Raw genomic sequence first — 53,040 nt, 5'->3', positions numbered from 1 at the left:
CGATTGAGAGAAAACTCGTCTTTGACTTAGCTCCGAGTATATGGGGAAGATCGAGCAGCATTGATAGGGAGATTTCCGAACGCTCTCCAGTCACACATCGATGCCATCTTTAGCGCTACAGTGCTGTAGCCTGTCATCTTTACAGTGCTGTATGTGCCATTGTGTCATTTCCTAATGAGGCCTTTGGATTTAAGGGTAAGGAAACCAAAATGCCATTTTGTAATTTGGGTGCACTATCCCTTTAAGGCACCTCTCCTCTCCTGGGTCACGAAGCACTCAGCACTCTGAAAATCTGCAGTTTAAGATTATAAAAATCGACAGTGTTGTAATACAGAATTAGCTGACTGAGGCTTATATCTCTGGTTCTGAGCCAATACTAACTGCCAAACCCAGAATTCTGCCAAATGAATATCTACCTCATTTAAAAACTTAGTGAAGACCATGATTGTCAGGCTCCTTTTATCACTTCCACACAAACACAGCTTTGCAGAGAAGGTAAAAGCATAGGAGCGCCCAGTCCCTGCTGGATGAACGAGCGTAACGGGTGACGTCCGTCCCAGAACAAAACCCTTTCGATACTACCAGAGCTCTGGGTGTCACAAAGCCTTTGCTCTCTCCTCTCCCCTCCTCTTTTTGCTTATTTCGGATGCAATTAAAATATTCTATGAGTAAGTGAAAAAGCAACATCCATTATGGCCCAATACAGTGACTGCTGAGCGGATTTCAGAGTATAAAAACGGACGGTCACAATACTTGATGGAGAGGTTAGAATATAGTTCGTTACTGAAGCTAGCCTCAGACGCTGCAATACATCGGAGGAATAGTAGTGTTTAATTAACCCACCTTGGAATATGTTAGCAGTACAGTATTACAAATGAATAGTAGTCAAAAATAAAAGGGTGCGGTTAAATCGAAACTGGGATTTTCTGTAATATACATTTCTTGCATTTAGATTCCTTTAGCAAATAAAATGTTGTTTACAGAGTGACACCAAAAAGAACAGTTTGTAATAGTGTTCTGTCTTATGCCGACTGGCAGTTCTGATTGACTAGGGCCCTATATCTATAGGTTACACTATGTATTATCAGCATGGTTAAGACTAAGACAGGACTTGGTCATCCCTCCAGTAAGACATTCATTCTGCTCCAAAACTACCGTGCTTTTTTTTTTACACGAACATCGTTGACGTCTACATCTTCAGAGGAGTGCATTACCACAATGTTCTGGACTGAGAATAAACATACTTGGTCCAAAATTGATATTCTGTTAAATCATAAAATCATACAATTAAAGAAATAATCATACTATGTGCAACATTAAATACGTAGAAATAAAATTGAATATAAATTAAAGTGATAAATGAAGGCTATATGAAAGAAAAACTCAATGTCCTTCATTACACCAACAAAATCAATTATTCAATTTCCCTGTTACCATAAGACCAGAATCTTTGACATCATTGCTGTCATACAAAGAAATCAACTCATTTTGCCGTCCTAGTCCGGAGTTTTCTCTTGATGATGAGATGGTCACTCTCTCTCTCGTCTGGAACTCCACTGATGATCTGAGACAGAGGTCAACAGTTCAAGAGAACGAATAGGATCTTTGGCACTTACAAATTCCTAACATATCATATGAATTACATCCTTTTTTGCAGGATGTAACATAATGATCCAAATTATTAATTTCACTCAATGGTTATGACAATGTGTTCATTCAGTAGAGAATTGCAACAGAAAAACAACAGTCCAAAACCCTGTCTCTACCATATATAGTTCAAAAGTTACAGACGATTTACTCCCGAGAATTTAGCATGATCAGAAAGTCATTATGGCCTTGATGAACAAGTGGTGGCTGCTTCATAGAACTCTGTCACTGTTCCGCGGTGCAGAACGGCGCTAACTTCGAATGTCAACTGAGAAGCTAGCTAGTGGCTGCAGGTTTGTGTGCGATAGCATGGTCTTTCTCCTAAATGAAATCTGCAGAATACAAAATTAAATTGAGCCTATATACAGGGTACACATTAATTAACTAAGTTGACTGTTTTCGGGGAGGGTAGATATTGAAAATCAATCTGTTCCAGTTTCCATTGTGAATTTCTGAGTCTTCTCCTTTAAAAAATAAAAAATAAAATAAAATAAAAATCGCCATAAAAAACAGCTCCTCTCAAAATTGATTGGTTAGAGGAATATAATGCCACGGATCTGGAGACAAAAATGACAAGGGTGTCAAGTTGATTTTGATTGGTCTAAAAGCGCGGAAACGCCTCCCAACGCCCGACTATGGAAGAGATACAACCGAGAGCGGCGCAGTCTGAACCAGCAACGGTCACAGCAAACTAACGTTCTTATTTCATCAACACTGTCAAGTACAAGTATATTAAGGTTGTGATATTGTTGAGAACAATCGAATGATTAATTGAATGTGATTCATAATGACATAGGGCAAAGAAAACTAGGTTTAGACATGCATTTAGTAGCACCCTCTTGAATTTACCTGTATTTCACTAAAACACTAGAGCAGTGAGCGTATGACATTGTACACAATTGTGCATCATTTTCGGCGTCCCGTTTTGGCTTGTGACCGCTACTTTTAAAAAAACTGCCCGAAACTATACAAATCCTTTATAAAACGTATCTTTAAGATTGACCTATATTTACAACTGAAGTTAAAATCAACACGTATGTCTTGCGTGACACCCACCACATTAAAATCTTAAAATGAAATGGCAATCACTATCCACAGAGCAGGGCTGACCAGCATCGGATCTGAACTTCTAGGTTTTGTCTGCATGAAAAAAATACCTTGCTAAAATTGGGTACACAGCTGACACCACCGATAAACATATCCAAAACAAATACTTTGATCAAGCACTCTGGTGATGAATAACTTTGGAAATGAAAGATCTGCTGTCCCAATGTCTGTGTTATCCGGGGTCTGGAGCAGCCCTAACAATCCCACATATTCCCTGTTTGTAGCGATTGGCTGGGCCAATATATCACATCATCTGGATGGATGGATACACATATGGATTTTTACAATACCATCTACAACGATATGCTGATACAGTGCTAAATAAATGAAAAAGTTATACAAAAAATTGGACTACTTCTCTGTCAGAATGGATAAAGCCCATTAAAAACCACTTATGATGGCTACAAATGAATTCTAATTCTATATTACTCAGAAACATAAAATACCGCTATACCCTCAAAAAATGAGAAAAACATTGTGATATGATGTTGTGGCCATATCGCCCAGCCCTAATCAGACAGACGGGCTGTGAGTTCTCACCGGGTGGGAGGGGAAGTCCATCGGGGTCGAGATCTCTGGTCTGTACAGCTTCCTCTTGGACTTCTTGGGTCTGAAGCTCATGGACGCCCCCCCCTCAGTCTCTGGGGATTTCCCGCTCACCAATCCCATTATCTTTTTCGCTGCAGCGAGAAAGAAGTGCGTAAGGGCTTTTAAAAAAGCTCAGAGGCCACTAAAACGTTAAAGCCAGAGCAAGCCATTACTGTGCGCCAGAAACAATATGCCTGGCTGCCGGTCTGTTTCCGTTCTATTGCCAAATCCTTATGGAATTGCCATGCTTGACAATGACAAAGGAGTAGGCAAAAGGACAGGCAGATCTGGGACCGGGCTACAGGCAGATCTGGGACCGGGCTACAGGCAGATCTGGGACCGGGCTACAGGCAGATCTGGGACCGGGCTACAGGCAGATCTGGGACCGGGCTACAGGCAGATCTGGGACCGGGCTACAGGCAGATCTGGGACCGGGCTACAGGCAGATCTGGGACCGGGCTACAGGCAGATCTGGGACCGGGCTACAGGCAGATCTGGGACCGGGCTACAGGCAGATCTGGGACCGGGCTACAGGCAGATCTGGGACCGGGCTACAGGCAGATCTGGGACCGGGCTACAGGCAGATCTGGGACCGGGCTACAGGCAGATCTGGGACCGGGCTACAGAAAAATGGAGAGAGACTGGACTGAGAGAGACTGTGGCAGGTTATATTGAACTTGACCATTAAGGTGTGATTTGTGCCACTGCAGATGGTACTCTGACTACGGCGTTGTTTCTGGCTCTTTGGTCTGATGACGATGATGATGATGATGTCTGTGCTGGGTGCTCTACAGCTGTTCTGTGTGGGATAGACGGTCATGCTGCCAGTGCAGGGTTGCTCCAAGCCGTTGTGCTATTGTTGGTGTCAACTCTTACCCTTGTTCCAAGCTGTTCTGTGCTACTGTTGGTGTCAACTCTTACCCTTGCTACCGAAGAATGTTGGGGAGCTCTGGAGGAAGTCTCCGAACTTCTGCATCGTTCCCTCTTTCCTGCTCCGCAGGCTGGACTGGGAGTCCTGGGGCCTCATGGAGCCCAGGTCTTTACCGTCCATCGACGGAGATGGCTATAGATGGAGGAAAAACCATTATATAATAATAACAATACTATATGTACAGTGAGGGAAAAAAAGTATTTGATCCCCTGCTGATTTTGTACATTTGCCCACTGACAAAGAAATGATCAGTCTATAATTTAAATGGTAGGTTTATTTGAACAGTGAGACACAGAATAACAACAACAAAATCCAGAAAAACACATGTCAAAAATGTTATAAAATGATTTGCATTTTAATGAGGGAAATAAGTATTTGACCCCCTCTCAATCAGAAAGATTTCTGGCTCCCAGGTGTCTTTTATACAGGTAACGAGCTGAGATTAGGAGCACACTCTTAAAGGGAGTGCTCCTAATCTCAGCTTGTTACCTGTATAAAAGACACCTGTCCACAGAAGCAATCAATCAATCAGATTCCAAACTCTCCACCACGGCCAAGACCAAAGAGCTCTCCAAGGATGTCAGGGACAAGATTGTAGACCTACACAAGGCTGGAATGGGCTACAAGACCATCGCCAAGCAGCTTGGTGAGAAGGTGACAACAGTTGGTGCGATTATTCGCAAATGGAAGAAACACAAAAGAACTGTCAATCTCCCTCGGCCTGGGGCTCCATGCAAGATCTCACCTCGTGGAGTTGCAATGATCATGAGAACGGTGAGGAATGAGCCCAGAACTACACAGGAGGATCTTGTCAATGATCTCAAGGCAGCTGGGACCATAGTCACCAAGAAAACAATTGGTAACACACTACGCCGTGAAGGACTGAAATCCTGCAGCGCCCGCAAGGTCCCCCTGCTCAAGAAACCACATATACATGCCCGTCTGAAGTTTGCCAATGAACATCTGAATGATTCAGAGGAGAACTGGGTGAAAGTGCTGTGGTCAGATGAGACCAAAATGGAGCTCTTTGGCATCAACTCAACTCGCCGTGTTTGGAGGAGGAATGCTGCCTATGACCCCAAGAACACCATCCCCACCGTCAAACATGGAGGTGGAAACATTATGCTTTGGGGGTGTTTTTCTGCTAAGGGGACAGGACAACTTCACCGCATCAAAGGGACGATGGACGGGGCCATGTACCGTCAAATCTTGGTTGAGAACCTCCTTCCCTCAGCCAGGGCATTGAAAATGGGTCGTGGATGGGTATTCCAGCATGACAATGACCCAAAACACACGGCCAAGGCAACAAAGGAGTGGCTCAAGAAGAAGCACATTAAGGTCCTGGAGTGGCCTAGCCAGTCTCCAGACCTTAATCCCATAGTAAATATGTGGAGGGAGCTGAAGGTTCGAGTTGCCAAACGTCAGGCTCGAAACCTTAATGACTTGGAGAAGATCTGCAAAGAGGAGTGGGACAAAATCCCTCCTGAGATGTGTGCAAACCTGGTGGCCAACTACAAGAAACGTCTGACCTCTGTGATTGCCAACAAGGGTTTTGCCACCAAGTACTAAGTCATGTTTTGCAGAGGGGTCAAATACTAAATTTATAACATTTTTGACATGCGTTTTTCTGGATTATTTTGTTGTTATTCTGTCTCTCACTGTTCAAATAAACCTACCATTAAAATTATAGACTGATAATTTCTTTGTCAGTGGGCAAACGTACAAATTCAGCAGGGGATCAAATACTTTTTTCCCCTCACTGTATGTGTGTATATATATATATATATATACACATATACATACACACATACACACATACACACATACAACATACATACATACATACATACATACATACATACATACATACATACATACATACATATACACATACATACATACATACACACACACACACACACACACACACAAAAGCATGAGGACACCCCTTCAAATTAGTGGATTCGGCTATTTCAGCCACACCCGTTGCTGACAGGTGTATAAAATCGAGCACACAGCCATGCAATCTCCACAGACAAACATTGGCAGTAGAATGGCCTTACTGAAGAGCTCAGTGACTTTCAACGTGGCACCGTCATAGGATGCCAGCTTTCCAACAAATCAGTTCGTCAAATTTCTGCCCTGCTAGAGCTGCCCCGGTCAACTGTAAGTGCTGTTATTGTGAAGTGGAAACGTCTAGGAGCAACAACGGCTCAGCCGCGAAGTGGTAGGCCACAAGCTCACAGAACGCAATGCTGAAGTACGTAAAAATCATCTGTCCTTGGTTGCAACACTGACTAAAGAGTTCCAAACTGCCTCTGGAAGCAACGTCAGCACAACAACTGTTAGTCGGGAGCTGCACAGCTGCACACAAGCCTAAGATCACAATGTGCAATCTGGCATTCTGGGTTTGGCGGAAGCCAGGAGAACGCTACCAGCCCCAATGCATAGTGCCAACTGTAAAGTTTGGTGGAGGAGGAATAACGGTCTGGGGCTGTTTTTCATGGTTTGTGGTAGGCCCCTTAGTTCCATTGAAGGGAAATCTTAACGCTACAGCATGCAATGACATTCTAGACGATTCTGTGCTTCCAACTTTGTGGCAACAGTTTGAGGAAGGCCCTTTCCTGTTTCAGCATGACAATGCCCCCGTGCACAAAGCGAGGTCCATACAGAAATGGTTTGTCGAAATCGGTGTGGAAGAACTTGACTGGCCTGCACAGAGCCCTGACCTCAACCCCATCGAACACCTTTGGGATGAATTGGAACGCCGACTGCGAGACAGGCCTAATCGCCCAACATCAGTGCCCAACCTCACTAATGCTCTTGTGGCTGAATGGAAGCAAGTCCCAGCAGCAATGTTCCAACATCTAGTGGAAAGCCTTCCCAGAAGAGTGGAGGCTGTTATAGCAGCAAAGGGGGGATCAACTCCATATTAATGCCCATGATTTTGGACTGAGATGTTGGACGAGCAGGAGTCCACATACATCTACACTACATGACCAAAAGTAATGTCATTTATCAGAGGCTTTTATCCAAAGCAAAATACATTTGATGTATGGGTGGCCCCGAGAGCCAAACCCACAAACTTTGCTTTGCAAGCGCCACCTATGTATCTTTAGCGATGCCACATAGGCAGTGTTTAAAAAAAACGAGAAGTTGCTTTTTAGGGGCAGTCGCTCTTTAAAAGAAAAAGGTGCGTCTCACCTCCTCTTGGTGCACAGCCAGTTTAGGAGTCAGTCTGGATCTGGTGTTCCTTCGGTTCTCACGGGTCACCTCATCCTGAGAGAGCGAGAGAGACAGAGAGAGAGCGAGAGAGACAGAGACAGAGAGCGAGAGAGACAGAGACAGAGAGCGAGAGAGACAGAGAGCGAGAGAGACAGAGAGCGAGAGAGAGAGACAGAGAGCGAGAGAGACACAGAGAGACACAGCAGCAAAGACACAAAAAAAAAGAGAGCGAGAGAGACAGCAGAGAACAAAGACACAGAGAGACACAGACACAGACACAGAGACACAGACACAGAGAGACAGAGAAGAGAGAGGAGACAGAGAGAGAGAGAGACAGAGAGCGAGAGAGACAGAGAGCGAGAGAGACAGAGAGCGAGAGAGCAGAGAAACAGAGACACAGAGGAACAAACAGAGAGAGCGACAGAGACACAGAGACAGAGAGAGCGACAGAGACACAGAGAGACACAGACACAGAGAGACACAGAGACACAGAGAAGAGAGACAGAGAGACAGAGAGAGACAGAGAGAGAAAGATGAGACGGCAAACCAGGGAGAGAAATGAAGATGCCATGGTGTGGTTTATATGCTACATACAGTACCGGTCAAAGGTTTGGACACACCTACTCATTCAATGGTTTATCTTAATTTTTACTATTTTCTACATTGTACAATAATAGTGAAGACATCAAAACTATGAAATAACACATATGGAATCATGTAGTAACCAAAACAAAAACAAAAAAGTGTTAAACAAATCAAAATACATTTTATATTTGAGATTCTTCAAATAGCCACCCTTTGCCTTGATGAGAGCTTTGCACACTCTTGGCATTCTCTCAACTAGCTTCACCTGGAATGCTTTTCCAACAGTCTTGAAGGAGTTCCCACATATGCGGAGCACTTGTTGGCTGATTTTCCTTCACTCTGCGGTCTGAGTCATCACAAACCATCTCAATTTGGTTGAGGTCGGGGGATTGTGGAGGCCAGGTCATCTGATGCAGCACTCACTCACTCTCCTTCTTGGTAAAATAGCCCTTACACAGCCTGGAGGTGTGTTGGGTCATTGTCTTGTTGAAAAATAAATGATAGTCCCACTAAGCCCAAACCAGATGGAATGGCGTATCACTGCAGAATGCTGTGGTAGCCATGCTGGTTAAGTGTGCCTTGAATTCTAAATTAATCACAAACAGTGTCACCTGCAAAGCACCCCCACACCTCCTCCTCCATGCTTTACGGTGGGAAACACACATGCGGAGATCATCCGTTCACCCACACCGCGTCTCACAACGACACGGCGGTTGGAACCAAAAATCTCCAATTTGGACTCCAGACCAAAGGACACATTTCCACCGGTCTAATGTCCATTGCTCGTGTTTGTTGGCCCAAGCAAGTCTCTTCTTCTTATTGGTGTGCTTTAGTAGTGGTTTCTTTGCAGCAATTCGACCATGAAGGCCTGATTCACACAGTCCCCTCTGAACAGTTGATGTTGAGATGTGTCTGTGACTTGAACTCTGAAGCATTTATTTGGGCTGCAATTTCTGAGGCTGGTAACTCTAATGAACTTATCCTCTGCAGCAGAGGTAACTCTGGGTCTTCCATTCCTGTGGCGGTCCTCATGAGAGCCAGTTTCATCATAGCGCTTGATGGTTTTTGCGTCTGCACTTGTAGGAGTTCTTGAAATGTTCCGTATTGACTGACCTTCATGTCTTAAAGTAATGATGGACTGTCGTTTCTCTTTGCTTATTTGAGCTGTTCTTGCCATAATATGGACTTGGTCTTTTACCAAATAGGGCTATCTTCTGTATACCACCCCTACCTTGTCACAACAAAAGTGATTGGCTCAAACGCATTAAGGAAATCAATTCCACAAATTAACTTTTAACAAGACACACCAGTTAATTGAAATGCATTCCAGGTGACTACCTCATGAAGCTGGTTGAGAGAATGCCAAGAGTGTGCAAAGCTGTCATCAAGGCGAAGGGTGGCTATTTGAAGAATCTCAAATAGAAAATATATTTATATTTGTTTAACACTTTTTTGGTAACTACATGATTCCATATGTGTTATTTCATAGTTTATGTCTTCACTATTATTCTACAATGTAAATTTTTTTTTTTTTTTTAATAAAGAAAAACCCTTGAATGACTAGGTGTTCTAAAAAACTTTTGACCGGTAGTGTACGCTCATAAGTATGAGCCAAACAAAGTCAAATTCAAACTACCGTGTAGGCTACAAAAGCATAGGGGGTTTTCCCTGCAATGATCGGGATTAGATAGGAGATATGGATTTAATTTCATCAATGTATAGATTTCAAGAGATCAATTGAATAAATACAATTATGATATGCCAAACGTTTCAAGAGTCCCATGCAATTGCAGGTTAAATAAGTCAGTAGGTTTCCAATTATTGATGTGGATTAACAATGCACGGTTCACAGCTCCAGTGTAGGCCATCCCCGACACAAATCTAGTCTGAAATGTTCATAAACTCATGGCAAAAGTAAACCTCATCTAAAGCTAAAATGTCTATTCCAAAATAAAAGCATCTTCAATAAGTTATTGGTGACATCTGTCCAACACCGCATCGGTAATTGCTTTTACATAAGATATTAAAATCATTGAGCATGTTTCAAACTTAAAAACGCCACAATCGCTGGAGTTTGTGTTCCTGCACTTGATAATTTATAGTCTTCAAGAATCAATATTATTTATAGAAATTACCACTGAAAAGCAGGAAATACCCAACGCTGAAACACTTCGGTCATTTCAAATCACGACCATTCCTTCCATATTGGTCTCTCAAAAGAACTTGCATAGCTTTGCCATTACACCAACCTAAAAACATTACTGACCAAAGCAATACAATGTTGGAGGGAAGACGGTTGATGGAGTAACATGCATGATCACAAACATGCATGAAGATGGGTTAAAAATGTACCCCAAGATGGGTGAAATGGCACGATGGACTGATGTGTACAGACGTGGGTCTGAATGGTTTGATACAGTTTAAAAAAGGGAGAGGAATACCTGAGATGGGAACTCATGTGTTGATCTCTGTTTAGCCTTAGTGTGCCAGAATTTCTTCTTCAAAAAGAAAAAGAGATTTGTTAGAAGAAACAAATAAAAAACCTCTTCTGAAATAACTAATAAAGACAAAAAGTCGGCTGTGAGGATTAACGACAATTTATAACGTGTTAAAAGGCAGAGATCAACTGATGCAAGACTTCCATCAGGTAGCAGCAATAATAAACTGAGTCTACTACGCCGAGGGTTATACGCGTCAACCATGCCAGCTTCTTGTGCTTCAGACGCATTCATCTTTAAATACTACAACCCTTGCCCTGTTTTGTGTTTGTTGTGAACATTATCAAAACATTTTTTTTTTTTTTTTTTTTTATCGTCAAAAATATTTAGTGGCTGTGTTTTAACGCCTGGATCGCTGAAGGCAGAGAGAAAGCTGTTACGTAAATAAAATGTTTCTTACTAAACAGAGAACATTGTTAAAGATACAGGTAACTGCCAAAATAAAAGGAAACACTTGAGTAAATTATGGATACAAAGTATATTGAAAGCAGGTGCTGCCACACAGGTGAGGTTCCTGAGTTAATTAAGCAATTAACATCCCATCATGCTTAGGGTCATGTATAAAAAATGCCCAGTTGCCCATTATTTTGGCTACCATGGCTAGAAGAGATCGCAGTGATTTTGAAAGAGGGGTTACCAGATTTCAACCCAATTGAACACTTATGGGAGATTCTGGAGCGGCGCCTGAGACAGCGTTTTCCACCACCATCAACAAAACACTACAATTATGGAATTTCTCATGGAAGAATGGTGTCGCATCCCTCCAATAGAGTTCCAGACAATCTGTCAAGGCGCATTGAAGCTGTTCTGGCCCAACGCCCTATTAAAAATACACTTTATGTTGGCGTTTCCTTTATTTGGTTATTATCATCTCTCTTTACTGTTGCCCGTCCGCCCTCCCGTCCGCCCTCCCTGATTTTATTCCCAGCAATGGGGAGTCAGAGCTACAGGGAAAATAGTCCCAGACCTTTAGTTAGTTCCCCTGTTAAGTCCAGGCCATGTCTGAAGGCCTACTCAGTGTCATACCAGACTGGAAAAATGGGACTCAGCATTAAGGCGATAGATTGGGGGTAAGACCCTGCGATAGCCTAGCGTCCTGTCCAGGGTTGGACTTGTACATCAAGCTGCCTCTCGCTACAGAAACAGGAGATAGGCTGCTGCTCCTATGAGCCGTTCTGGCTCCTCTTTTTCCCCCTCTTCTCCACCTCTCCCTCCCTCCCCTCCCCCCTCCTCGCTCTCTCCCTCTGGGACAGTCAGCAGGGAAGTCATTAGTGAATTACTTTAGTCTCAAACTGCAGAGGTTTAACCCCATAAATACTCCTCCTATATGGAGCCTTCACTCCCTCCTACATCACTGCAGCAGCAGCAGAGCCACACTACATCAACTCATTATATTTCACACAATAACCGTGCTTGGTGTTAGATCACGCCACATGTAATGGGAAACTCTATTCTTTACTCTCCTAACTGGAAGCACGATCTTTTCATTTGGATGTATAACGTAAGACGGGGCAACAAACTATTAAACGTTGAACCACTTGCTGTGAAGTAGAACCTAATTAACACTTCATAAACGGCTTATCAGAGGCAGTAAAATAAATACATGCTTATTAGTTTTTTAGGCCATTGCAATTAGTTGGGTGACTCCGGTTGCTGTACTGACACTCAAATGACTTCTGTATACTTGTCAGCCAGTAGTTCTGAAAGTGGCGCTCACAAGCCAAAAGTGGTCCCTAAAGAGTCTCTCTCTCTCAAATGGCGCAGTACAGCTTCCAGAAAAACAGTCTGTGTCAAACTAGGTATTTCGTGGCTAATTTGAGGTAAAACAGTTACTTCTGCATGTATGAACTACACATTGACACATCCAGCCCAAACACTTAGTAATAAATAAAATAAATTAGTCATTTAGCAGACGCTCTTATCCAGAGCGACTTACAGGAGCAATTAGGGTTAAGTGCCTTGCTCAAGGGCACATCAACAGATTTTTCACCTAGTCGGCTCGGGGATTAGAACCAGCGACCTTTCGGTTACTGGCACAACGCTCTTAACCACTAAGCTAACTGCCGCCATAACTTCTGGAGCATGTCTTTAAGATGACTGACCGGAGAGAGAGAGAGAGAGAGAGACCACTGCCTGAATGGTAAGATGGACAGGGTCTGCGTCTCAGTTGACTGAGTGTCCCGCCAAACTACAGGCTTGCAGTGGGCAGGTGGACCACACAGTTGTATCCTGGACTGAACCTACAGTACATCCAATCCCTCACTGCAAGTTACAGGGATAGTTCACCCAAATGACATTGGTTTCCTTTACCCTGTAAGCAGTACATGGACAGGGTGTGACACCCTCCCATGCTTTGGTTTAGTTTCCCTGGCACGGTTTCCAAACGCTAACGGTTATTTATTTTTTTTGCATTTGTAGCACAAAATCCCATTCAAGTCATGGGAGCGATATCATTTTTTGCACATCAATGTTCAAATCCAAAACAGCTCTTACTGGGTAAGGAAACTAAAAAAAAATGTAATTTGGGTGAACTGTCCCTTTAACACCGTCTACCTTGTCAATCTCAGCGCTCTTCCTCTTGCGTGTGATTTTTACGTTGATCACGTCCTCTCCCTGGCGTTTCAGGGCCATCCTGTTGGGCTGCAGCGGGCTGAAGGAGATCTCGAGCTCAGGCTTGGGGAAGCGGCTGGTCCTGCCTCCCTCCGTCGAGATCTCTGAGGAGTCTAGCACCGATGGGTAGTCCCCAGACCCCTACAGACAGTGAGGGTGAGTTAACCGACAGGAGTGCCTAGTCAGTCGGAACCATGCAGCATGGTCTTCTGACAGATGGTGTCATTCTAAAAGCGACACACGTTGCCAGGAACCATCTGTCCTACAAATCATGTAACTCATCTTAAAATAATCTATTTTTCTTAAATCGGCGTGAAAATAGATCTTGAATCACTGCGCTCTCCCATGACTACCGTAGCTATGGCACTAGTGATGGGCATGCCGAGTCTTTTTGGTGAGCCGGATCATTTGGCCTCGTTCACCTAAAAGAGACGTTCATTTGACTCCCAAACAGCTCTTTGTTCAGTAGTGCTTAAAATTGACCATGAGAAATAGCAAAAAAAAACACTTCAAAACTGAGCGTGGACCAGAATGAGGCTAACATCTTCTGAGAATGTTTTTTAGAACTGAAAATCATTACTCGGAGTGTCTCCTGGCGCGCGGAAGGATACCATATCGGATTGATTCAATAGCTCACATAACCGTGGTTACATTCGTAACCTTCACTCAGAGCAGAGACACGGCGCTGTCTGATGTAATGTCCATGCAGATGATTACCCCGGACGCCTGACCCTAGGCAACAGCAGTGACTCCCAACAAAATCACAAGGCAGACATGTTGCGATTCGAAAAACAAAGGTTTGCAGGCAAAACCTTTGCAGTTTTAGTGAAGGTTGTTTGACGCAAACTAGTCACTAGCAAAAATGCACTCCTTAAAAATAACCTCAGTGGTCTTCATCTTGATAGCTACTATTTTGTGTCTGGGGGGTGGGGGGGCAACAGGCAGGTAAGGCAGTGACATAGTTCCTCTACGCCAAACTGACGTCCTGTTACATACCGTCGTGTTAAGGTGGAAACATTGGAACATCGTGGGAGGACACCCGGATGTCTAGAGAGAGATTACCTGACTGGTCCTCTTCTCAGTCTTGACTCCATGTCCTAGTTGACGGTTGTCATGGAGAGTTCGCTCATTGACTTTGGGAGGGCAGTCCTCTGCTTTAGTCTGAGAGAGAGAGAGAGAGACGTCATGGACAACATCCATTGTATCAACAAGACCAACTTACAATAATATGGATGGGAGATTGAATAAAGTTACGTTTTTAATATTTTTTGATCCCTGTTGAGAGCTCGCAAGTAAGCGTTTCACTATACCGTTTACACCCTGTGCACGTGACCAATAAACTTTTATTTGTTATAAAAGGAGACTCTCTCTCTCTCACCAGAGTGGCGGTCTCTCTGCTCTTAGTGGGAGGCGGGGCTGAGACATGGCTGCTGGCTTTGGATGCAGCTTTCAGTTGTTCCTTCAGGTTAAGGATCTCAGCGCCTCTCTCAGACAGGAGACCCTGCAGCTGCTCTACCTCCACCTGGCCACACTGGGGGGAGGAACACCAACACAACCATCCATTAGGAAATAATGGACCAATAACGCCATCCGCTTCTTTATTTCACCTTTAAATTTAACTAGGCAAGTCAGTTAAGAACAAATTCTTATTTACAATGACGGCCAAACCCTCCCCTAACCCGGCCAAACCCTCCCCTAACCCGGCCAAACCCTCCCCTAACCCGGCCAAACCCTCCCCTAACCCGGCCAAACCCTCCCCTAACCCGGCCAAACCCTCCCCTAACCCGGCCAAACCCTCCCCTAACCCGGACGACGCTGGGTCCCAATGGGACTCCCGATTACGGCCGGTTGTGACAAAGCCTGGGAACGAACCAGGGTCTGTAGTGACACCTCTAGCACTGCCGTAGACTGCTGCGCCAACAGGGAGGCTCATCCATCCTCATGCTGTTACAAAACGGAATGGAAAGTGAACCGTGCCCCATATTGAGTTGGAATCAGTTCCATTTCAAAATGATTGCTAATAATAATAATAAACCTAACAATACATTTTGTACAGTGCATTTCCCACACGCAATGCTTTCAAACAGTGCAAACTCCAAATCACTTCTTCTGTATGCCGAGTTCAAATGTAAATGACCAACAACCCTGCATCCAACTTTAATAGCTCTAATTGGTACAATCCCAAATGAGAATATTCTCTGACAGTCCCAACCAACCTAACAAGACATCATCGTGTGTGCTGTAACTGACCTCTGCTGGCTGAGAGGTGGCATTGCAGCGGAGACTGGCTATCTGTTCATCCTTGTCGGCGATGCTGGAGAGGAGTTTGGTTAGCTGGACCTCCAAAGCTGCCACCAGGGAGTCCCTCTCCTCCCTCCACTTCAGCAGGTCCCGCTCCTTCTCACCGAGCCGGGCCGACAGGGCTTCCTACAGGGTCACAGACAGACAGAGGGCTTTCTTAATAGGCTCTAACCCTTCTCACCGAGCTGGGCCGACAGGGCTTCCTACAGGGTCACAGACAGACAGAGGGCTTTCTTAATAGGCTCTAACCCTTCTCACCGAGCTGGGCCGACAGAGCTTCCTACAGGGTCACAGACAGACAGAGGGCTTTCTTAATAGGCTCTAACCCTTCTCACCGAGCTGGGCCGACAGGGCTTCCTACAGGGTCACAGACAGACAGAGGGCTTTCTTAATAGGCTCTAACCCTTCTCACCGAGCTGGGCCGACAGGGCTTCCTACAGGGTCACAGACAGGCAAATAGAGCGGTTTCTTTGTAGGCTCCGTCTGTAGGGTTTTGCAGCTGTACTCCACAGGGCAGTGGTTTTCAAACCACTCCTCGGGGACACCTAGACGTTTCACAATTCTGTTGTAGCCCACTTGATTCACCCATTTAAGAGCATGATGATTAGTTGACAAGTTGAATCAGGTGCGAATGTGATAGCTGTAGAAAGGTTCAAATACATGGAACGGCTGGGGGTCCCAGAGGAGAGGTATGAATACCCCTTGTTCTAGGGGGTCATTTCTACAGGAAGTTCTATTACCACTTGGGTTTGCTGTTTGGCGTGTCGCTCACGGCCGTCTGCGAACTTCCTCATCTCCTGGTTCCTCTTATCCTCGGCCTCCTTGGCCAGCCGGATCAGAACCATCTTCTCTTCAAGCCACTTCCTCCTGTCAGCCAGGTGCTTCTCAGTACACAGCTAGAAACACACACACACACACATTAGAGCTGGGTCCATACCACAATAAAGTGACTATCACAATGATAAATAGAATGATAGGTTTATAACATTAACGTGTCGCTCAATTACTTTTTAATATGACCCTTAAAACTCCTACTTCTAGTTTGAATATTGTAGCTTAGCAACTGTCCCGTTAGCAACCACCCATATTAGTAGACTTATTTCATGTCAAACGTCACATTTCTGTAGGCGATAGACTATCGTAATTATCGATATCGGTAAAATGTCCTCGATAAGTGGTCTGTTCAGTAGTCATGATCATTTTTGGTTTATCGTTACTTCGGTAAAAGCAGTTACAAAACACGGATTAATCCAATGTAAAAAGAAGAGGAGAAAATATGCATTATCAACTAGACATTTTAGACATCCACCTTCAAGGTCACTTGAGCCTGAACTGCTTCCTGTTTGGCTAATTTGGCTTCGTCCAATTGGCCGTCTCCCAGGGCTGCAGTGTCTTTTCTACTGTCCTGGTAGCGCAACAGTCCTTTCACTTTCTCCACCTCTGAAATGGCAAAAAACAACAAAACACTTGAGTACTGTCACCAAATAAAAAGAGTTGTAATCTGAATGGAAAACGACATCTTCCCAGTCATTTTTAGGGGTTCACAGCGAACCTGTCATCTATCATTATTCTTAGATAAAAATGTCTTCCTAATTTGGCACAAAGAAACTAGAGGCCATGAGTAACCTGGTCAAAAATAATGGCACATTTTGGCCTATAGGTGGTGCTGTTATAAGCAGTCTAACTTAAACCCTAATATCCGCCGCCCCGTTTGACCTAGAGACGTGAAATTGTGTTTGTTGGCGTTGGCCCCCAGGACCCATCAGGATAGATTTTCCTCAAATCTTGGACATTTTGGAAAACCTTCCAAATAACACCAAGGGATTGGTTAAGAGATGGCTGAGTTATTGATAAATCAGGATAAGAGATGGCTGAGTTATTGATAAATCAGGAAATCTGATTTTACGTGTCCATTTAAATCCTTTGTACCACTCCACAATGGCCTATGAAACTTTAGGGTCATCATAGACATTAACACTATGAACCATGTTAAGTTTGCCATTGATATCTTAAATAAGGAAAATCTTAACAATTCACTTATTTGACTATGTAATGTCGCTAAAATGAACTACACTGAATTTGGTATTGATCTAAAAAAAACAAGGAAACTATTAACAACTCATTCTTTGCATATGTATTGCTAGTTCTCAAAGTCATCTACAATCTTCTCCTCATGAACAATACTTCCGATTCAACCCAGATTTTGTATTTACACTCATTACATTAGTTTTTAATATGGTAATACTTTCACTGAATGCACATAAAGGAAAATAATTCCTACATGATAGAGCGCTTGCTTTGTTATCCACCTGATCTTGTGTTCTTTCGGTCATCCTGTGAACCCCGTTCATTGCTGCTTGTGTTCACAGCAACATTTTAAAATATTTTGTTATTATTCATTTTTAATATATATATTTTTTGTTAAGTGTATTGCCACTTGTTTAATATCACTTTAAATCAATTGTGATTTGATAATCCCACCTTCTACGAGGGCGTCAATCTCTTCCAGTTTAGCCTCCAGCACCTGCTCCTGTTGGGTCTGGGTATCCTCCTGCTCCGTCAGAGCCAGACGCATGTCCTCAATCAAACGCTCCTTAGCCTGAAGGTCTGGGGAAGCACAATGAACCCCCATGAATACAGGACAGACACACACTATGGCCGTGTCCCAATCCCGGGACTACCGTGTGTACCGTCAACACTATGGCCGTGTCCCAATACCGGGACTACCGTGTGTACCGTCAACACTATGGCCGTGTCCCAATACCGGGACTACCGTGTGTACCGTCAACACTATGGCCGTGTCCCAATACCGGGACTACCGTGTGTACTGTCAACACTATGGCTGTGTCCCAATACCGGGACTACCGTGTGTACCGTCAACACTATGGCCGTGTCCCAATACCGGGACTACCGTGTGTACCGTCAACACTATGGCCGTGTCCCAATACCGGGACTACCGTGTGTACCGTCAACACTATGGCCGTGTCCCAATACCGGGACTACCGTGTGTACCGTCAACACTATGGCCATGTCCCAATACCGGGACTACCGTGTGTACCGTCAACACTATGGCCATGTCCCAATACCGGGACTACCGTGTGTACCGTCAACACTATGGCCGTGTCCCAATACCGGGACTACCGTGTGTACCGTCAACACTATGGCCGTGTCCCAATACCGGGACTACCGTGTGTACCGTCAACACTATGGCCATGTCCCAATACCGGGACTACCGTGTGTACTGTCAACACTATGGCTGTGTCCCAATACCGGGACTACCGTGTGTACCGTCAACACTATGGCCGTGTCCCAATACCGGGACTACCGTGTGTACCGTCAACACTATGGCCGTGTCCCAATACCCGATTTCAAACACAGCCTACGTATGAAAGACAGACATACAGAGTAGAACAGTATGGAGCAACAGGGCTAGGTACCTTTGCAGGCGTTCTGATAGAGCTGTAGGTTCTCGTCAGACTTCGAGTCAGCGAACTGTTCCTGTATAGAGAAAGGAGGTGGATCAAGCTCTGGTCAACAACAAGGGCATATTTCTCTTTGTTAGAGTGAAAATAACCCCAGAGAGTAAACACACAGTTTTCAGTTGGTTTATGGTCCGGTCTTTATTGGCCAAGTCAGCCTGCTGCTGTTTCTTCACTTTCTCCAAGTCCTGCAGTTTCAGTTTGAGAGATTTCTCCTCTTCTCGCTTGGAGATGATCTTGGGTAGGGGAAACAAAAAGGTTGTTATTAATATGTTATTAATAGTGATTGTGTGTGGAAGTATTCACCAACTACACTAAAAATATGGCCAAAAGTATGTGGACACCCCTTCAAGTTAGTGGGTTTGGCTATTTCAGCCACACCCGTTGCTGACAGATGTATAAAATCGAGCCCACAGCCATGCAATCTCCATAGACAAACATTGGCAGTAAAATGGCCTTACTGAAGAGCTCAGTGACTTTCAATGTGCTACCGTCATAGGGATGCCACCTTTCCAACAAGTCAGTTTAGTCAAATTTCTGCCCTGCTAGAGCTGCCCCGGTCAACTGTAAGGGCTGTTATTGTGAAGTGGAAACGTCTAGGAGCAACAACGGCTCAGCCGCAAAGTGGTAGGCCAGACAAGCTCACAGAACGGGACCGCCGAGTGTTGAAGCTCGCAGTGCGTAAAAATTGTTTATCCTCGGTTGCAACACTCACTACGGAGTTCCAAACTGCCTCTGGAAGCAACGTCAGCACAAGAACTGTTCGTCGGGAGCTTCATGAAATGGGTTTCCATGGCCGAGCAGCCGCACACAAGCCTAAGATCACCATGCGCAATGACAAGGATCGGCTGGAGTGGTGTAAAGCTCACCGCCATTGGACTCTGGAGCAGTGGAAATGCGTTCTCTGGAGTGATGAATCACGCTTCTCCATCTGGAGGTCCAACCGACAAATCTGGGTTTGGCGGATGCCAGGAGAACGCTACCTGCCCCAATGCATAGTGCCAACTGTAAAGTTTGGTGGAGGAGGAATAATGGTGTGCGGCTGTTTTTCATGGTTTGTGGTAGGCCCCTTAGTTCTAGTGAAGGGAAATCTTAACGCTACAGCATGCAATGACATTCTAGACGATTCTGTGCTTCCAACTTTGTGACAACAGTTTGTGGAAGGTCCTTTCCTGTTTCAGCATGACAATGCCCCCGTGCACAAAGCGAGGTCCATACAGAAATGGTTTGTCGTGGTCCTCTGTAGCTCAGCTGGTAGAGCACGGCGCTTGTAACGCCAAGGTAGAGGGTTCGATCCCCGGGACCACCCATACACAAAAATGTATGCACGCATGACTAAGTCGCTTTGGATAAAAGCGTCTGCTAAATGGCATATTATTTATTTATTTATTATTATTGGTGTGGAAGAACTTGACTGGCCTGCACAGAGCCCTGACCTCAACCCCATCGAACACCTTTGGAATGAATTGGAACGCCAACTGCGAGCCAGGCCTAATCGTCCAACATCAGTGCCCGACCTCACTAATGCTCTTGTGGCTGAATGGAAGCAAGTCCCCGCAGCAATATTCGAACATCTTGTGGAAAGCCTTCCCAGAAGAGTGGAGGCTGTTATAGCAGCAAAAGGGGGGGGATCAACTCCATATTAATGCCCATGATTTTGGAATGAGATGTTGGACGAGCAGGTGTCCACATACTTTTGAATAAAGATATCTTATCAGCCTTTACCTCCGTTTGAACTTGCTGTATCTGTTTTTTAGAGTCGGCCAGCTTCTCTCTGAGATCAGAGTTGTCATCACCTTTTCTCTCAAGGTCCTGGCTCAAACTCCTCACTTTGTCTGAGTCAAGTTTAGCCATATCCTTCAATCTGTGGTCACAAACACATGAGATGAACTCAAACACCACTATAAATTAGAGAGAGGTTTACCGGTAAGGAGGAGCAGGGAAAATAAAGAAATATGTAGGCCCAATCCCAAATTATCCCCTAAACCCTACGCCCTTGTGGAGATCTGAGAGGACAGGTGTAATCAATCTTGTAATAGCTACACCTTGCCCTCTGATAGGCTAGCTGGAACTGTCACCATACTGCCTACACCAATCAAATCCTCTCAGATCTCCACACGTGCATAGGGTTTAGGGGATCATTTGGGATTGGCCCAGAGTGAACGGTGCAAGCCAGCCCACTAACCTGGTGATGTCCTGGGCTCTCTTCTCCAGCTCAGCGTCCTTCTGAGCGATGGCCTCTTCAGCCACGGCCAGCAGCTCCCTCCTCCTCTCCACCTCCCTCCTACGAGCCTCCTGCACCGCAGCGGTCTCCTCATCCTCCCGAACCTCCTGCGCCTCCCTCAGGCTCTTCTGCAGGCCCGACACCTGCGCCTCCTTCTCGATCAGCTTTTTCTCCAACTCTGCCTCCCTCTCCGTTTGGCGGGTGCGCTCCTTTTCTTCAAGATCGGCCATCCTTCCCTTCAAGGTTGTGACCTCAGCCTGCAGATCAGAGTTTAGTTTCCTCAGTCCCTCGGCAGTCTCACTCTCAGCTACAGAGTTCTCGCTGTCGATGTGGGCTTCGGCTTTAGCCTCCTCCATTTCCGCCCTGAGCTGCTCCAACGTCAACTCCTGTTGGGCCAGTTTCTCTTTCAGTTCCTGTTCTGAGATCTGCTGTTGGGCCAGTTTCTCTTTCAGTTCCTGTTCTGAGATCTGCTGTTTGGCCAGTTTCTCCTTCAGCTCCTGTTCTGAGATCTGCTGTTGGGCCAGTTTCTCCTTCAGCTCCTGTTCTGAGATCTGCTGTTGGGCCAGTTTCTCTTTCAGCTCCTGTTCTGAGATCTGCTGTTGGGCCAGTTTCTCCTTCAGCTCCTGTTCTGAGATCTGCTGTTGGGCCAGTTTCTCCTTCAGCTCCTGTTCTGAGATCTGCTGTTGGGCCAGTTTCTCTTTCAGCTCCCCCAACTCCTGCTCTGAGATCTGCTGTTGGGCCAGTTTCTCTTTCAGCTCCACCAACTCCTGTTCTGAGATCTGCTGTTGGGAAAGTTTCTCTTTCAGCTCCTGTTCTGAGATCTGCTGTTGGGCAAGTTTCTCTTTCAGCTCCTGTTCTGAGATCTGCTGTTGGGCCAGTTTCTCTTTCAGCTCCTGTTCTGAGATCTGTAGTTGGGCCAGTTTCTCTTTCAGCAGGAGCCTCTCCTCTAGGGCCTCTGAGCATTCTCTCTTCAGTTCCGCCATCTTGTCTCGGAGAAGCCCGCTGTTCCTTTGTACTCCCGACGCAGCCTGAGAGGCCACCACTTCCTGCCTTAGGCGTGTCACTTCCTGTGTCAGGGAGTCAATCAGGGCAGTTTTCTCTCTGACCTCGTGATCACGCGTGGCCCGTCGGTCCTCTGCAGCTTGGTCTGCTCTGGCTGTCTGCAGACTGACCTCCCTCTCCATGGCCTGCAGCTTCCCAGTTAGATCCTGGGATTCCCTTCGGAGTGCGCTCATCTCCCGCTGCCAGTCTTCCTGGAGCAGCCTGGCATTCTCCCTCCTCACCTCCTCCTCCACGGACGGGGCCTCCTCGCAGGCACCCGTCTGCCCCTCCAGCTCAGCTTCCAGGTCACGTGCCTCCATACGGGAGCTATTATCCGCCAGCACTTCGAGCCACTCTTGCACTTTCCAGTCGCCCTCACCGTGTGCCACCAGGTCAAGCTGCAGAGTCTCTACTAGCCCCGCCACGTCTGAGGATTTCTCCTCCAGCTCCCAGCGCAATCTGTCCATTTTCTCCTCCTCTCCACTACACTCCTCAAGGAATCCTAACACAAAGACAAGGACATCCGATGAGTCATAGTATATTAGAATAGGATCATCTTCTGGAGGTATGGTGGGATGTTTGTTTAGGTCAACTGGACACTTAACAGTGTCTTAACTGAATGAATCTGGTGTTATGTCCTTAAGCATTAGCCAGTGGAATAGGCTTAGTACTATTGGTTTGCTAAATATCAAAAACAACTGGACACATTGCAATTTAGGTCAGCAAATGATATTGGAAAATGACCATGTCCAGGTGAATAATAGTGAGTATGGTTTAGTGAAGACCAGTTTCCCAGAACATGACGTGGTGTCTCTAATGAAGTGACACCTCACATCATTCCACAGCTGTACAATGTTTGGAAAATATCAGAGTACAGCGATCCAACAAAACAACTTTATTATTGTTCAAAATCATATGGAATACAACAACCACTTTTTAAAAAAAACTAACCCAGAAATGGGGAACACAAACATTTATACATGTGGAAAAGTGCACAAGTCTGAGGCAGCATTACTTCATGAGCGCAGTCGACCTTTTTAAGCGGATGTTTTTGCGACCTTTGTCAGTATTCTCTCTCCCCACTGCTCTCACACCTACAAACGGTGGGAGGGGCTTCCCAGCAGTGCTCGGAGCCCACCCCGTACCTTTCTTGCTGGGGGGCTGTTCCTCCAGGTCCTGCTGGAGGTCCACCAGCCGTTTGCGGCTATCTCTGCGAGAGCTGGGCTTCCCCGCTCTGGAGCAAGTGCAGCTGCTCTTCAGACGCAGGATCTCATCCTTGATGCCGTCGAATGTGGTCTTCTGTCAAGGAAAACCCCAACAATGGTGTTAAAAACAGCATGGCCTACTCAAGCTGTAATTGTAAAAAAAAAAAAAATTTGGTCACGTTCTGGAGCATTTATAATGTGAAATTAATGGGAAATTGGCACCAGTCACGTATAATGGGAGCGGTAATGTCAAATACGGAGTATGACAGGGGTAGTCAAAGTGGAGTTGACGAGGTACTGCAGGGTGTCCACGGTCAAGAGTTCAAAATATATATTTTTCGTTTGTTTATGAACACTACTAACACATCCGTGGAATAAGTTAAGAGGGTGTAATACAATATCATATTATTCATTTATGTTCTTAACCCTGAGCAACGCAGGCCTGGGCAGCTCACAGGGATATTGGCATGCTTTAAAAACAGCTAAGTTCTCTCTGCCCCATGACAAAATGTGTCGAATTGCAAAATTCTCTCAAAATGCCATGAGATGGGCCTTTAAAAATGTTCCTTCCCAAGGTCTGACACTTTGTTGGTCCAGACATGCCCTGCCAAAGTCATTGCAGAACTCATACGCAATTATGTTCTGATTATGGAGGGGGTCCCTGATGAATTTGCTATCACAAAAGGGGTCCCCAGCCCCAAAACGTTTGAGTACCCCCTGAAGGCTGATGACCATAAGCTAGTCAGGTCTAATCAAAAGTGGCATTTAAAAATGTAATTACATCCTTGACAGTGGCTTTGACCTGCTGGTCCATGGTGTTCTGAAGCTTGGAGATAATCTCATCCTTCTCACGACACATTTCGAGGAGGTGGGAGAACTTCAGCTCCTGAGACTCGAGAGTCTACAAGAGAAAACAGAAAAGGTCTGTTACAACTAATCTCAGTTAACACAGAACTGTCCACCAGAGATTTGTTAGAACAGACAACCAAAACCAGAGATTTGTTAGAACAGACAACCAAAACCAGAGATTTGTTAGAACAGACAATCAAAACCAGAGATTTGTTAGAACAGACAACCAAAATAAATACCCCCCAAAAAAAAAAGTACCTTTCTTGCCTCTTCAAACTGTTCGTTAGATTGCGGCGCTCGTCCGCAATAATTTTCCAGTTCTGAAATCAAACGGAAGACAATGACTAATCAACCAGAAGGAAACCTAGTGTGTTCCATCACAGCCACTGGAATCAGGCAAACCGGTCTGGACCAGTCGTTGACGGATGGTGAAAACGGGTGATTAACAGGTTATTGCTGACGGAGTTCTACTGTAGGTGTATGTGAAGGTAATGGGCTCCACCAGTGCTTCATAATCCTGGTCCTGGGGACCCAAAGGGGTGCACATTTTGGTTTTTGCCTTAACATTACACACCCGATTCAAATCAACTCATCATCAAGCCTTTGCTTAGCGGAATCTATTGTGTAGTGCTAGAAACAAAAATACTCACCCCATTAAGAAACACTGGGGTATAAAAAAATAAAGTTATGAGGCAACTGGTTGTCAGTTAGTTACCGTTGGTTTTGACAGAGAACTGCTCATTGGCTTGGCTCAGCTGTTCTGAGAGATCAGCCGCTCTCTTCTCCTGGTTGGAGATGGTGTCACTACCGGGGTGGGTGACCACCAGACACGTCTTGGCCTCCTCAGCCGCCTTCTTTATGCCTGCCAGGTCACTGCACATGGAGTCAAACATCCCTCCCAACGACGAGCTGTCCTTCTACACGAGACAAGACACGTTTTAGTCATTTAGCAGACGCTCTTATCCAGAGCAACTTACAGTTAGTGCATTCATCTTAAGGTAGCTAGGTGGGACAACCACATATCACAGTAAGTACATTATTCCTCGTTAAGTAGTTATCAACAACGTCAGTGCCAGTAAGAAAAAGGACAAGACAGTGTTAGTGAAAACAAGACAAGGGTGTTAGCGTTTTGTTTTTTTAACACCAAGGTAAAGGAAGAGATGGAGGTTGACACTGCTAAAACGGCCAACGTGTCTAGTAAGGCTGCATTACTGTGGCTCGCTCTGCTCCGTCCAGCTCTCGATCTGCTCCGTCCAGCTCTCGATCTGCTCCGTCCAGCTCTCGATCTGCTCCGTCCAGCTCTCGATCTGCTCCGTCCAGCTCTCGATCTGCTCCGTCCAGCTCTCGATCTGCTCTGTCCAGCTCCTCTTGACTGGTGTTCTTGTTCACTAGATTCTTCAGGATCTCTAGACGCCTCTCTGCTCTCTCCTCGACAATCTCCTTCTCTTTGGCCAGACGTTCCCTGTAAGACAGACACACGCCTGTTCAGTGTTACGTATCAAAAACATTCACCTTTAAAGCCCCCTTTACTATGGAAAGCTTTGAGTACCCCAGTTGATAGAAAGGCACTAGATACCACCCAATCCATGATATATTATTTAAAGCAACCAAACAACAAGAAACTAAACAAAAAAAAAGGCACAGAAGAGCTCACTTGTAGTCGGTCTGCATTTCAGAGAAGAGCTCAGAAAACTCCTTTATGACCTCGTCACGGATCCGGGATTCCAAAGCCAGGTTTTCAGACCGCTCTTTCTGGAGCTGTTCCCGGAGCGCCTTCAACTGGAGTAGCTGGTTCTGAAGGGTTTACATTTTAGTCATTTAGCAGACGCTCATATCCAGAGCGACTTACAGTTAGTGAGTGCATACATTATTTTTGTAATTTTTCATACTGGCCCCCTGTGGGAATCGAACCCACCACCTACCAACTGAGCTACATCCCCGCCGGCCATTCCCTCCCCTACCCTGGACGACACTTGGCCAATTGTGCGCCGCCCCCCATGGGTCTCCCGGTCGCGGCCGGCTACGACAGAGCCTGGATTCGAACCAGGATCTCTAGTGGCACAGCTAGCACTGCGATGCAGTGCCTTAGACCACTGCGCCACTCGGGAGGTTGACAGATATTAACTTACTTCACATTAATCTCGAGTGGACAGACAAAAAAATCGAGCATCTGACCAAATTAGACAAGACTTTAGTTCTGGGTTAACTTCACATTAATAGGGTACCAGAGTTTTGACGACGTGACCTGATTAGGCAAAACTCTGGTCCCTTAACAAGACTATTAGTAGCGCTAAAATCTTCCCCAAATGTCAAAACAATCAAAATCAGGGCCTGGAAATGTAGGTGACTACTACAATATGCCATTTTAGCAGACGCTTTTATCCAAAGCGACTAACAGTCATGTGCGCATACATTTTTACGAATGGGTGTTCCCGGGGATCGAACCCACTACCCTGGCGTTACAAGCGCCATGCTCTACTTACCTCATAAGCATCTTTATCGATGAGAAACTTGTCATCTTCCACTTCCTGCATGGTCTCCTCCATCACGCTGTCCTCCGTCGTGCTCTCCTCTTCCTCCTCCCTGTCAACATCCTCATCTACGTCCTCCAGACTGGTCTCCCAGCCAACCAGGGAGCTCCTTCTCCGCTGACCCAACAGGTTCTTCCCGTCTGCGTTGTTGTTGATGATCATGGACAGTTCCCGGGCCGACCTCTTGGCGGCGAGGTGGGGGACGGTCTTGGTGGTCAGCACCACCACCTTCTGAGCCACTGCAGAGAACTTGAGCACGTTGAGCGTCTCGTCGTACAGGGAGGCACACTGGTTGACGTTGACTACCATGCAGGCTTTGCCCCGCCCACAGAAGAAGCCCTGTAGGTAGTGGGTAAGCTTGCTCTCCCTGAACGGGACGTGCTGCGGTAGCCTAGCAACAAGGGGCAGGTCAGAACATAATTTTATTTATTTATTACGTTTATTTGGACAGGGACAATGTACAACAAAAACATACTTCTCAGAGGACTGAGAAATGTGTTGCACCAGATTCAGCTAAAAGATAATTTACAACAAACATTTTGTAGAAGTATAATGGTGGCAGGTAGCCTAGTGGTTAACAGCGTTAGGTCAGTAACCGAAAGGTCGCTGGTTCGAAATCCCCGAGCTGACTAGTTGAAAAAAAAAATCTGTTAATGTGCCCTTGAGCAAAGGGACTTCACCCTAATGGCTCCTGTAAGTCGCTCTGGATCAGTGTCTGCTAAACGACTAAAATGTAAAATGTATCATTCCAAAACATTAGGAACACCTGCTCTTTCCATGACAGACGGACCAGGTGAAAGCTATGATCCCTTATTCATGTAACATGGATTGCCATTCAGAGGGTGAATGGGCAAGACAAAATATTTAAGTGCCTTTGAACGAGGTATGGTAGTAGGTGCCAGGCGCACCGGTTTGAGTGTGTCAAGAACTGCAACGCTGCTGGGTTTTTCACGCTCAACAGTTTCCCGTGTGTATCAAGAACGGTCCACCACCCAAAGGACATCCAGCCAACTCGACAACTGTGGGAAGCATTGGAGTCAACATGGGCCAGCATCCCTGTGGAACGCTTTCGACACCTTGCAGAGTCCATGCCCCGACGAATTGAGGCTGTTCTGAGGGCAAAAGGGGGTGCAATTCAATATTAGGACGGTGTTCCTAATGGTTTTGTACACTCAGTGTATGTATGTATTACATATGTCAAAAAGCAGACAAGGCTCACTTGGATTGCTGTCTTTGCCGTAACGCGTTGATGCACTTGCCCAGCGTCATCAGGGAAGTGTTGATGTTCCCGGCCTCTTTCAAACGCTCCCCTTTATTCTGAGTTTTAGCACACCGCTCTGAACCAGCCAGGTCACACAAGGTCAGCCTAAACAGAAAGAAAAACAGCTCTCCTTACAGACACCCACAAGTACCGCATGGTGTCTCATAGAATATATTTAGTGTGCGCAAATGAATAAAATATATGCATTTCACTTACTCGCTGATAGAGTTAACACGAGGAATCCTAGCATCTTCAATCCGCAGGATACGAACAGAAAATATGCTGTGGCTGAGCATAGGAACGGAGGAGAGAGAGAGAGAGATAAATAAATATATATATAAGAGCACTGCGGTCAATCTACTGTGCTGTGTGAACTTGGCTCATGCAAGTTAGTAACGGCCAAATAAATAATTTAAAAAAGGAAATGACGCGTTTAATAATCATACCTCCTGCTGGAGAGGAGATTGAGCTTTGTGCTGGCGAAGCTCTGGTTTTTCTCGCCGAGCTTCATCACCTTGTAGGCCTCTTCCGCATTGTTCACTTGTACCCACTTGAGATCTGAAGAAAAAAATAATAATAATCACACACAGGACCATTTGGTCCCCTGCAGCTCAGCGCATTTCGTTGAGACGGCAAACACCTCAAATGAATCCGTCACCTTTTACAAAAGAGTTGCCTTTGACATCCTGCGACAGCCGCAGTGTGGTTCTCTTCAGGGCTCCGTTCGGTATGGGCTCCAGCAGGTCGTGAATGTTCTCGTTGTAGATTTCACAGAAGGACACCCAGACCGAGAACTTGGTGTGTGCGTCAACAACCAGACTGAAACGGTCTTCAGTCACAGTCCCCTCGACGTCACTTAGTGTGGACCCTGTCAGAGAAACAAGTGGTGCCGTTAGCCCGTTACAAACCTCTGGTCGGATAGACGTCTACTGTGATGACAAAACGACGCACCAAACTACTTGAGAGAGTAACATGACAAATCACGTATAAGTGCAAAACAGACATTTGCATGGGGTGGCGTGAGACAACATAAAATGATGAATCTCCTTGCCTTCCAGGGTTGTCTTGCTGGTGGAGCTTGTCTGGCTGATGGTGCTTTTCTGGTTATCACCCTATAGGGAGAGCGCAATAAGAGGCATCCTTTAATATATAAACGATTAGACCCAAACGAACAACTTGTTGAGTAATGCAACGGCTTTTATCAGGTCAATGAAGCAACCCAGTACCTCCTTGAGGAGCCTGAAGAGATTTCTCTTGCTAGTGGCCTCTTCACTCTGCTGGTCTTTAGTGAGCCTGATGAACTCTCTGCATCGCTGTGGCTTGATAGTCATCTGGTTATAGACACGCCCCTCGACGTTGTTGAAGATGACGTTCAAAGACCTGGGAAGGATCCCTGCGTTGGCCTCTGGACCTAAAACAACAGGTGTTGAGGATCTGTTAATGTGTGAATCACTTTGTCTTCGTGCGTGTTTGTGGGAGTTGACCATATCGAGCAGGGGTTGAAAGGGTGTTCATGGTCAACATAGGATTTGACTTTAAAAATGGCTGGAGTTTCACAGTGGTATTCAAACAGTGAATCTGTGCACCAGCTAACTCAGACCGGCCCTTGTGTCCAAGTAGGAGGTTATGACAAAACAGTATGTGTCTTTCTAACGCTACATGGTAAGAATATAAACAACGAATCAAACCTAGAAATGTGAACGTCTTCCCCGCATTTGTGACTCCATATGTGAAAACCAGAGAATTTCCACCTTCCAAAACCTCCTTGACCAGACTTCTCACTGTGCCGTCAAACATCTCCCTCTGAGAGGTTTCTGGCCCAAAGACCTGAGGACAAAAAGAAAATAACAGTGTGGTTATTTATTTTCTCGTGTGTTTTTGTTCTACCTTGTTAAAATTAGTTTTACAGGGACAGTGTACATAAAAAAATCGGCAATACTGTAAATATGCTAGTTTTAGCAGGCTGGCAAATGTTCAGCTACAGTCCCTGATTGGCACTGACGGGCCCTGCTGACGGACCTGTGAGAACTGGAACCGTTGAGCTGTCTGAGGGGCTGATTTGTCACTGAGCCTCGCTGAGAGGGAAGTCCTTGGAGCCTTGAGGAGGACCGTGTCTGGGGGCTCGATGGAAACGCAGTCCTTGAATGTTTACAGGGAAAAGACAGCGAGTCACAGTCAATGGGAAATTTAAACTTTGGTCAACAGTTATTAGGCCCATGTATCCAATGCTCTTGTTACCTGAAGTGTGTGCATGGTGGTGAGGTAATGGGTATCTAAACGCTTCTTGTGAAAAACTGGATTTCAAGCCAGAGCCGTGTGTCGAGTTAAAATACCTGTGATTCGCCATTTTCACTCTCAGTTGATGTGAATGGTCGAATGCGGAGGTACACCTGCAAGTGCTCACTCTCTTCTACGTATGACTCCTGTGAGTGAAACTCCGAGGAAAGGTCTTTCCTCAGGTCGTCGACGTTCATTTCCCTCTCCACGCTTTCCAATTTGTTGTGAAAACATGATTCCATCATCCTGTGTCAAATAATGTGGTGGGAGAAAGAGACAAGTGTTCAGCAAGGCACTGGCTATAGTTAGCTAGCAACGCACCTTCCACATTCGCAACTAGCTAACAAACAAAGCACCTTCGACATTCAACGTAAGCAGATCACAGCACTAAGCAAGCGGAGTAGAATATGTTGTTGGCTTTTCTAACGAAACAAACACATTGGTAACTGCACTTACAGCTAGCTGGTTAGCTAAACCAATATTCCGACGACGGCAACACAGCTAACTTAACTAGGTAACGTTCGTCTTTTCGTAACATAATGAAGAGACATGCATACCACTAACTTACCCTATCGAATCATTGAAAAATAGCTTTTTTTAAATTAATATGAGGTTGTTGTTTTTTCTACTTACCTGACAGAAATGATTCCCCCAAAATGTATCGCAACGAAATTCCTTCTTCAGTTGTCATCCAGAACTGTCGCGGTCTCATTTTTAAATTCGACCAATCGGGAGAGAGTGATTTTTACCGGAAGTGCTCATAGAAGACGCGGTCAGATATTCATTCTGTTTCAAACAAACCTTTACAACTACTGTTTGTGTGATGATAACTATGTATTTGTGATTATTATATTATCCATAAGCCCACATTCCTATGATTGACTTTAATCTCTGCCTCAACACGATCTTTATTTGTATATATATATTTTTAAAGCCAATCTTGAATTGAGATCTTGGCAAGGGAAGGAGAAGAGAAAAGATAGAAAGTGAAGAAGGAAAGGAAACTAGGATAGGAGGAAAGGAAAATGAGTTAGGAAAGGATATGAGGGAGGAAAGGAAGTAAAGGGATAAAAGAAAGGAAGCTAAAAATGATGACAGGAAAAGGAGCTAGGAAAGCTAGGGAGGGGAGGAAATTAAGGAAAGGGAGCTAGGAGCTAGGAAAGGATAGTAGGAAGGGAAAGGAAAGAAGCTAGGATTATGCAAAGAGAGAGATGACATGCATGTGGTAGTGATTCACCAAAGTTAGTGCTATCTGGGATCCTTGGGACGTCCCTAACCTAAACCCTAACTAACCCCTAAACCAGCGGTCTCCAACCCTGGTTTTAGAAACCTTAGATGCCGGTCTTTAGATGTTGTACACACAATTGTCTCATTCAAAACTTTATTCGCAACGTTACATTCGCTTTTGCGCGACTCGAGCTGTTTCCCCTACACAGCTGTTCCATTCTCCGTGTAGCCTGCTGCTACAGGTAACTGGCAAAATAAAGGAAACGCCAACATAGTGTCTTAATTGGGCGTTGGGCCACCACGTGCTGCCAGAAAAGCTTCAATGCGCCTTGGCATAGATTCTACAAGCGTCTGCAACTTCCTGTGTAGAAGCACACTATGCTTTCAATATTGTATCCCTCATCATTTACTCAAGTGGCAGTTACCTGCGTGCTCGTCGTCCTCACCAGGGTCATGATCTGACTGCAGTTCGGCATCGTAACCAACTTCAGTGGGCAAAACGCTCACCTTCGATGGCCACTGGCACGCTGGATAAGTGTGCTCTTCACGGATGAATCCCGGTTTCAACTGTACCGGGAAGATTGCAGACCTGTGTATATGGCGTCGTGTGGGGTAGCGGTTTGCTGATGTCAACGTTGTGAACAGAGTGCCCCATGGTGGCGGTGGGGTTAGGGTATGGGCAGGCATAAGCTACGAACAACAAACACAATTGCATTTTATCGTTGGAAATTTGAATACACAGAGATACCGTGACGAGATCCTGAGGTCTATTGTTGTGCCATTCATCTGCCACCATCACCTCATGTTTCAGCATGATAATGCATGGCCCCCTGTCGCAAGGATCTGTACACAATTCGTGGAAGCTGAAAATGTCCCAGTTCTTCCATGGCCTGCATACTCACCAGACATGTCACCCATTGAGCATGTTTGGAATGCTCTGGATCGACGTATACTACAGCATGTTCCAGTTCCCGCCAATATCCAGCAACTTGGCACAGCCATGGAAGAGGAGTGGGACAACATTCCACAGGCCACAGTCAACAGCCTGATCAACTCTATGTGAAGGAGATGTGTCGCGCTGCATGAGGCAAATGGTGGTCACACCAGATACTGACTGGTTTTCTGATCCACGGCCCTTCTTTTAGTTTGTTATCTCAATCAAATCAAACCGTGGACAGATGGCAGCATTCGAGCAAAACTGAAAGCACGAACCACCGCATTTAACCATGGCAAGGTGACTGGGAATATGGTCGAATATTTTAAGGCAATTGCAGGCAAAACGTCAGTACAGCGACAAAAGTGGAGTCACAATTCAATGGCTCAGACACGCGACGTATGTGGCAGGGTCTACAGACAATCACGGATTACAAAGGGAAAACCAGCCACTTCGTGGACACCGACGTCTTGCTCCCAGACAAGCTAAACACCTTCGCCCGCTTTGAGGATAACACCGTGCCATCGACGCGGCCCGCTCCCAAGGACTGTGGACTCTCGCTCTCCGTGGCCGACGTGAGGAATACGTTTAAGCGTGTTAACCCACGCAAGGATGCCGGCCCAGCCGACATCCCTAGCCGCGTCCTCAGAGCATGTGCAGACCAGCTGACTGGAGTGTTTACGGACATATTCAATCTCTCCCTATCCCAGTCTGCTGTCCCACCTTGCTTCAAGATGTCCACCATTGTTCCTGTACCCAAGAAAGCAAAGGTAACTGAACTAAATGACTATCGCCCCGTAGCACTCACCTCTGTCATCATGAAGTGCTTTGAGAGGCTAATTAAGGATCATATACCCTCTACCTTCCCTGACACCCTAGACCATTTCAATTTGCTTACCGCCCCAATAGTTCCACAGACGATGCAATAGCCATTGCACTGCACACTGCCCTATCCCATCTGGACAAGAGGAATACCTACGTCAGAATGCTGTTCATTGACTATATCTCAGCCTTCAACACCATAGTACCCTCCAAGCTCATCATTAAGCTCGGGGCCCTGGGTCTGAACCCTTCCCTGTGCAACTGTGTCCTAGACTTCCTGGCGGACCGCCCCCAGGTGGTGAAGGTAGGAAACAACACCTCCACTTCGCTGATCCTCAACACAGGGGCCCCACAAGGGTGCATGCTCAGCCCCCTGCTGTACGCCCTGTTCACCCACGACTGCGTGGCCAGGAGGCTGAAGAAATCCGGCTTGGCACCTAAAACCCTCACAAACTTTTACAGATGCACCATTGAGAGCATCCTGTCGGGCTGTATCAGTGCCTGGTACGGCAATTGCACCGCCCGCAACCGCAGGGCTCTCCAGAGGGTGGTGCGGTCTGCCCAACGCATCACCGGGGGCACACTATCTGCCCTCCAGGACACCTACAGCACCTGATGTCACAGGAAGGCCAAAAACATAATCAAGGACATCAACCACCTGAACCACGGGTCTGTTCACCCCGCTGTCATCTAGAAGGCGAGGTCAGTACAGGTGCATCAAAGCTGGGACAGAGAGACTGGAAAAACAGCTTCTATCTCAAGGCCATCAGACTGTTAAATAGCCATCATTAGCCGGCTACCACCCGGTTACTCAACCCTGCACCTTAGAGGCTGCTGCCCTATATACATAGACATGGAATCACTGGTCACTTTAATAATGGAACACTAGTCACTTTAATAATGTTTACATACTGCACTACTCATTTCATATGTATATACTGTATTCTAATCTACTGTATTTTAGTCTATGCCACTCCAACATTGCTCGCCCTAATATTTATATATTTCTTAATTCTTTTACTTTTAGATGTGTGTGTATTGTTGTGAATTGTTAGATACTACTGCACTGTTGGAGCTAGGAACACAAGCATTTCGCTACACCTGCAATAACATCTGCTAAATATGTCTGTGACCAATAAAATTTGATTTGATTTCAACGTGCTTATACAGAAACCCAGCCTAAAAACCCCAAACAGCAAGCAATGCAGATGTAGAAGCACAGTGGCTAGGAAAAACTCCCTATAAAGGAAGGAACTTAGGAAGAAACCTAGAGAGGAACCAGGCTCTGAGGTGTGGCCAGTTCTTCTGGCTGTGCTGGATGAAGATCATAAAAGTACATGGCCATTAAGGCCAGATCGTTCTTCAAGATGTTCAAACGTTCATAGATGACAAGCAGGGTCAAATAATAATCAGTGGTTGTGGAGGGTGCAACAGGTCAGCACCTCAGGAGTAAATGTCAGTTGGCTTTTCATAGCCGAGCATTGAGGTCGGGAGAGAGGTCGGGAGAGAGGTCGGAAGAGAGGTCGGGAGAGAGGTCGGAAGAGCGAGCTCGAGAGAGACGAAAACAGCAGGTCCGGGACAAGGTAGCACAGTTGAAACTGGAGCAGCAAGTTTGTGACCAATAGATGCATATCTGTATTCCCAGTAATTTGAAATCCATAGATTAGGGCCTAATTAATTTATTTTAAGTGACTGACTTCCTTGAAATGAACTAACTCAGTAAAATATTTGAAAATGGTTGCATGGTGTGTTTTTTATATATTTTTTTGTTCAGTCTATATCACATTGCACATGGTGTCCCCTACATACTGCTGTTTAGGAGTTTGACTGACGGGGATGAAGGAGCGCTTGTATCAGGAACCCTGTTGCATCTGCCTGACGGGGGAAGCTGAAACTCTGGGTGGAGTCTGACACTATTTTCTTGGCCTCTCAAAAAAAATAAAAAATTCAAAGATAGTCTGCAGTGACGGGTGCTACTTCAATAGTAGTGAGGCTTTAATGGGTGCAGGTTAAGTCGGTAGTGACATTTTTTCACGAAGCGTAAATATACAGTGGGGAGAACAAGTATTTGATACACTGCCGATTTTGCAGGTTTTCCTACTTACAAAGCATGTAGAGGTCTGTAATTTTTATCATAGGTACACTTCAACTGTGAGAGAAGGAATCTAAAATAAAATGCAAATGAATTACTTAAAAATCATACAATGTGATTTTCTGGATTTTTGTTTTAGATTCCGTCTCTCACAGTTGAAGTGTACCTATGATAAAAATTACAGACCTCTACATGCTTTGTAAGTAGGAAAACCTGCAAAATCGGCAGTGTATCAAATACTTGTTCTCCCCACTGTAGTAGGCTGATACACAGCCAATACAGTAGGTGGCGCCCCAGGGACGTGTCATAACACCCCCAACCTAGCAGTCAAACATGGAAATTGTTCCAATCATTTCCCCACCATAATTTTATCCATTGTGGATTTTTAGAAACACTTCAAATAAGGGCTGTGTTTCGTGTAGGCTTACCCTGGCGTGGCGTTTTGATAACCATGTAAATCTCTCTCAGACAAGGTGATTTGTATCAATATATTCAGCTCTATTTACTCTCAGATTCAAAAATGCTAATTAGCATCAAAGTAGACATCATGCAAAACTACAAATCCCTGCAAGCTACTGCACCTCATCTCGAGCTGACACCTTTGCTGTCAGCTAGCTACCTTGATCCAAAAACTAAAGACGTATTGAACATTTTAATTTACTGTTCCATATTATATATATATATATATTTTAATAACTAATTTGTCTTATTTATGCATTTGGCCTTGTCTTGTACAGAATACTATGCTAGTAGCAGTCATATTTATGTGCCATGAACACTAGGCTAGTTTTTTGCAAGGAAGCTATAAAGCTACCTAGATATATATTGGTATTTAGATATATATAAGTATTGGTCTTCACAAAGTTCGCTGCTTCAGTGTTATGAGATATTTTTGTCAGATGTTACTATGGTATACTGAAGTATAATTACAAGCATTCCATAAGTGTCAAAGGCTTTTATTGACAATTACATTAAGTTTATGCAGAGTCAATATTTGCAGTGTTGACCCTTCTTTTTCAAGACCTCTGCAATCCGCCCTGGCATGCTGTCAATTAACTTCTGGGCCACATCCTGACTGATGGCAGCCCATTCTTGCATAATCAATGCTTGGAGTTTGTCCGAATTTGTGGGTTTTTGTTTGTCCACCCGCCTCTTGAGGATCGACCACAAGTTCTCAATGGGATTAAGGTCTGGGGAGTTTCCTGGCCATGGACCCAAAATGTTGATGTTTTGTTCCCCGAGCCACTTAGTTATCACTTTTGCCTTATGGCAAGGTGCTCCATCATTCTGGAAAAGGCATTGGTCGTCACCAAACTGTTCTTGGATGGTTGGGAGAAGTTGCTCTCGGAGGATGTGTTGGTACCATTCTTTATTCATGGCTGTGTTCTTAGGCAAAATTGTGAGTGAGCCCACTCCCTTGGCTGAGAAGCAACCCTACACATGAATGGTCTCAGGATGCTATTCTGTTGGCATGACACAGGACTGATGGTAGCGCTCACCTTGTCTTCTCCGGACAAGGTGTTTTCCGGATGCCCCAAACAATCGGAAAGGGGATTCACTGAGAAAATGACTTTACCCCAGTCCTCAGCAGTCCAATCCCTGTACCTTTTGCAGAATATCAGTCTGTCCCTGATGTTTTTCCTGGAGAGAAGTGGCTTCTTTGCTGCCCTTCTTGACACCAGGCCATCCTCCAAAAGTCTCCGCCTCACTGTGCGTGCAGATGCACTCACACCTGCCTGCTGCCATTCCTGAGCAAGCTCTGCACTGGTGGTGCCCCGATGAAGTTGATCCCGCAGCTGAATCAACTTTAGGAGACAGTCCTGGCGCTTGCTGAACTTTCTTGGGCACCCTGACGCCTTCTTCACAACAATTGAACCTCTCTCCTTGAAGTTCTTGATGATCCGATAAATGGTTGATTTAGGTGCAATCTTACTAGCAGCAATATCCTTGCCTGTGAAGCCCTTTTTGTGCAAAGCAATGATGACGGCACGTGTTTCCTTGCAGGTAACCATGGTTAACAGAGGAAGAACAATGATTTCAAGCACCACCCTCATTTTAAAGCTTCCAGTCTGTTAGTCTAACTCAATCAGCATGACAGAGTGATCTCCAGCCTTGTCCTCGTCAACACTCTCACCTGTGTTAACGAGAGAATCACTGACATGATGGCAGCTGGTCCTTTTGTGGCAGGGCTGAAATGCAGTGGAAATGTTTTCTGGGGATTAAGTTCATTTTCATGGCAAAGAGGGACTTTGCAATGAATTGAAATTCATCTGATCACTCCTCATGACATTCTGGAGTATATGCAAATTGCCATCATCAAAACTGAGGCAGCAGACTTTGTGAAAAATTAGTATTTGTGTCATTCTCAAAACGTTTGACCACGACTGTATCTGCCTAACAGGCCTGGCTCTGGATGTTCTGCCAGCCCCCTCCTATCCCCGCTAAACTAGAATAGTAGACTGAACATAATAGCAGCCCAATTCATAGCCCTATGCTACAAATTAAACACAATTTTAACACCTTTGGTTAGTAGACTATATAATCAGTTCAATGTGATTACAATGATAAAATCACCAATATCTCTTTTTTAAATTAGTTTTTTTTTTATATTTCTTTGTGTGTTGCAATGAAGAGAAAATATTGTTCTGAATAAGTCTCAAAAGGAAGGCGGATCCTGAAAATATAAGTTTCAGGGAAGAGTGGACAGAGACAGAGGCTTGACCGAAACAGAAAAAGTTAAGCTTCAACTGCTTAACGCAACAACAGAAGTGCTTTCCTAAAATCTGCCTGTCTTTTAAACATCTCTCTTTTCAGAAAGTGAAAAGCTAAATGAACAGGGACAGAATAGCAAAGTCAATCTTTTTTTTTTTTTTGTCTCCTCGAATATTGAAGGCTCAGCTTCAGAATGTCATAGAGACAAATCAACATATCACCATATGCATCAGTCACGTCTTTTGTTTTAGAGAATGTGAAAATGAAAAAAAAATGAAATAATGTTTTTAGCATTAAGCATTGTTATACTACGCTTTAAATTATCTGGATTTTATTTATTATTATTTATACTGGACTTTTTATTTATTTCAAAATATAAAGCTAACAATTGGTAGGCCTATCCTTTTTGCCATTTTAAAAATTCTGTCACCTCTTTAGGCCATATCAATATGTATTGTCAAAGCATTGATATCACTCGTAGATACAGTAGTGTGTAGAATGGTGCAATGCCATTATCTGTTATGATTAATAATATATTATTATTATTATTATTATTATTAACGAACATCATGTGTTTCCAGCGCAGGTTTAGAGATAGACCTCTCTCTCATATTTGACAGTCACTTTCTCCAGATCTATAGTGTTTTTCTTGTGTTGATTTATATCTAAGGGAAGGTCATCCAATTTTGGTGGTATATTTTACATGTAGCTTGTAAACTGCGCAGTGTTTATACTTCTTTTTACAAAACAGGAGGACGTGTTGCACTTTAGGTTGATAGTTTAGGGAACGGAGCACAGCAGGTCAAACGTTTCAGAAATGTGGGTTTAATGACTTCATGCTGGTCGATATGGATTACAGGGTTTCCCAAACTCTGTCCTGGGGACCCCAAGGGGTTCACGTTTTGGTTTATGCCCTAACACTAAACAGCTGATTCATTATAAAAAGCTTGATGATTAGTGCTAGGGCAAAAACCAAAACGTGCACCCCTTGGGGTCCCCAGGACAGAGTTTGGGAAACCCTGGATTATAGGCACATATTGTGTGAATTACAAGGCCTTTGGATCTCAAACCTAAACCTCCTGCACCTACTCATTGGGCTGTTCAGTTATTGAAGGTGAATTACTGCCATCTGCTGGATCATAAAAATACTGCTGCTGTATTTCATTTCATGACCACTCTTACATTCCTACTGTTGATCACAACCATCAAAGCAACATTCACAATGCAAATTAAGGGCATTTCATTTATATTGACATTTTGCGCAGTACTTGAAGGGCTTCATTTCCAATGCTATTGAGTTGCCAACACCGATAGGCTGGTGAGTGTTGAGCCAATATCTTCTCTGTATCTTTCTGCAGATCCAGAGGCATCGTGGCGGTAGGTCCTCAGTTATCCTGGTGAAATTAATTGTGGTAGAAAATTCCCATGACATTCTGATTCATAATCTAGCTTTATTGTGGCCATGGAACCTTTGGGCCACCATAGTGCTCACCAACATTCTAATGACAAACACCATACGAGAGATGTTATACCTAAGCCCTACTTTCAGCTTTGTTCATTTTTGTAATTACTATATCCAACGGGAGCAGCCAGAACATTCTGGATACAGAAGTTGAAAATAGCTCTAAAAATATGACAGAGTTTCCAGACCAGGGTCACAAATGAGTGAGATTTACTACAACAAAATACCAGACATACCTCATTGGTACCCATTGTTGAAATTAGGACTGGTGTGTTTCACTGAACCAAACCCAACTGGAAAATGGCCTTTATGCTTCAAGTTACCCTTTTTGAAATGTGGAACTCAATACAAAGCACACTTGAAGCAAATGTAAACATTTAATTAAACCAATTTAATCAAACCGATTTAATCAGAGAGCAGTTGAACAAGAGTTAGCAAAATTTAGGATGAGGGGGATAGTCGTTGATGTTTTCTGGCACCGTGGGATTGGTGCCAACAGCAAAGCAACTTCCCCTAATATGAGAGAGAGAGAGAGAGAGAGAGAGAGAGAGAGAGAGAGAGAGAGATCCATAATCAAGTAATATCAGACTTTCTCTGTATCATTGTTCTTCAGCCCCCCCCCCCTGAAAGGTGGTAGGTATACATTCAAAAAAGTAGGCCAATTGTCATAGCAATTAATGTAGTATCCTCACCATTAGGCCTTTTCTACATCTGCCTTTCAGTCAGCAGGAAACTAGGTTTGTCAATTATACCCACACCGATAAAAAGGCTGATTTTAACTTACTGTAACTGGATGAAGTTCATGATCTGCTCAGATGACATACCGTCCCCTTCTCCTGCGGGCACATTCTAACCCCCTCCCCACACTCACACACTATATCAGCGTTGACTGTAGCTTAACTGGATAGTCGTATTGAATGGATAAGAAATAGCTATGCAAAGGGTCAGATATGTAACCATTTACAGTAACTGCAGTTCATTATTAGCCTACTCAGTCAATAGGCACCAGCCAGACAGAAGATCTAGCTAAGTTAACTGCAGAAAGTAATGTAGAAATCGCACCTTATCTGCAGCAGGTACCCGTGGCCGGGCTGCTTCATCTCGTAGCAGGTTGAGGGGCTAACCTTATCTTACTTCCACTACCTAGCTACTACAACTACTAGCTAGCATGAGGTACTAATTTACTACTACTACTAGCTAGCACGACTATAGCCTGGTAGGTCTAGCTTGTCAGCAGGAACGTTCGCCGGCTACTGTAATGCTAGCTAGCTAGCTAGCTAGCCAGGTAGTGCAAGCCAACTTTGTTCAGTTTTTGAGTTCGGCATGCTAACGTCTTGATATATGTTAAGCATCTTAGCTAATGTTGATGATCACAAGTTTACTGGAGAACGGAGACCAAGTAGAGACTTTCGGACAAGGTGGATAATTGTATAATATAAGGCAGTTTATTCAGAGGTAAAGATATCTGTAAATAGCGTGCACGGACCCGTTCGTCAATCTCGTAGGGAGATATCTGAGAGAGAGCCCCTAAACATTGTGTGCTGACATTTTATACAATAAAATGAAGTAGGTTGAATCTAGCAGTTCTGATCTTCTGATTGGTCCTGATGAGTTGGGCGAGGTCACCTCCAGGCTAGTGTCACTGTTGCATTGGCTCTGAGTCGGGTTCTCTGTCTTCAGATGTTCAGCCTAAGAGAAGGGGATTTTTGTGTGTGTGTGTGTGTGTGTGTGTATGTGTGTGTGTGTGTGTGTGTGTGTGTGTGTGTGTGTGTGTGTGTGTGTGTGTGTGTATGTGTGTGTGTGTGTGTGTGTGTGTGTGTGTGTATGTGTGTGTGTGTGTGGGGGTGTGTGTGTGTGTGTCCTCAGAGCAAGAACTCGTGAGTTGGAAGAACTGAGAGACCTATGGCGTGGGTGTTGTCCTTAGCCACCTGCTGATAAGGCTGACAAGATAGAAGTCTTTTGTGCATTGTATTGAATACAAAGGCCCAACACAAAATGGGTCATGCACAAGATTTTAGTCAGACCAAGCTATAACATTATATATTTACTACGACAAATCCCTCTCTTCACGTCTCCCCAGAGACGTGACCAAGTAACAGTAAAGAAGGAAAACTTAAGACGTGACACAAGCTAACAGTGTAATTGGCAAAATAGGGAAAACTTTATCAGAAGATAAAGTTTTGATTCCCCCTCTTCACGTCTCACAAGAGACGTGACATAAAGCTTAAATGCTGCAATTTGGCAAAATAGGGAAAACTTTATCAGAAGATAAAGTTTTAATTCCCCCTCTTCACGTCTCACAAGAGACGTGACACAAGCTTAATAGTGCAATTGGCAAAATAGGGAAAACTTTATCAGAAGATAAAGTTTTACATTCCCCCTCTTCACGTCTCACAAGAGACGTGACCAAGCTTAAATGCTGCAATTGGCAAAATAGGGAAAACTTTATCAGAAGATAAAGTTTTACATTCCCCCTCTTCACGTCTCACAAGAGACGGACAAAAAGCTTAAATGCTACAATTGGCAAAATAGGGAAAACTTTATCAGAAGATAAAGTTTTACATTCCCCTCTTCACGTCTCACAAGAGACGTGACAAAAGCTTAAATGCTATTCATCATCCAGATATCCTTGGTCAGCATCGTCAATAGCAAGCAAAGGAAACATCTGACCGTTATCTGCAGGATGCGGATCAATAGCGGTGGTTATAATCCTGGTTGTCAGCGTCCGTATGCATGGAATGCAACAGCATCCACAAAGCACTAGAATTGCAGCAAAAACAGAGATGGATACAAGTATAGAAGAAACTAGCGTTTTATATTTACCAAACGCATCCATCCAAGAGTCCCACATTGAAGTATCCACCCCTGAGTGGCTCTTCATTTTGCCATTAAGAGTTCGTAACCCTTCCAGGGCGACAGTCAAGCTGCCATCTGTGGCTGTATTGTTGGGAATAAAGGTACAACATTGTTCACCAAACATAGCACATACTCCTCCTTTTTCAGCCAGGAGCATGTCGACAGCAATACGATTTTGGAAAGCCATGAGAGAGGTCGCAGCCAACTGGCCATGTACCGCCTCAAAACCTTGTTGTGTCCAATTGCCTAATTTTTGAACATTAAAATGGACATAATTGATTCTGTCAACATTTTTATTAATCGTGGCACCACCAGCAAAATGAAGATTCAAAACCTGCGGCTACTTGGTCAATCAATTTATACTCATCTGGTACCCCCTAGGGACCCCAATTGCATCAATGTAGGTTGGGTCCCCATGAGTAGGGCCCACAGCGCCCTGGTCCTGGTAGGAATTAAGTCAGACACATGGGTCACCAGCTCCTGAACACCTGTTGGATACACAGAAATTGGTAGCCAAAGAGAGACTAGTGCACAGGTGCCTGTGGCATTTCCAGGCAGTCCATCAAACAGACGAACGCCTCCACACCACCACCAGACATCAGCCCTGGAAACAGGTTTAAACTCAGCATTAGGCGTATAGATAAATCGACACCATCCAACAGGTACCATACCCAACAATGGTAGACCTTTCGTGAGATTAACACAGGTAAAGTTAGCTCTAGCCACCTGATAGGAAAAAATTGGTTTCTTAGTTACTTTAGTAACCAAGGGATGAATTACGTCCCATAGTGTACAATTGGCGGAAGGGTTGTCATGTTTCATGACAGACAGGAAGCATTCTGGCGTAATGGCGGCAGGGATAATGCGAAGCAATGGCCGTGCCCCCATACAAACCACACAACTCTGATGAGTCACCCTTGCCGCTTCCTCAGTCAACAAGAGCCAGTTGTTAGAAAGGCCGGAGACACCTGTAGCGGTCAAGATTGCATCATCCAAAGTAGGTGGAGTGGTAACCATGGTAATTGGTCCCCATCTACCTCTACCTGTGGGTTTCACAATGTTTTTTCTATCGTCCTTAATTGTAGAAGTGGAAGGGTCGGGTGTTGATACAAAACAAACAATCAAGTTCCATTTAAAATAGTAAATATAAAATGGAGCCCTATTTCGACTATATGGACCGGTGTCCATATATGGAGCCAATATGAAATATTGGCAGCCCTCCCCTCTGGCCTGGTGGGATAATTAACTTCAGGCCATTTTGTTCTTTGGCCAATGTAAGTCCCTTTCGCCATAATAAGACGTTCCGTCCTGTTGAATAACTTGACCAATCAGGACCTGTCTCGGCGACTAGGTTTTCCAGGACCATTTATCCAAACCCCCCAATGTCATGTACCAATGATATTGGACTTGCCATAACTTCCTGTTTTCATTCTGCCCAGTACTTTCCAACATTCCCCAAGGGACGGTGACAGTGGTGGTAGTATTTATAGGGATACATAGGGTGGTACTTCTAATTTGGTTGGTAGTACAGTTTTGGTCGCTATTTAAAACATGTCGTTTTGTAAGGTATGGGTGTTTGTTCTGACGGTGGCGTGAGATGTGATATTATTAGGACTAGTGATATTAGTATGTGGATGTGCTGGTTGCTGTATTAGCCATGTGAAAGTTCCCATGGAAACTCCAGTGACTATAATGAAAATAACAAACAAGGGACCAGAGATACCCAGTCTCTCCCAGGGAGGTCTATGTCTCCTCCCAGGGCGAAGCCCTCCAGTCTCTGTTAATGAGAGTCTCCTCCACATTCTCACAGACTAGGAGCCTCTGTATTTGGTGCCGAATTTAGGGCGCTCAAGTCAGCCCTGACCTCAGTCAAAGTTCTGGAAGGAGTTGGTGCTGGTGTGCAATGTGTAAGGTGGTGCCAAGGTGCGCCCAATTTACCTTTGACCTGGACTGAGTGTGAAGTAACCTCCTTCACTTCGTACGGTCCAGTCCACCTGGGTTCTTGCCACTTTCTCTTGTGGACCTTAACCCTCACCCAGTCACCAACTTTTACCTTCAGCGGCGCCGGATCTCCCGTCAGCTCCCCCTCTTGGACCTTGTGAATCTGTTTGGAGAGAGCTGCAGAGAGTTCCGTTAGTTTTCTCACATATTCAGACATTACAATTTGTTGTACATCAAGGGCGGGCATATGACCTCCCTCCTTGGTGGACCAGGCATGACTCTACCAGTCATAATCTCATGTGGAGAGAGATGGGTGCCTGCTCCTGGAGAGGCTCTCATGGCCATCAACGCCAGGGGCAGAGCTTCAACCCACGTCAACTTTGAACCTGCACATACCTTGGCTATCTTAGCCTTCAAAGTTTGATTGGCACGTTCCACGAGGCCCTGAGATTGCGGCCGGTACACAGACCCAAACTTGTGCACAATGCCGAACCTCTCCTCCACCTGTCTCAGGTGTTGGTTACTGAAATGGGACCCGTTGTCGGATCGGATTTGTCTTGGAACCCCATACCTTGGTATGAGTTCAGTCTGCAGCCACTTAATGACCGACCTGGCATCCTCACGTGCTGTTGGTATTGCCTCAACCCATTTGGAGAATCGATCTACCATTACCAATAAGTACCTTTTCCCATTAGTTACATTATCAGCCCCCATGTCAGTGTAATCTATGCTAATGTCCTGAAAACATGCATTAGGTACTGGGTATGAACCCATGGGTGTTTGGAAAGGTTTCTTTGGGTTGTGGCTGCCACAAATGCTGCACTCATCACAAAACAAGTCTGTCATGTCCTTAATGTGTGGGTGCCACCAAATATGGGAAACCTTCTGTAAAGTTTTGAGTTTCCCTTCATGGGTGGGCCCATGAGCCTCACGTATCAGCTCGGGACAGAGATTAGCTGGGGCCACCAACCTGCCGTCATGGCATCTCCAAAGTTCATCAGGTCCTTTGGTGGCTCCATTCTGTCCCCATACCGAGTGCTCATACGGGCCCGCTGTGAATTGTAGTTCCTTTATGTGTTGGTCTGTGAGTTCTGTTCTAGCTGGTTGAGTCTGCAGCACCATCTGTCTTGGAGTGTAGCCCCCAGCTTTCTTGGCTGCTTTGTCAGCTGCGTCATTTCCCTCGCTGACTTTGTTCTTGAGTTGCTGATGTCCTTTGCACTTCATGATGGCCACCTGCTCAGGTAGTGAGAACTGCTTTTATCAGTCTCTCCATTTGTGCCTTGTGTTTGATCGGAAGGTTTCCTGTTGTGGTGAAGTTACGTCTGACCCATTGTGGTCCATCTGTATGGACTGCTCCATGAGCATATGCTGAGTCAGTGTAGATGTTCACAGTCTTTCCTTCAGCCTTTTCCAGGGCTTGAGTCAAACCAATGATCTCGGCTAGTTGGGCTGAGGCAGGTTGTGGGATGATGTCTGATTCCAGGGTCACGTGTGACCCGTCTGGAAGCTGCTGTACCACTGCATATGCTGCTATGTTCCCTTCTTCTCCTCTATAGCAGCATCCATCGGTGTACAACCATAGATCAGGATTGGTAAGGGGTTCGTTTCCCAAGTCTGGTCGCAGTTTCAGTTCCTGTGCCGCCCTCTCTTCGCAGGAGTGTGCCAACCCTTCTTCTGCATTGAGTGCGTCTGCCATGTTTTTGTCGGTGTTGACAAAAGTAATGTGTGATTGGGTGCATTTATTCTGGATTTTGTTCTTTCTTTCAGCGCTGAACGTGAATTCCTTGCTCATCAGATATGCTGCAACCCCATGGTGCGTATGGATTTCCAATTTGTGGCACATTACCAGGTGGGCGGTTTTTTCAATAGCTTTTGCCACTGCAGCCACGTACCTGGAACATGTTGTCTGACCTGCTTCAATATGGTCCAACTTAGAGGAATGATACATCAGTACTCTTCTCTCCCCCTCTTGTTTCTGAAAAAGGATGGAAGAAGTGAACCCCTCCTTTTCAGAAACATCAAGATGAAATTTGTTTTTGTAGTCGGGTGCTGTCAGAGCTGCTGCCACCGAGAGATCGGTTTTTAGGAGAGCAAATGCTGTTGATGCTTCAGGTGTCCAGGTAAGTGAGGAGTGTAAGTTTCTTGGTCCTGCTTCTCTCACTATTTCTCTCAGTGGTTCAGTCCTGGATGTGTAGTCAGGGATGTGGGTACGGCTGTACCCTGTCAACCCCAGGAAGGACAACATGCCTGACACTGTGATGGGACGTGGATGATGGAGTATGGAATCTCGGTGGGATTTCGAGAGACCAGCACCTTCTCCTGAGATTTCTCTGCCAAGGAAAAGGACAGTTCTGCGACAGGACTGGACTTTGCTCATTTTGACCTTGTAGCCTTTGACAGCCAAGAAGTCAAGTAGGGTTTTTGTCATTTGTAGACAGAGATCAGATGTGGGAGCCCCCCAGCAAAAGGTCATCTACATATTGGATGAGTATCACTCCTTCAGGGATTTTCAATTCGGCCAGGTGTGTCTTTAGGATATGATTGAAGATTCCGGAGAACACCTGTAACCCTGTGGAAGAACCGAATACGTATACTGTTGATGTTCATATGTGAAGGCAAAGAGAGGCTGTGAAGCCTCATCCAGTGGAATGCTGAAGAAGGCATTAGCCAGATCCACAACGGTGAAGTATTGGTGTTTTGGTGAGAGATTACTCAGTGTAATGTGAGGGTCAGGGACAGGTAGGTCAATGGGTGCAGTGACGTCGTTCACTGCTCGGAAGTCTTGTACCATCCGGTATGTTTCGCCTCCTGTTTTCAAGACTGGTAAGATTGGTGTGTTCCATGGAGACACAGTGCGATATATGACACGAGCTCCCAACAACCCATCTATGGTTGGTTTGATCCCCATGGTCTGTTCAGGTTTCAGACGGTACTGTGTTCGGTAGATAGGAATTTGATCAGGGTTGAGTAAGGTGATGGTGACTGGTGCCACCTGTAGTTGTCCAACATCAAATGGGGTGTGTGTCCATATGCCTTCATCAACGGTGGAAAGCAGTGCTTGTGATGAGGGGTGGTCTGTGTAAGGTTTACCATGGTGTCTTGGGAGAGTCAAACGTTCAGGAAGGCAATGTTCCTCTGTGTCAACTGTCATAAACCTCCACATGTTCTCAGTGGTGGCTTTGGTTATTCCTGGAGTTTGGGTGGGTTCCCACTGGAGTTTGGATGCTCTTCTGATCATAGGCCCAAGGCTCCTTTTGCCTCAAAACCGTGTCCAACTTCCAGTGTAACATGGGGAGCAGATTCTTCGCCCAGTAGGTACCAGGATTTCAAATGGGAAGGTAGGATAACCGGAGCAGCCACTCCTTCTTGTCCACACACTATGGTACAACATCTGATTGTTGGTGTCAGGTGCATCATGTTTTCATCCCAGTCATCGGTATATGGGTTGACATCATTGTCAGTCACATTAAGTGTACAGTGGATTTCAGCTTGAGGAGTCTTGTATGGGTGAAATGTGTAAATGAGTTGTCTCAGCTGGTTGAACTTGAATTGAACCTCAGGGGTTCCTTGGCCGGATTCGATGCACTTCAACCAGTATATTTCTTGGGTCAGGGAGAGCACTGGGGTTGGGATGATGGGTAGCATCAGCACCCTAACTGGATGAACTGGTGTGGAGGTAATGGGATCAATGGAAACCTCCACACCCTTTTCGGTAAGGTAGATTGAACATTTCAGTTTGCACAATAGGTCCCTTCCTAATAGGTTGATTGGACAGTTGGGACAATATAGGAATTGATGCTTCAAATTGGAAGGGCCCCATTGGAAGAGCAATGGTATGGTCTTGTTTTGTGCTTCGGGTGTTCCTGATACCCCCACCACCTGTATTGATTCCAAGAGAGTGGTTGACGAGATCTTATGGCAGAGTACGTACATCCTGTATCTACCAAAAATTGGTGGGTAACTCCCTCCACTTCACACATGACAGTTGGTTCAGTGTGGAGTGGAAAATGCTGACCCCCATTCCCGTTCTGTGGTGGTGGGCAGCTTCAGGGCCAGGGAGGATATTCGTCTGACATGCCCTGGAAGGTAGGAGCTGGCTGCTGGTTAGGCTGTTGGTTTGGGTCTTGTTGTGGGTGGTTATATGCTGGTAGGGCAGCATGTGGCTGGTACATCGGTCTTGGGCCTCCTCTTGATCTGAAGGCATATCCTCTACCCCTGTTTGCCAGCCAGTGTAGTTGATTGCGGACTAGGTGGTAATGGACACCATCTGACAGAGTGGCCATATTGATGACAATTGTAACAGGCCCCCCATTACCTTGTGTCCTTGGCTGTCCCCATTGAGTCTGGTATGGTGCCACCGGTGGCTGATATGGTGGAGTTGGTGCTTGATAGTATGGCTGAGGCACCATTGCGATCGTTGGGAGTGTTGTTGGAGGCGGCTGCTGTGTTTGTATCATTTGTGAGACAGTTTTTTCAATTATTTGAGAAATGTCAGGTTGGTCTTCAGCCACCATTTGTTTCTTTGGCTTATCTCCCTTCTGTGCCTCTTTCAGTTGTAGTTTGAGCAGCTGCACCTGCAGGGATTGGACGTGTGTTTCCGCCCCTCCCTTGTCTTTGTTGTATTGGGTGATGTGATGATGGACATGGGAGTTAAACTGCGCCCTAGGGAGTGCCATTAATCCCACAGTTCCCCTTAGTTTGGTTCGAACGTCACTTGGGGTCCCGCTTACCACCATCTCTTTCCACATGCTGCACGTGGTGTCGGAGTGATCATATGGTTCGTCATGGACCGTTCTCCAGGTGGTTTTGGCCCTGTCCAGGTAGGCAGCTGGCTGTTCCCCTGGGCCGATGGTAAAGAGGTCAGTGTTGCATGGTTTCGTTCGGTAGGATATGCCCTCCTCAGAACTTCCCACAACACAGTTCTATAGACTTCCGGTGGCGTCACACCTTCGCTCTTTTCCAGACCTGCCTCTCTTGTCAGTACCGTCATGGTGGTGTGATCTGTGGCCCTGGCCAAGAGTGCCTTCATGTCTGCCAGAGCAAGCCTAAATCCAGATGTAAGGGTTTGAAGTTGCAACAGCCAAGCAGACGCTCCACCATGGAGGCTGGGCATCTGATCCATCAGGGCGGTCAGGTCAGTCATCTTCCAGGGTTGGTATTCTTCATGTTGTCGGTCTGCTGTTGGTCTAAGTGGCATTTGGGAGTTCAATCCCCTTTCCCTAAGTCTGGCAGATTTTCTGATGGGTTCATGCAAGTCAACAACTTCCCCCACCATCACCCCTTTCAAGGCCCAGGTCTTCCCCTTCTCTGCTTCTTCTATTATGGTTGTGTTATGTGACGCCTGTCCCTGACACGCATCCCACTCATCCTCATAGGTTTTTTTCTTCCTTCCTTTGTTCTCCTTCATCATCCTCACTTGGTTGGTCCCCGATTGAGACCCCCCGTGAGCTTCTTAATGAGCCAGACCCTATCGACCCCCCAAAGCTCATTGTCCCTGCACCCCCTTCTGTCATGGATTGGGTACTTCCCCTTTCTCTTTCGACAAACCATTCTGAGAGTCTGGGTTTAGGCTGATTGGGTGCAGCTGCTTGTCTTAGGCCAGATGCTCCCCCTCTCCTGTATAGATCTGATGGTTGGTTTTGAGTCATCATTACCAGGGACTCTGGGTTGGAACCCCCTCTTGTGGGACTGGGTCTGGGTTAGGTTCCGCCGGCCGGGTGTGGCTCCTCTCGTCCTTGTGGCTCGCTGTTGGCTCGGACTTCCACACAGTGAAGTACTCCTTGCCCTACGCTTAGTGCCATGTTCCCCTCTAGGTGTCCTCCTTGAACCACGAACACAGGCGCTTGTACCACTGCAGGACTTAGGAATGGGTTATAAGGGTTAGTTGGAGGAGTGGGTGTGTATGCGGGTGGTGTGCTCTTCGCTTCCTGATGCAGGGTCGGGATACAGTGGTGCTGAGGGCGCTGGTATGTCACTCATGGACTGTGTCCCCACTATTGGTGTTGTCTCAGTTGTGGGTTCAATCACCACACCCATCATGTCTGGTTTCTTGTATGGGTGTGCTCGTCGTGTTTCCTCAATTGCCCATGTACCTATCCTTAGCTCAGCCTCTGCTCTCTCTCTGTGTTTAGTCCCTTCCTTCTTGAATAAGTGAGACTTATTCCTTTCCACTTCACTTTCTGTTCCTTCCTTCACTGCCTCCCCTAGCTCTTTCTCCATAGAGGTGAGTTGCCCTTTGGATGGGGCACCCCGCTAAAGTAACCTGCCTGTGTCCATTTGAGTTTCACTCCCTCCCACACTTTCTTTACTGTCTTATACTGTTCTTTCCCTCCCGCTCTATCCTGTATTTTTTGATCTAGATATTCATTAAATTTGAGTTTTGGGACGGTAGTGGTTGCCATGGTTATACAGTTTTAGACTATCTTGGTGCACTTAGCCCGTCACTGGCCGAATCCAGCAATGTATTCTTGGCGCTGACTGAGACTTATCTCTGATGTCCCACCCTCGTACACAAAAAATGTTCAATACTTTATTATTAGGAATTATTTTGCAAAAGGTATTATTGTTTTTCAATTATTCGAATTATTATATATTTTCCCAAAAAGGTATCAGAAGCCACTTTTGGAACAATATATTAACAAACTCAAGCGCTCCCAAAATAATTATCAATTTAATTTTAGGAATTATTAGCAAAAGTTATTATTGTTTTTCAGGTATTCGAGTTATTATATATTTTCTCAAAAGGTATCAGAATCGCCCTTTTTGGAAGAATATATTAGCAAACTCTGAGCGCTCCTAAAATAATTATCAATTTAATTTTAGGGGAATTATTTGCAAAAGTTATTATTGTTTTTCAGGTATTCGAGTTATTATATATTTTCCCAAAGGTATCAGAATCGCCCTTTTGGAAGAATATATTAGCAAACTCGAGCGCTCCTAAAATAATTATCAATTTATTTTTAGGAATTTAGGAAATACCAACACCACAAGAGGGAAAAAGTACAAGTCAGCTTTTAGCGCAGCGGCTGCATAACAGGCAAAATAGGACTCGGTGGTCCTCTTAAAAGTTATCAACTAGTTAGTCTCATGAAACGGCCAATCTTACACAACATTCAGGTTAACATTTTCAACATTTACATTTTGCATTTACATATCAACATCAACACACGAATTCAGTTTGAGTTCCTCACAGTACATCTAGTTGAGTGCCAAGTCAACCAATTGCCCGACTATCTGAACTTGTATTTTTATTTTATTTTATTGATTCTCCTCAAGGAGACTCCCAGTCGTTTAAACCATTCAACTGGCGTCTAGTCGGGAGAACCTTTTCTGGACTTGGATTCTCACGGAATTAACTCAACCCGACTATCTGAATCTTTTTATCAAGTCACCAGATCCTTCTCTTGTGGATCAAATAAAGGGTCCATCTCTTGTGAACCAAACCTCTGTAAATAGGCTCCTCACTAGAAAGCCACAATTCAACAGAAAATAAAAGTTGGTCCTTCTTCTTGTGAACCACTGTAACTAGACTTCTTCTCTTAGAGTCACATTTCAACAGTAAAAACCTAAGATTTCAGATATCAACAGTAAAAATAAAAGGGTCCTTCTCTCGTGAACCACAACCTCTGTAACTAGACTCCTCACCTAGAGTCACATTTCAACAGTAAAAACCTAAAGAATTCAGATATCTTTACATATATGCCTTTTGAGTCATAATAGATATGTTATAAATTTAACAGTAATCCATACTCACGCTCAGTACTACTGATCTTAATTTGGTTTATCCTACAATACAATATGCAGATTTTGTTTTAACAGGTTCTGCTTACCTTTGTATTGACGTCCGTTTAGATCAGTTTCCTGAGGCGAGCTGGATTCCCGGCTGCTCCTGCGAACAGGTCACCCGTCCTTCCTGATCCGTCTCTTACTTGTCTCCTGTCTCTATCAACTTTTATGGACCGAATTCAGAGTTAGAAAACCATCCTCTGCTACCAATTTTGTTGATGATCACAAGTTTACTGGAGAACGGAGACCAAGTAGAGACTTTCGGACAAGGTGGATAATTGTATAATATAAGGCAGTTTATTCAGAGGTAAAGATATCTGTAAATAGCGTGCACGGACCCGTTCGTCAATCTCGTAGGGGAGATATCTGAGAGAGAGCCCCTAAACATTGTGTGCTGACATTTTATACAATAAAATGAAGTAGGTTGAATCTAGCAGTTCTGATCTTCTGATTGGTCCTGATGAGTTGGGCGAGGTCACCTCCAGGCTAGTGTCACTGTTGCATTGGCTCTGAGTCGGGTTCTCTGTCTTCAGATGTTCAGCCTAAGAGAAGGGGATTTTTTTGTGTGTGTGTGTGTGTGTGTGTATGTGTGTGTGTGTGTGTGTGTGTGTGTGTGTGTGTGTGTGTGTGTGTGTGTGTGTGTATGTGTGTGTATGTGTGTGTGTGTGTGTGTGTGTATGTGTGTGTGTGTGTGGGGGTGTGTGTGTGTGTGTCCTCAGAGCAAGAACTCGTGAGTTGGAAGAACTGAGAGACCTATGGCGTGGGTGTTGTCCTTAGCCACCTGCTGATAAGGCTGACAAGATAGAAGTCTTTTGTGCATTGTATTGAATACAAAGGCCCAACACAAAAT

General features: G+C 45.1%; 1 protein-coding gene across 7 annotated transcripts; it reads right to left on the bottom strand.

Annotated features, from left to right (window-relative positions):
- Positions 1-905: 905 nt before the first annotated feature.
- LOC121547766 (kinesin-like protein KIF20B) lies at positions 906-31,084 on the bottom strand. 7 transcript variants are annotated; one of them, XM_045217690.1, is made up of 34 exons: positions 30,993-31,084; positions 30,416-30,605; positions 30,102-30,221; positions 29,771-29,909; positions 29,309-29,493; positions 29,134-29,194; positions 28,741-28,950; positions 28,529-28,640; positions 28,299-28,370; positions 28,041-28,187; positions 26,774-27,212; positions 25,945-26,084; positions 25,503-25,752; positions 25,006-25,207; positions 24,549-24,610; positions 24,223-24,342; positions 23,382-23,535; positions 21,873-22,738; positions 21,157-21,830; positions 20,697-20,835; positions 19,085-19,207; positions 18,930-18,990; positions 17,974-18,099; positions 16,802-16,932; positions 16,233-16,388; positions 15,442-15,618; positions 14,570-14,722; positions 14,254-14,352; positions 13,135-13,332; positions 10,525-10,581; positions 7,478-7,552; positions 4,264-4,405; positions 3,295-3,434; positions 906-1,564 (listed from the first exon to the last, which is right to left on the bottom strand). In XM_045217690.1, the coding sequence occupies exons 2-34, from the start codon at positions 30,602-30,604 to the stop codon at positions 1,484-1,486; spliced, it is 6,000 nt and encodes a 1,999-aa protein (XP_045073625.1). In that variant the 5' UTR covers position 30,605; positions 30,993-31,084; the 3' UTR covers positions 906-1,483. The 7 variants fall into 7 exon arrangements, with proteins under 7 accessions (XP_045073625.1, XP_041715117.2, XP_045073622.1 ...); XM_041859183.2 differs by having other exon boundaries at positions 21,157-22,738; XM_045217687.1 differs by having other exon boundaries at positions 10,525-10,578; positions 21,157-22,738.
- Positions 31,085-53,040: the final 21,956 nt, after the last annotated feature.

The sequence above is a fragment of the Coregonus clupeaformis genome, unplaced genomic scaffold (genome assembly GCF_020615455.1).
Source record: "Coregonus clupeaformis isolate EN_2021a unplaced genomic scaffold, ASM2061545v1 scaf1180, whole genome shotgun sequence".
Classification (NCBI taxonomy): domain Eukaryota; kingdom Metazoa; phylum Chordata; class Actinopteri; order Salmoniformes; family Salmonidae; genus Coregonus; species Coregonus clupeaformis.
The sequence above is the reverse complement of the archived record's forward strand: the minus strand, read 5'-3'. Positions and strand labels throughout refer to the sequence as shown.

Coding starts and splice junctions, on each gene's coding strand:
- LOC121547766 (XM_041859183.2), bottom strand. CDS start 30,604: ATGATGGAATCATGTTTTCACAACAAATTGGAAAGCGTGGAGAGGGAA. Junction 24,343..24,548: donor AGTTTGAAGAGGCAAGAAAG/GTACTTTTTTTT, acceptor TTTCTCTTGTAG/ACTCTCGAGTCTCAGGAGCT. Junction 14,353..14,569: donor GCAGAGAGACCGCCACTCTG/GTGAGAGAGAGA, acceptor TCTCTCTCTCAG/ACTAAAGCAGAGGACTGCCC.